The sequence below is a fragment of the Rhinopithecus bieti genome, unplaced genomic scaffold (assembly GCF_001698545.2).
Source record: "Rhinopithecus bieti isolate Rb0 unplaced genomic scaffold, ASM169854v2 scaffold_115, whole genome shotgun sequence".
In the NCBI taxonomy this organism is placed as follows: Eukaryota; Metazoa; Chordata; class Mammalia; order Primates; family Cercopithecidae; genus Rhinopithecus; species Rhinopithecus bieti.
Window position 1 is genome coordinate 1,615,878 of NW_016803181.1, and position 72,089 is coordinate 1,687,966.

The 72,089-nt window shown below is 42.3% G+C and overlaps 2 long non-coding RNA genes across 2 annotated transcripts; both read right to left on the reverse strand.

Annotated features, from left to right (window-relative positions):
• Window positions 1-16,672: 16,672 nt before the first annotated feature.
• LINC02694 (long intergenic non-protein coding RNA 2694) lies at window positions 16,673-18,644 on the reverse strand. The gene is made up of 2 exons (XR_014485066.1): window positions 18,513-18,644; window positions 16,673-17,086 (listed from the first exon to the last, which is right to left on the reverse strand). It is a non-coding gene; the product is annotated as a long intergenic non-protein coding RNA 2694 (long non-coding RNA).
• A 7,953-nt stretch (window positions 18,645-26,597) lies between these two features.
• On the reverse strand, window positions 26,598-45,073 carry LOC108526848 (uncharacterized). Its single transcript, XR_001884621.1, has 4 exons — window positions 44,984-45,073; window positions 44,164-44,296; window positions 27,859-27,971; window positions 26,598-26,688 (listed from the first exon to the last, which is right to left on the reverse strand). It is a non-coding gene; the product is annotated as an uncharacterized LOC108526848 (long non-coding RNA).
• Between the last annotated feature and the right edge of the window lie 27,016 nt (window positions 45,074-72,089).

The window sequence follows — 72,089 nt, forward strand, 5'->3', positions numbered from 1 at the left end:
ATGGCAGTCAACGTCGATCCCATTAGTCGTGTGAGCCTGTACCAATAAATATTACAAAGCTGGCCTTTAGCAGAGACAAGGATGGCTGCATACATCTCTCAGCCTTGATTGAGATTCAGGTCTTCTCTGCCACATTCTAGAACTTTTATAGTTGCTGTATTTGTGCTTTATAAAGGAATTTATGGCTGAAGAACTTCCAAAAATTTCCTGTGACCCACTTCTACACAGCTGTCTTTGTCACTCTCAGAAGGCATGGGTCCTGATGCTGGTTAGTGATCTCAGCAGCCAGGTCTCTAAGGAAATTCCAGGTTACCCACAAGCATTTCAAGAGTCTTGGAAATTCTCTAATGAACTAACCCAAACATGCAGGGGCACAGTTTTAACAGGGCCAGATAGGCCCCCAGGGCATGGAGGTATTTATTTCACTGGGCCCCTGTGTTTGCAGGGGGTCGGCACGGTAACCTCATGAAGTTTGGGGGCCCTTCGTTGGTGTCCAGCAGCTTTCTCTAAAGGAGAACTGTGTTTGCTTGGTGCTCTCCCATCCTTCGAGGCCTCCAGAAAGCCTTTTTGATTGCTGTTTCGGAGCACACTTCAGAGAGCAAAAGCCAGCAAAAATCTCTTAGATCTTCTGGCCACAAGTCCTATATTCCCCGTCCCCAGCCTGAATGCAAAGCTGAGAGGAGGGGGTCTGCAGGGGAGGAGAGCAGAGTGAGGGACAAGCTTCCTTTGCTGTTGGCTTCATCTCCAACCACAAGAAAATTTTCCACCATTTCCATTATTGCTGGCATGCAGCCACACTGTAGGAAGACAGACTCTCTGTTGAGAGAGGAGCGATGGAGTGTGGTAAGTCAGTGAAGCAGGCAGGGAGGAAAGGAGAGCAAGCAGGAAAGCAAGGAGAGAGAAGCAAAGATGGCAGAGAGAGGAGAAGGCGCTGCCTATTCGTGGGCAGGGCCAAAATGGCTGGGCAGATCTCTGTGTTGGATGGAGTTAGATCCATACATTTAATCATGAATCATGTTGAGCCAATACAAGTTGCCTTAACTACACTGTGAAAGAAATTTCCTTTTAATTTTGTCATTCAAAGTAAGCTTAATATTTATGAGGGAGAAGGGCTGAGGGACCTCCTGGCTACTGGTTTTATTATTCCAAAAATATCTGAGTTTTTTCCAGATTTTCCATGATGCAATTGCTACCTCCCACCCCTGAAAAACAATAAAGACATGTAAATACACTGCCTCGCAGGTACCCAGATTGACTGCGGGACATGTCCATTCTGATTTAATGATGCAACATCACAGCTTTCTCTTCTACTTCAGAAAGCATTGGAATATTAAGGAATGAGTATTATTGGTGATGGGAATAACTTGCAATCCTGATTTTTCAAGAATCAACATTCACACACATCAGTACCAAGATAATGTTAATCATAGGAAATTATTTGCAGTGCACCTCAGAAAACATCGGCACCACTTACGATCTGCTGAAACTGGAGATGACCTTATCAGACCTTCCCGGCAAAAATACTGTCTAGACGTGGAGGACACAGAGACGCTTTCCCCTATTCCAACATGAACTACAATGTCCATAAAGTAATGCCATCCTGAGAGTTAAGCTTTAAAATACAATCATAACGGGTCAGAGCAGATATAAAAATTCTGGGACCCTTTGTGTTCCTGGAAAGAGAAATGAGAGGCAGGATAGACAAATGTCCAGGTAATAAAGGGAGGAGGAAATGCCAGGGAACCAAGCATAGCCCCAGACAAGGGAAAGACAGCACACACAACCAGTCACAGGGAAGGAGAATGGCAAGTTAGCAGAGCAAACCAAGGCATCACAAATAGCTCCTTCGTGCCCTGAAGGAATGTTAACATTTCTTCAGAAGTGGAGTCAGTCTTTTGAAGGGTGAACATCTCTGGGTCTTCTCAATGCAATCCCACCCTAGAAGACATTTCTGGAAAAGATTTTAGAACTTTGGTCTTTAATACAATTTCTCTTTGTTTTGATCTAGATTCACTTTTGGTAATTTATCTCATATCTATGAAGATCTACATTGCGATTTTTTCTGTGTTTCAAAATTTTTCAATTTAACAAATCATTATCATATAAAGAAGTGCTTAACAAGGCTTGAAAATGTAAATCAATGCTGATTTTAGCATTATTGCCATTACGATTTTTCCTTAACCTGGACAACTATTTGTGCTATTTCATCAGGAGAACAGGCCGGGCATGGTGGCATACTTTGGGAGGCCGAGGGGAGAGAGTCACTTGAGCCCAGGAGTTCAAGACCAACCTGAGCAAAATAGTGGGACCCTCTCACTACAAAAAAAAAACTAAAAAATTAGCAGGGCTTGGTGGCGCATGCCAACAGTCCCAGCTACTAGGGAGGCTGAGGTAGGAGGATCACTTGAGCCCAGGAGGTCAAAGCTGTAGTAAAACTTGATTATGCCGCTGCATATCCACAAAGTGGGACCCTGTCTCTAAATAAATAAATCATCATCATCAGGAGACTTTGTCTTTTGTCTTCTAGGCATCTCATTCATCAGAATTTCCTAATCTCCCCAAAGCCCAGTCCAAGTTTGGGTTAAAGCTCAGGTGAATAAAAGGGAGAAAAAGGGTTTAGGCACTTAATATCACCCAGTGGAGCTAGAGACAAGCTTCAAGAATCCCGGTAAATTAAACAAAAGGTACCAATGCCAGCTCAGTGGGCCAGGGGAATTTTTAAATATCATTAGAGCCTGTCATCTTTTACCTTGGGTTGGTGGACATATATGCACCATTGATAGCCTGTTTAATCATCTACTCTATTCACTTGAATGTAAGAATTCTCTGGCGGGGATGAGCTCAAATAATGGATTTAAACATAAATAAATGGAAGAATGGTTTAAAAATTCTTAGGACAGTTTGTCTAAAACATATCACCTGTTCATAAATGATAGCAGGTTTCTGCAACGATTGGGGGTCCACGGCCTCTTTCCTCAGCCCTCTGCAGAGCACTGTCTACTTGCTGTCAGTGAGAGGTTACTGCCAAGCATGGCACAGGCATCGCTCCAGGTGTGCCTCTCATGGAAGGCCTTATTTCCCCATCAGTACACACCAGAATGAAAGCTCTAGGAGGTTATGCTCCAAGCACATCTGGCTTGTTTACCAGTATATCTGCAGCACCTCGTCCAGTAGTTCATAGTTTGCATTCAATAAATATTCACTGAATAAATGAATGGCTATTTCCAGTTGTCTGTCACCAAGTCAGTTTTCAAACATTTCTCAATTCAAGCTTAGAATCTGACCTCCTTCCCTGCCTCCACCCCCCCATCCCCACCAACAATATTCTGCAAGAACGCAAAATTTGAAACTTGCATTGAACTATGTTCCTCTTCTCTGGGCTCTATATTGGGTCCTACCAACTTCTTCCTCAATGTATCTTCAAGGATTATCTTTTGTCTCCCTGCCAATAGCCAAGGCCACGGTACGTACCCCAAGCTTTTAATAGTTTCTCTATTTCTCTCCTTATTTAATACGTCCAGCAAACTGGTACTATACCTACTATACTGAGTTCTAGCAGAGCCTCTTTACTTCCTAGACTACAACGATTTCATGTTTGTGCCCAGATAAGCACAGACTGCAGGGTACAAAGGAGCAAGTGATAACTAACCCTCCTGCCACTGATACTGAGAAAGTTGCCTCCCCACCCTGAATCTCTGCTGTCTCATCTGTACAATGTGAGGCTTGGGACACTTGGTTTCCAAAGGTACATCCATACTAAGATACCCCTATTAGTATCCTGCCAGCTCCACAATATCCTCTATTAATTCACATTCCTCATCCATCGAAACCATGCACTCACTCCCATGCCATACAGGCAAGTTACCTTCTACTCCAGTCAGGCCTCTTATCCTATAGCCAATAGGCTCAATTTTGCAATTAATCTTGGCTCATCCTACTTTTTTCTCCACGTTTCATACCAAGCTCTTCCCCTTTATCCATCTAAATTCCGTGTTTCCTTTGAGATCTCAAGATCTAACTCAATTTTGGCTTCTATGACTCTTCCCTAACTCACCTGTCTATAATGGCATCTACTTTATCCAAGACATTGTAGCAAAGTGTTACATGGTCTTCCCCAAAAGAGACACTTTTAGAAAGGAAGGTCTCTGCAGAGAAAAAACAATCAGCCTCCAAAGGAAGGGAGTAGTACTCAGTTCTCAATCTTTAAAATCATGTGCCTGAGCTGGGCACCGTGGCTCATGCCTCCTAACACTTTGGGAGGCCGAGGCAGGCAGATCACTTGAGCTCAGCAGTTCGAGATGAGCCTGGGAAACATGGTGAAACCCCCTCTCTAACACAGACATAAAAAATTAGCGGGATATGGTAATGTGCACCTGTGGTCCCAGCTACTCAGAAGGCTGAAGTGGGAGGATCATTTGAGCACAGGAGGCAGAAGTTGCAGTGAGCCATGATTACACTACTACATTCCAGCCTGGGCAACAGAGCCAGACCCCATTTAAAAAAAAGAAAAATCATTTGCCTGCCCAAGTTAAACATTAATAAAACCAATTTTTACTTATCTATGTTTTAAGTTTACATATAACAAATGATATGAAGAAAAATTTATCCTCTGGTAATTAACATGGAAGAAGTTTCCTTTGCAAGAATAGTGTGTTGCCACAGAAAATAAAGAGGATACTTTGAATGGATGAAACCCCAGAGAATATGGTCAACAGTAGATGGATCCATCAGTGCCCTTTAAGGAGGGTACTTCCTATTAACCATAGAACTTTCATTTGACCACTCAGATGAATGAAGTATTCTACCGTAATAAGATACCGAATGAGACTTTGCTGCTGCCTAGAATTTTTGACATTGTGCTAAGCTGAGAGCAATCAAGGAAAGGTAGCCTTACATTCCAAGGAGATGTTAAATACACATGCACATAACTGACTAAAAAACTACAACACTAGCCCCATGATTCTTAGACTGCCTTGTACCTGCAGCTTATTGAAGAACTCACGGGCACATTTGAACACAGAAATTTGGACCTACTTCCCACTTACAGAATCACACATGTGCAATCTTGTTTGAAAAACAAAAGAATTAGATTGAAATTAGGTTGTCTCCAAAAAGCCATAGGCCAAATAGAATAGCACACTATTTAAGAACATGTTGTTGGAACTGGATTTAAGTCATGCCTCTGCCATTTACCAGCCAGGGAATCTCAGCAAAGTTACTCCATCTTTGTAAGTCTATTTCCTCATCCTTAAAAATGCAGATAATGGCTGGGCGCAGTGGCTCACGCCTGTAATCCCAGCACTTTGGGAGGCTGAGGAGTGTGGATCACCTGAGGTTGGGAATTTGAGACCAGCCTGGCCAACATGGTGAAACCATCTCTAATAAAAACACAAAAATTAGCCAGGTGTCATGACGTATACATGTAGTCCCAGCTACACGGGAGGCTGAGGAAGGAGAATTGCTTGAACCCAGGAGGTGGAGGTTACAGTGAGCTGAGATTATGCCACTGGACTTCGGTCTGGGTGACAGTGCGAGATTTTGTCAAAAAAAAAAAATCAAAAAAAATCAACACACACACACACACACACACACACACAAAGCAGATAATCACAGTAGCTATTTCACAAGGTTTTGTGAGAATCAGAAGTAGTGATACTTGTACCATGCTTAGCACAGAGCCTGTCCCTGAGTCAATGAATGTGATTTATTATTATATACCAGACATTCAGCCAGCCAGCCCTAGAAGCTGGGCTCAGAAAGGCATTTGCTTCTCCATCTAGAACACAAATATTTATTATTTATATGAAAGATCCTTTTCCTGTTTCATGGGAGATTTTGCATCCCAAGTAAACAACTGTAAATCTCAAGTACACATCTGGATTTCAGTGGCTAACAGCGAATACCAATAGAAAGCATGCAGGGATGGTGAAAAACCTGTTTTCCACAGTTCTTCCTAAAATTTTGCAGCTGGTAGAGGCTCCCCAGTGGGAGAATCACCACTGAATTTTACACCCTTCCCTGATTACATCAATAAGCAAAGGTATCTTTCCATTTCTTCATAATTGTCTGTCATGGGGAAAAAAAAAAGCTAAACAAAAGAGAAAAATCTTAAGAGACACAAGTTGTAGTATAAAGAATCACATAAACAAAACTTTGAGTCAGGAACCATGAGTTCACACAACTTTATTCTTAGGAAGGTCTCTATAAACATAAATGGTTCTACCGCTGAGGATGACATCATTGAGTGCCTTCCCTGTTAAACACTGAAAGATACTGCTGAGCCACACCAATTATATTTTTCCACGTTACCAATAACTTTCCATGTTACCAGAACCACACTTTGCCTGTGCTACAGCACATTCCTCTTGGTGCCTGGAATACATAGGCTCTCTCTTTTCTAACTTTACTGATCTTGGCACAGATGGTTACTGTGACCTTGGATGTCTTAGGGCCCATAATCAAACCAACTGAGTTAATTGGCTTAGACACTCTTAGGAGTGACGCAGCGCCCCCACCTCTGGGATAACACCACTGTATTTCTAAAACTGCTTGTGGGAAATTTACAGGGTCATGGTCATGTTATTTACATGCAAATAGGAAAGAAAATCCATTCCAGCAGGCCACATTCTGACTACAAACACAAGAGGTTATAAATACACAAGAGGAAAACCAAACAGTCTGTTAGCATTATCTCCAAAGGCCTAGGTAAAGGAGCCAACTGCTTAGCCATCACAAAGGACTTGGGCAAAATCCTGTGATCCCTGGCATCAGATATTCTCCTTATGCTAATTTCACAGATAGCGTCTTTTGCCTAACATTTTCATGATTAAGCCGAGGACAGCATAAAATATATGCATTTCTTAGAATTCCATTTGTATTGTAAATCACTTCTCTGTGCTGCTCTGAGGGCAGCAGGAAGTCTCAGACTGGTCTTCAATCTTCCTCAAGGGCTTTCTCTGACCTCTTTATTAAGAGCAGAAAGTTGCCAGTAAACATTCAACCAACTACACCTCCTCCAAGCTCAAGCTTTGTGTCAAGTTCAGATCTGATGGCTTTAGAGCAATGTTCAAAGTCAGTTCGTCAACCTTTATCCCTAAAGTTAAATTTTTTATTTTAAATAATTTACTTAGTTTGCAAATTTGAGCAGTTTATTAGCCTCCCTAGGAAAATAAGGAAGGAAGGCTTTAATCTCATTATCTTGGGTTATCTGAAAACCACCTGCACTGCTCAATGGGGGAGAAAAGTTGATCCACAGCACCATCTCCTGGTCATTCTTGGGTGTTGCACGGAGCATCAAAAGAAAAGCTGAGCACTTCTGAAGAGTGACTTTCAGGCCATTAAAGCACACCAAGCCATCGATGGTCAATCAACTACACCTAAAATATAAAAGTGTGCATGTGGCCTTCCCAGCAACCCCCAGGATGTTGATTTGTACCAAGTATTAGATTTCATCAGTGTGGCATAAACCCAGATACGCTAAAAGCTAGCAAGAACATGCAGGTTTCAAAGATAAATTGAAAAAATCCTTTGTAAAAATGCAAAAATACTTCTAGTAGAATACTAAAAGTATAAATTATGGTTATAGACTATAAAAAGATGGACATAAACATTAGAACAATAAACACTGGATTACTAGAGAGGGGAGGGAGAGACGACACGTGGGCTGAAAAACTACCTACTGGGTACTCCACTCACAATGTGGGTGCAATATACTCATGTAACAAATCTGCACATGTGACCCCTGTAGCTAAAAAAAGCTGAAAAATTTAAAAAAAAAACAAAAGGGAACATGGAAAAGTGAAAAGAGGGATGTAGAAAGATGGCAACCAAGATGGTTTTTCTCTAATATCACTTAATGTATATTTTGGGTAACAACAAATGGGGACAGATAGGCAATTAGTAAGTTGTTGTTGCAGGAAGTTGTACTAGATATGCAAAAAGGATTTATGCCAGTTCCCCAAATCTCACTTTAACAATGGGTCATAAGCACAGAAAATACTCTCCCATGTAGAACACACCAAGTGTTCCCAATCGCCTTTGGGATCACCACTCGGTTCTGCCCATCAAGCTATCCTTTTTCTCCCCTACATGAGCAGTGAGTCACTTGAGTGAGCACAGCCTTGAAACTGAGGTCATGTCAGAGTTTAATCCAGTATCACTAATGACCAGATCTTTACCTGTCAATCATATAGTACCTTCAACAATTGTTTTCCAAGTTGGTTCACACAGAATCCCTTGGGGAGCTTTTTGAAACTAGGTTTCCAGGCCCTTCTAGTTCTGCCACAGAATCGCTACAGCTGGAAACCAAAAAACCTTCAGGGTCAAATTCTCCCCCAGGTGATTCTAATGGCAATCAGTTTGTATGCTCACAATTGGAAGCCGCTGGAAGATCACAGCTGTATCTTATTGAAAGGAAAACAATTAAATCCTTGCCAGTCTTGCACTGCTTACAAGAAGTGTGGGGTCAGTTCCAGGTCATCAAAGGTCAGCATTTTTTACTACAAAAGTTTGGTTACAGTTAAGATATTCTTTGGGGTACATCATTGCCAAATGAAGAAATAGCCCAATTTATATAGTCAGTCCTCCATATCCACGGGTTTCACATCTGAGGATTCAGCCAACAGCAAATCAAAAATATTCCAAAAAAAAAAGATTAGGAATAGCAATATTAAAATAAAAAAATCAACATAGTGTTAACAACTGTTCGCAGAGTATTTACATTGTATTAGGTATTATAAGGAATCTAGAGATTATTTAAAATATATGGGAGGATTGTATAGCTTATGTGAAAATATATTCTATTAGGGACTTGTACATCCTCAAATTTTTGTAACCTTGGGGTAGAGGGTATGCTGAAACCCACCCTCTAGAATACAAAGAGATTACTGTATAATCCATGATTGCTTTCTTTCCAAAACCTTTCTATATGAACTATGAAAGGATCATTTTAATGTTAAACTCTGAACCCAGGAAGAAAATTGTCTTGGATAATGGGGAATGGGGTACATACCGTTACACAAAGGAGGAACCCCTTGCAGGCTCGAGAACCGTCTGGATGACTTGGGAACATAAATTGTGGCAGTGGGCTACCAAGTTTCTAGTGGAGAAAGACTGGAGGCTGGAAGCTTAATTAAATGCATTTGCAGCAAATTTGGATGTGAATTAACAATGCCAAAGCTAAGACGGGACTTGAAAGCACGTTTTCTTCAGGGTGACTCAATCTCATTTCCAGAAGGATCCCTATATAGTCCCTTAGTCACAATTAGTCCACCCCAACCTTTGTCTTTTCCTTGCTTTCACATCCCTCATCCGAGTCCACACATGACAATGTTAAAGCTGACTGTGATGCGTATCCTGACTCCTAGTGCCCTCCATGCACCGGGGAACAAGTCTGCACCCTCAATTTCCCAAGTCCTGAAACACCTAGAATTGGATTTTGTCCACAACGGAAGCTCATAAATGTTAGCTGAATTCTTGAAAGAAGCTGCTGACCGGTTTGGTTAAGGAGCAAGAATGTGTTGCCACTTTGATTAAAACCAGCACTTTAATAGAAAGTACAGTCCCTAATGACAGATTATCCAGAGCTAGAAAAATACTGTTGTCGCCAGTACCTTCAAGAATCCTTTTGGCTGTGATTCCTCAGCCGTGACTGAGGGAGGACTGTGAGCCAGGGTTGGTCTCCCCAGAAATACCTTCTCGCCTGATCAAGGATTACAGGACATACCATAGCCTCTAGATTTCCCTCCATCTGCCTGAAATCTTCACCACTTCCCCTTCTGACAACAACAAAAGGCAGTGATGTGCATCGGCGGCAGTTCTGTGAGGGTCCCAGAAGTAAAGAAACCGATTCTAAGAAAATGGAAACCATGGCCTCCTGAAAGCTAGATGTCCTGACAGTCCAGGCGGCTCATGTGATAGGTGATCTATTGAAACTCTGAGTTTTACTCATGCTGTTAGGGGAGGACAAGAGGAGGACCATTACATTGAGGGAACACAGAAGGGGGCAAAACAGAGAAAGAATTTTCATTACGAGAATTTTTATAACCAAATATACAATTTTTTTGTTTGCCTGTCAATAAAATTGTTTTCATTGTAATTTACATGTGTCCTGCCAGTCAATTTAACAAAACATTTTCATTTTATTCCGTTTACTCCAGAATCTCTGCTAAACTGGAAGCATTTTACTTCAGTCCTATTAATCAATAAGCACCTACTCTGAGCACCTACTGATTACCGTTGATGCTGGGTACCACAGCTTAAAAAAAAGAAAAAACAGATAAGCTGATTCGATTCTAAAGGGCCTTTACCTGTAACTGAGACATGGACTTATGAAATTAACAGTGAGTAAAAAACACCCGACTTACTGTGTGAAGCAGTCAAAACAGGACAGTATAAGTAGACGTTTAAAGTACTTACATTAAAAGATAATTTTAAGTCATTCATTTCAAAATAATCTCATAAGTTCATACTTAGGAATGCCCTATCCTACAAGCCTGATGGATCTAAAAATTTGATTTATATCAGCTATAAATTAGGGAGAGGTAGCTCTGCTTGTAAAAATAATTTTTTTTCTTCTACAAGAGGATTTCTCACAGCTCCTTTGGAATTGGCAACTTGAATTGAAAGCAAGTTTTGGTGATAAGAGCACAGCCCCCGAGCCACACAGCCAGGCTCAATATGAGCTCTGTGAGGTTCTAGCTGTGCAACTTTAGACAGGTGACTCAACATCTCTGTGCTTCAGGGTCCTCGTTTGTAAAGAGTAGATAACGACAGTGCCTCCCCATAGACGGGTTACAAAGATTAGATGAGTTCCTGTAATTCAAGTCCTTGACACCATTCCTACCCCTCATCTGCCGCGGTAAGTGGGGCATGGCACTGCCAGGCCCAGGTGCATAGGAAACACCTGGGCAGGGAGCCAATCTGGTGCTAGATAGAAGTCTTTTCCCCCAGAGAACTCATACATGTTTGCATGTCTTTCTGAAAAGCAACTAGAAGTTATACCTTTGGGAGATGGAGGAAGACAGCACAAATGCTATAATTTAGCTATGTCTTTTCCCCTTTTTATCTTAATTCTTAAAACAGAACTTTCTCTGACATCAAATTGATGACAGGCTCTTCCCACCCACTTCAGAGTCAATTCTAGACAGCTAGAAAAAGAAGGAATCCACAGCAAGAAACTCACCGTTCTGAATAGACGCCAGCTTCTTCCCATCAGGCATGAGATAATACTTGATTGACTGGATGGATGGATAATAAATTGCTCCTGGATTGATGCTGAATGACAGTTACATCTAATCTCTGTGCATAGAAAAGCCAAGCCAGCCAGGCACAGTGGCTCACACCTGTAATTCTAGCACTTTGGGAGGCCAAGGCGGGTGGATCACCTGAGGTCAGGAGTTCGAAACCAGCCTGGCCAACATGGTAAAATCCTGTCTCTACTAAAAATACAAAAATTAGCCAGGCGTGGTGGTGGCGCCTGTAATCTCAACTACTTGGAAGGCTGAGGCACGAGAATCACTTGAACCCGGGAGGCAGAGATTGCAGTGAGCCAAGATTGTGCCATTGCACTCCAGCCTGGGCAACAGAGGGAGACTCCACTAAAAAAAAAAAAGAAAAAGAAAAGCCAAGCCTACTGACATTAGCAGTATCATGTGGTTGAAAAATAACCACCATAATAATTTACATTAGTCTCATTTGTGTTGAAATGATGCCAATGTAAAGCCACATGTAAAGATGAATTCAACAAAATCCCAAACCAAATGAAATACTGGTTCAGAGAATATTCTTATGCTGTGATTGTGTCAAGCCTAACAGAATTTAAAAATAATGGCCTAAATAATTCTAAGTGGTTTCACATAAATAGTTGCAGATAGAGCCCAAAATAAGTATTTTCAAAGATTTTCTGAATATTGTTTCAAATTCAATTTATTCTGGATTTTGATTTCAGTCTCTGGTGCTTGTTGCTTTTATTTTATACACCTTATCTCGGTAAGTTGTCCTTGAAAAAAATAGTAGGAGCCACGTCACCCAGCCTTTAAAAAATTTTTTTTCAAATAAAAATATGGAAAAGTGTACAGGTCATAAACATAAAATTTTTACAAACTGAATACAACTGTGTAATTAGCACCCAGGTTAAGAAACAGAACTCAGCAGCACCTCAGAAGCCCACTTCATGCCTCTTCTCCCCAAAGCAACCTCTATCCTGACCCTTAACTACATAGTTCAGTGCATCATTTGGCTCTTGCTGCATAACAAACAATCACAAAACTTCGGTATTTTATCACTCACTCACCCGGGGTGGTTGGGTAGGCAAGTCGATTCATATTGGCTGGGCTCTTGTCAGGTCTGTCCTGCATACCCTGGCTGATGGATGAAATGAGTACTCAGACACAGGTACGCAGTGTAAGAGCAGCTAGGTGACTGCCTGGCTCTCGTGGCCAGACAGCAGCCTGAAGAAGCTGAAGCTGCTTGCTTTTATTCAGTGCAGGCACAATGCCGAAAACCTGGAGCCAACACAATCTGTAGGCAATTAACATTTATTGTTCACCTTCCAGGGAATGACAGGTGTGGGGATGATCAAAGGTCAGTTGCTGGTCAACATAAGTAAACAAGCCTGTTTAAGACAAATTTCCCTACACTCCCTTGTACCTACTCCTTGCCCTCTGCCTCAGGGTTATAGAACAGCTGCTTTCAGCTATTCTACCCCTGGGCTCTGCAGGAGCCTCCAACCTTTCAGAAGGTTTATGTCCTTTCCCTATAGCTTTTCCCACCACTGTGACAGATCCCCCACAGGCTTTCTCTTGCATCTAGGGGGTTGGGAACTGCTCGGCTCCAGCAGGCTAGCCAGAGCATGGCCATGGTGATAGCAGAGAATAAGAGAACAAACAGAAATATACAGGCATCCTCTTTATTCAAGACAGGGTTTGACAGAGCCAGGATTAGAGTGAGGCTAGTAGAGTGAGTGAGGCTAGTAGAGTGAGACTAGTAAATTGAGTCATGCAAGTGCAGGGCCAGCTCCTGTCTTTATTGAAATTTTGACATTTTGTCCACAATGGATTTTTCTTGAATTAATTTTGATTTTTCAAAAACATTGCATTGGATATTATTTTTCTTGATTACTGAGGATTTTGGTGCCTCCTTAATTTTAAGGCTGAGGAAATTGCCTTCATTGTCTCACCACAGTCCTGACCCTGCTGGGGAAATACACTCCACATCTTCAGTGAAAGGAGCTGCAGTCATATGGCAAAGGGCATGGATTGTAAGAGATAAAAGAGTTAGAGCTGCTAGTACAATGAATCTACTACAATTAATTTTGGCCATTTTTTATGCTGGGTGCAGTGACTGATGCCTGTAATCCCAGCACTTTGGGAGGTTGAGGCAGGAGGATCACTTGAGTGCAGGAGTTTGAGACCAGCCTGGGCAACATAGGGAGATCCCATCTGTACAAAAAATTTTTTTTAAAATATTAGGTGTGTGTGGTGGCATGCTCCAATAGTTCCAGCTACTCAGAAGGCTGAGGTAGGAAGATCCTTGAGCCTGGGAATTTGAGGGTGCAGTGAGCTGTGATTACGCCACTGTACTCCACCCTGGGTGACAGAGTAAGACCTGGTTTGGAGCCATTTTTGTATTTTATATAAATGGAATTGGACAATGCATATTCTCTTGAGTCTGGCTTCTTTTTCTTAATGTTATATTTGTGAAATGCATCCAGAGTGTTGTAATTGTAAATCATTCATTTTCATTGCTATACAGAATCCCGTTGTACAAAGACACCACAGGGTTGAAGGGCTTTTGGATAGTCACCATTTACAGCTATTAATACCATCGTGTTGAACAAGCTACTGTAAATCTCTATTAAATATATGTGCATTTTTGTTGGACATGTACATAGGAATGGAATACATACACCGAGGGTGTATGTACATTCAGTTTTAATTGTTGCCAGTTTCCCAACAATTAATTCGTTTAGTTTTATTAAAGTTCTTGGTATGTAGTAGTATGAATCTTCCAGTTTTGATCTTTTTTAAGATAGTTGGGCTATTCTTGGCTCTACATTTCTAAATACATTTTAGAAATAGCTTGTCAATTTCCACAAAAGAAAAAACCTGCTGGGATTTTTATTGGGCTTGTTTTGAATCTGTAGACTAATTTGGGAAGAACTGACATCTTTTCAACATACCTCCATGTCATCTTAAATTTTTCCCCATGTCTCATACCTTTGTTATATCTACTTTGAATAAGATAGGTAGCCAATAAATATATAAAATAGGTGGTTAATTAATGCATTACAAGGCTTTAGACTTAATGATATTTTTCAGTCATACTACACATCTGCTATGGTTCCAGTGTCCTCACCAAAACTCTTGTTGAAATTTAATTGCTGTTGTTACAGTTTTGGGAGATGGGGCCTGTAAGAGGTGATGAGATCCTGAGGGCTCTGCCTTTGTGAATAGACTCATGCTGTCATCACAGAAGTGAGTGAGCGATCTTGGGAGTCTGGCCCCCTTTTCCTCCCTCCCTCCCTCTCTGTCTCTGTCTCTCTTCCTCACACTCCCTCTCTTGCCCTTCTGCCTCCCCGCCATAGGATAACCCTCCCCGGAGGACAGCACCATGCTCTTGGACTCCCCAGCCTCCAAAACCATATGCTAAATGAATTTCTCTTCATTATAAATGATCCATTCTGTAGTATTCTGTTACAGCAACAGGAAACCTATTAAGACAACCTCTTCCAGACACCTAAACTCATTCTTCTCTCCCATTCCCCTAGGCCTTGCACACGCTCTTCCTTAGTGGGGTAGAATTCCCTCCCTGCCCGCTATCCCTCCTGCCTGACTAAATCTAGTCTTCCTTGACAAGTCTGTTCAAATGTCACTGCTCTGCAGAGTTAGCAAGTCCTCTTTGTTTTCTCCCACTGCATTCCTTCACCTGATTTTAAGTTGCCACGTTGTATCATAATGAGCTGCTCGGGTACCCACTGAACACTTGGGTGCCTACCAGAACCAGCCCAGCACTAAGTACATTTGTGTTGGATAAATGAAAATGACCATTCCACTTTTTGCTAGGCTGTTTGGTTCAGGTGTTTTTGTTGGGCTGTTTGTTAGTTGATTTGTTCTGTCTTTGTAGGACTTCATTTGAATTGAAATGTAGTCAAAGAAAAAAAATGTGTTCCAGTTGGGCAAAGGAGTACATGTCTATCTGATTGTTGCTTCATTATTTATTTTGATTTGAAAATATTTCTTTATATTAAAACTCTTTACAATATGGATTTGAAGCAGATAAATTGTTTGGTCTGATTCACTTCACAGCTTCTGAGTTAGTTTAGAAGAAAACTATCAACTGATGTTTCCGGTAACGAGTAGCAAGAGAACTCATGAAAAGGCAGGCACACCTCCAGTGACCACTAGGTGGCAGTTTCACTCTCAATATGACCAGATTGACAATGTCCATCCAAGAAGTCTGGGGCAGGCAAGTTGGAGCACAAGGTGAAGCTTAACTAGGTCTTTGGGTGGAAAAATGAAGACCCAAACTCAGCCCTGAAGAAAATTGAATTATGGAAAAAACAGCACATGGAAAATGTAAAGGAATGCCACTAGACATTATTTCACTGAAAGGTTAGCTAAGTTAACCACAGCCACAAAATCAGTAGAGGAAAGATGTGCAGGACCCGAGACAGGCCAGACAGTATTGAAAGGCAAAGGAGTCTCCAGTCTGCCCTCCACGGCTGGAGCCCAGCCCCCTGGGGAAAGGCAGGATGGTTGCAGGCTGGTCACTGCTGAGTCCCTGGTAAGGTCATGGCTGAGCCCCTGGTAATGTGCCGGGTGACCAACCTCAGATATCTGTCAGCCAAGACTGCATGGTTCTCCTCTGCTGAGTAACCCCAGAAGGAACCCCTTTATAGTTCCCATTCCAAAGTTGGAAAGGGACTTTTCAAGCTCAAAGTAGGAACGAGGGGCAGGGCTTATCTCTACAGACAGTTGAGGTGGCTCCCATCACAGCAAATCCAGACACTTCATGGGTCCACTCGCAACAGGCCAGCCAGGGCCCCTGGGGAAATTACTTGGACTATTAACCTTAAGGAGGCTGCAGGTCAAAAGCATCAACCGACTTCTATCAGGAGTGTTTTTTTGTTTTGTTTTGTTTTGTTTTGTTTTTGTTTTTTAATGACCCAGATTTCTTCTGCCCTAGAATAGGAAAACTGAGGCCCAGAGCAAGCCGGGAACGAAGTAAATCCATCCCACATGACAGAAGAGAACCTTCGGGTGGGCCTGAGGACACAAAAGCCCCAAGGAAGTTGTCTTGGCGGTGTCCAGGTTATTACAATATAACACCCAGTCATACGTTTGTGGTAGGGCTTTAACTTTTGCACACGAAGAACCTAAGTAATCGAATTACCTGTATTCTCTTTCTCTGCTACCAACCCCAGAAAGACTGCAAAGAATAGACACTTGAATCTAAACCAAACTGCCAGGCTCAAAGGACACTGCACCAGCTATGAGGTAATAACCACCACGGGTTACAGGATCTGTGAACAGGATAAGCTCCTTTACTTCCCCCCTGCTGGAGTGTGAGTTATAAAACAGACTAACAAGGAGAGGGAGAGACAAATTTTAAGGAAGAGCTAGTAAGAAGGCACCTGCAGCTTCTCCCCAACATCTTCCACACCACACCGACATCAACCTCCAGACCTAGTTTGGGTGGGGAAAGGAACCCCCAGAGGATCTGAGAGGAGAGATTGCCATGCACTCCCCCTGGTGGACTTTCCCAGGTAGCAGCCCCCACAGACACATCTGCCACTGGGCGGCAGGAAGACAGGAAGTGGTGAAGGGCGGGGCACAGTCAGGTAGGAGGGGCTGGAAGCCACTTCTGGGCTTCTCTTGGAGTCAAACTTTGTAATGGAGGAGATCCATGCATTTCCTTGGACCCAGCATGGTCTGAAGGCATGAGCTGCAGCTTGCGTCAACTTGCCAGCCCTAAAAGGACTCGTGGAGAAGAGAAGGGAAGCATCTTCTCCTGGGTTCCAATCCCTGAGCTCTTGTTAGTGACCCTGGGTGAGATGTTCACTTGCTCTGAGCCTCAGCTTTCCTCCCTGTAAAATGGGGATAACATTACCTACTTCATATAGTTGTTAGAATTAAAGGAAATAAAATTCATCAAGTTTCTTATACAGAATAGATGATTAATAAATGGAATGGGTCTGGAGCACCTGCCTGGCATGGAGCCCCTGACTGATTTTGAAGCAGCAGGGAGTTCTATGTGCTTCCTAAAAAGGCCAGCCTCTAGCGACACCTATACCAGGGGACGTCGCAGAAAAGTAAACCCAGGGTGCCAAGAAGCACTTGGGACCAGAGAAAGGATGCCCTCCCCATCCCTAGCACACAGCTAACCATGGAAAAGGACTTCTCTACCGCTGGCAACCACCAAGGAAACTAGGGACACCAGAGGCAAGAAAATTATGTTCAATTACAAAATACATTCCATTTTACAGCCATTTGTATTAATTATCAGTTGCTACTTTAATAAATTACTAAAACTTTAACAGCTTAAAACACACACTTACTATCATTTAGTTCTATGGGCCAGAAGTCCTATGGGTCTCGTAGGACTGAAATCAATGTCTCGGCAGGACAGCATTCCTTAGAGGCAGCTCTCAGGGTGAGTCTTTATCTTGGCTCATTCTGGTCTTGACAGTTCCGTGGGATTGTAAGACTGAGGTCCTTTCTGGTTGCTAACTGGGGTCACCCTGAACTCCTAGAAGACATTTGCTCTGTCCTTATGTAGAGTCCCTACCTCTCAGAACCAGCCGCAGGGCATGGAATCCTTCTCTCATGGCCCTCTCTTTGACCCCATTTCCCCTAGATTCATTTCTGTCTCTGACTGCACCCAGGGAAGACCGTCTGCTTTTTAGGATTAGATTGGGCCCATTTGGATAATCCAGGATAATCTCTTTATCTCAAGATCCTTAACGTTAACCACACTTGCAAAATCTTGTTTGCTATTAAGATAGCATATTCACACGTTCTGGGAATGAGAATGTGAACATCTTTGGGTCGGCGTGGGGGTGGGCATCTTTCTATCTACCAAACTAGTACACACTCACCAGGCATTTATTTACTACCTTAATGGCCAAGTACAGTGCTATGTGCTGATTTGATGTTGCTAGAAGGATCATCAGGCAGGGGAGAAAGTCTAGGATGGGTGGTGCCCCCCACTGGGACATCTGACTTAGAGCTTTGCAGTACTCCAGGGGATGCCGTTGACATAAAATACAGTGTGGATTGTAACTCTCACCTCTCACTCCCTTAACCCTCTTGCCTCCCCAGTCCTTGCCCCTGACTTATACAGGCTGGAGCCCCAGTCTGAAATTGCTGGAGGTGTCTGAATAAGGTCATTCCAGATCTCTGGGAGGCAGGAGCTAAGCTCACCAGGGGACTGAGATGGTGACCCTGCTAGATCCAGGTTCAGCCATAGCAGAAAAAAAAAAAAAAACAAAAACAGAGCAAGGGAGGATTTACAGCAGTCCAAACAGACCCCTGGAGACAGACACTGCTCCTGCCCTTAGCCTTGCTTCCTGGCCTGGTTTCATGGTCCTTCCAGGGACTAGAGAGGGAAATGCCCAGGTCCTCTTGGGCCCCTTGTAGTTCCATATAAGAATAGAAAACCTGTCACTAACTGAAATCCCTTCCGGCTGAGGTTCTCCGGCCTATATTTTGCAGCTCCAGGGTTCATCAGAGCTGCCAATTTGCTGATGGGTTCTCAACCACAAGGATGGTGAGTCAGCACAGTGGTTGACTCTCAGCAGAGAGGCTGCAGCCTTCAGCAGAGCTCCTGGTGGGGCAGCCTCCTCATCAGCTTGTGCTGTTGTCCTGCCCCTGCGTTTCTTCCAGTCCTGGACATTCCTGACCTGGCTGGCACCCTAGTCACACACACAAGAAGCAGTTCAGCCGGCTGAGCACAGTGCTTCCCAAAACCATGGCATAAGAGGTGAAGGATAGACCAGGGAGGAAGTCTTCAGCCCAGTCTGACAAGCACAGGCCAACGTTTGGCCAACAGCGACTCAGGCTCTTTGCTCTAGGCCAGACTCCAAACATGAGTGTGCTGGTAGGGTGTTCTGCCTTCCCTCCCTCTGCTCTAGAATTCAGATCTGGACGCCAGGTTGTGACAGCTGGGATCCAGACACAGTCCCCATCACAGCATCGCATTCTAGCCAACCAGGCTTCCAGTGGCAGAAGCTGCCACCAGGAATGGGCACCAGTCCTCTCTCCGTTAAAAAGCCTTTGCTTCACACCACAAAACCCAAAGTGCCAGCTGTGGTTGTCACTTCTGCTCCTACCGCTTAAAATTTCCTGGCAAGGCAGACTTTTAGAGAACGATTCCCCACCAACATAGCATTCCTTTTTAAAATCTTTCCTGTACCTCTCTTAGGGCTAAGTTACTGATGATAACCCTGAGTGATACGGAACAAGCTGGCAGCAAGGAAGAAACTTGTCAGCAGTGACAAGCTCCAGATGACAGTTAGGTGGCTTGGAAGACAAGTCTTACTCTAAAGAGATCCTGCCCCCATCCCAGCTCTGAATTACTTGGTCTGGTAGGTTTTACAGGGTATGACCCCAGTTTTCTGTTTAAGGACATTGGCCTCCAGATATGACTAGGAGGGAGTTTTCCTCTCAGGTCTTTCTGCAAAGATCACCATGACAATTACCAGAATAATAAATATCTATAATCACATGCAATCTTTAGCTTTAGTAATAGAGTGTGACATAGAACTCTGCTGCTGCTGCTATTGCTACTGCTGCTGCTAATAGTGATGATGATGATAAGGAAGACACAAGATAATTTGACCTTCCTCAGCCTCCGATGGCTGATTACAGGTAGATGTGGCTTCTGAACCAAAGTTATATAATTCGCCTCTTGTTCCTGATCCGCTTTTAGCAAAAGTTCCCTGGGGAGGACCTTGTACCTTCTTGAAGTATCCAACACACAGTCATCTTTATGTTTTCCTACCAAGTTCCCACTTTTCTGCCTCAGTGGGTTCTACAGTCTGAACCCCAGAAACAATTTAATAGTTCAAACATCGGGCAAGCTATTACATCAAAGGGATTGCAGATTCCCAACCCAGAGTGGAAGAATCCTTGACTCCCTGCACCCCTCCCCCATGATTCTGCTCCACCTCAAAACTGCCTACATCATCTCAACCACCCAACTTTTGGGAAATAGCAGTGAATTCCCTTTTCCTTTTCATTGAGACTAGCCCAGGTCAGAGACCCAATCTCTTTACTGGGGACCTAGGCTGACAATTTTGAGCACACAAAATCAGTAGTAAAAACAAAGTCCCACATTGTAGAACATCCTCAACTGAGGAGAGAGCTCATTGGTTGAGAGTGTTTGTAGTATCATGCACTGCCCAGCAATGCAGAGAACACGTAGCTCTGTTAGCTCTTCTTGGTTTAGAGTGGAAGACAGCTCTTGGAATGTCGGGAAAAACTTCTATGGCTGTAATGGAAATAAAGATTCATAGTTTTTAAATAATGGAATCACAATGAATCAGACCAGGGTGACATTAAACTGGATGTCTCTGTCCTTAAAGTTGAAGGTGAGATGGTTTCAGGCAAGCAGGTAATGCCATCACTGGGAGAGTCTCATGTGTTCTGGGAAGACAAGGCTTCCAGCACAGAACATCTGGTAACTTCCCAACTGTTACACTATCTTTTAGGAAGCCTTAACATAAGTGTCCAGTCATGTCCTGGAATTGGCCTAAGTTCCATGTGTGCTGTTAAAATGAACTTGGACCCTACTCTACTCTACTCCAGCCCACCAACCTTCTCGCTGTTCTTCCAACACCCCAAGTTTATTTCTACCTTGGAGGCCTTACTCACTGTTGCCTCTGTCTAAAACATTCCTCCTCCAGCTTCTTTGTGGCTGGGCCCCTCTCACTGTTCAGGCCTCAGTTCAAATGTCTCCCCTTAGAGGTGATGACGCCCGATGCCCCCTCTGGAGTAGCCCACCCACCCCAAGGGTTCACTATCCCACCTTCCCATTTTCTTATCATTGTCTGACATGATGTTAGGTCTGGTTTGCTTATTGTTTACTTTCTGGTGTCACCCTACACACGTGTGAGCTCCATGGGAGCAGGGCCCTTGCCAATTTTGTTCACTGCTGTGTTCTCAAGGTTCAGGTGGTATCTGGCACGTGGTGGGCAGCGAATGGAGTGTGGAAACACATATTCAGACATACATGTTTGATGGGCTGGGAATCCCCAGAGGAGGTCAAACTGGGGGGAGAAAGACAAAAAACTGGACTCTGGGGGAAAATCCCAAGGGATCAAGGGCTCTGATGGAGAGGGCAGGACCAGGCAGCCAGGCTCAAGTCTCCAATGTACATGACTGTGTTACGTCATTCCCTCCCCACCCAGGGAAAAAGAGCACTGATGTGTAAAGTAACTACGGCCCTGCAAGCCCGTGATAGAAACCCTTTGGAGAAATCTTATTTTCAGAGAGCTTCCATGAAAGCCTCTGAGAGCCAAGACACTGGGTTCCGGCTTCAAGAGTAACTATTAGGGAGTCCAGGACAAGAGGGCCAGAAAAGCTGCCTGGTTTTCCTCCCCTTGCTGGATAGTGAGATATAAAGCCAGTTGGAGATGAAGGGGATAAAACATATATTTACTTAGTTATTTGGCCATGTCAGGGTATGTTTGCTTTATTGTATATATTTAAGGTGTACAACATGATATTTTGATACACACAGTGAAATAATTACTACAGTCAAGTCAATTAACATATCATCATCTCAGAGTTACCTTTTTTAGGGTGTGTGGTAAGAACACCTAAAATCTACTCTCTAAGCAAATTTCCAGTACAGATAGTCCTTGACTTAATGATGGTTTGACTTAAGATGTTTCAGCATTATGACAATGTGAAAGTAATATACATTCAGCATGCTTCAATAAGGTTACGTCAGAGAAGCATCTGTATAAAATATAATGTTATATAGTCCTTGTGCCGTGCATTAGATTTCAAGACTTATTCATCCTACGTAACTGCAACTTTGTACCCTTTGACCTACGTCTCCCCCTGGTCCCTTTGGTGACTGCCAACCTACTCTCTGTTTTGATTATTTTTGGATTCCTCATATAAGAGATATCATATGATATTTGTTGTTCTGTGTCTGGTACATTTCACTTAACATAATATCCTCCAGGTTAATCCATGTTTTCACAAATGGCAGGATTTCTTCCTTTTTAAGGCTAAATAATACTCCATTGTGTGTCACACACACACACACACACGCCACATTTTCTTTATCCAGTCATCTGTCAATGGACATTTACATTGTTTTCATATCTTAACTACTGTGAATAATGCTGCTTTAGAAGCACAGTGAGAAGTCACCTGGAACCTTCTCCCTGCCACCACCCAACCCCAAGGCCTTGTCCTGAGTCAGAAAGAGGGAAGCCCCAGAAGAGAAGAGAAAAAAAAAGAAAAAAAGGGTGGGGGAAAGACAAAATGGTATCTCTGTGAACTCTGGAGATCTGAGAAACAGCTAAGATTGAATTCTCCCTGACCCATTCCAGAGTTTTCTGAGCTGCCACCCCTGCAGGCATACCTTGCAAGTCACATATTATAATTCCTATTTTCCAGGCAAAAAAGTAAAGACTCAAATTATAGTTGACTGGTTATAGAAACGTGCTTGTCTGACTGCCGGATTACCATCCCTCTGGACCTCCTGCCAGTATTAGAGCCCTAATTTTTAAAGGCACCAGGTGGGCCGTGCTCAGGGAAGGCTGAGCCGCTCGCCACCAAGGTAAGGGAATGTGATTAAACTACACCAGTGGTCTCAGCACTGGCTGCCCATTAGAACCATCCCAGTCTAGTTAAATCAGCTTATCCGGAGTAAGTCTAAGCCTCAGTCGTTTTATAAAGCTCCCCAGTGATTCAGAAGTGCAGCCAGGACTGGGATGGCCCAACCTAAACTACTCACGACAATTTCCATTCTCATTAGCATGGAGGGAGAGTGTTCTGCAGGGTTCTGGGAAAGCAAAATTCCTTTCTTTGAAACACAAACATATAGTGTTGATGAAACAGGCTGTGTGTTGATGAAACACCCCGAGGTGATGCCTAGAACTGTGGATACCATCTGGAGAACAAAAGCCAGCACACTAAAGTCGGCAGGGGAAAAAGAAGGGGAAAGCCCAGCTACTTAAGATATTATTGGACCGAGCTCGCTCGGTGGCTCACGCCTATAATCCCAGCACTTTCCAAGGCCGAGGCGGGCAGATCACCTGAGGTCAGGAATTCAAGACCAGCCTAGCCAACATGGTGAAACCCCATCTCTACTAAAAAGATACAAAAATTAGCCGTGTGTGGTGGCAGGCACCTGTAATCCCAGCTACCCAGGAGACTGAGACAGGAGAATCTCTTGAACCCAGGAGGCAGAGGTTGCAGTGAGCTGAGATCGTGCCACTGCACTCCAGCCTGGGCGACAGAGCAAGACTGTCTAAAAAAAAAAAAAAAAGATATTATTGAACAGATGAATTACCCAACCCTGAAACTGCTCCCCTGGACTTTCTGTGTTAAGTGAGTTAATAGTTTGATGTGAAAGAGATCAAATGAAAAAAAAAACTAAAAGGCAGAAATGAAGTCCACAGGCAAACAGCCCGGGCGGCGCCCTGAGCCTAGTTAAAGACCGACCCCTGACCTAACCAATTAGTTTGATTATAGAGCATCCAGACATGTAAGGACAAACGTTGTGAAAGATCTCTTGTCCCTGCTCTAATTACCGGTGTCTGCGCCACATATCGTTAGTCGCCTGGGCGGCAGTACAAACACAATCCTCTAGTTTGTTCCAAACTTTCCTGAGCCGAAACACAAACACATCCGCCCCAAAGCATCCTAGAAACACCACCTAGAGACGCCGCCTGATAAGGTCACAACCGTTTGTAGTTTTATTAAAATGCGCGGGAAGCAAATAGAAACTGTTAATTGTATACAGCTTAAGAATATTAACCAATTACCAAATTGTGATACTGTGACGGCAAAGAATTCTTTGTACCTCTGTAAAGCCTTACATATCCTGTATGCATCGGGGCCCCATAAAAACGGCCCACCATGCACATCGGGGCCGCTCCTTGTATGTTGTGAACGGAGGGACCAAGTCGAAGCCTGCATTAAAGATCCTTGCCCGCTTGGCCTTTGACTCTGGACTTCTGGTGGTCTTCTTCGGGGAACAAATGGTCTGGGCATAACAGATGTGGCCGGTTTTTGTTCGATTTTTTTATTACTTGAAGCTGAGAGCATTCTATGTGATATAATCATACAGAAAGCAGCAGAGCTGAAAGTCAAACCAAGTTCAACTCTGAGGCAGCCAATAGAAGCTAAGAGTGAGGAGAGACCAACAGATAAGTGGGAGTTATTTGAATCAGATCAGCGGGTTTCTAGATTGTTTTCAACTATTAAAGGTAGTTTGTTAAGGTTATGAAATGGTATCTTGATTTTTTTTTTCTCTTCTTTTTTTCCTATTCATCAGAATCCCTACATGAAAAAGAAGAACATCATCTAGTAATTAATTGCCAGGTTTAAAAATACAAAACTGGGGAAGAAGACCAGGTTTGAAATTTGGAAGGTGGTTGAAATTAACAGCTAAACATAAGAATCAGGATTGTCTTGGGTTTCAGTAAAACATCTAGTAAATTTATTCGTTTAGTCAATAACCTCAGTGACTAATGAGTCAAACCAGTTTTTCAGTCCAGTAATTTTTCATTCAGGGCCTCCAAATTAAATGTTAGAAAGGCTGCTTTCTAACATTCACTCATTATAATATAATCACATCAGTGAAAAATCAGCCACCAGAAACAAAACTGCCTCTTGGAAGGTTCTTATACTTATCTGTACCACCATATTCCAACAGGCAGCTTAAGGAAAGGGGTCTGTGCCTTTCAGTTCACAAGCAACCTTGAGAAGGCTAGAAATTTCCACAGCAGTACCAATAAACTGCCTGAAGGTGGCGCTCAAGGGTGATAGTAACAGAGCTTCGGATCTGGCAATTTCAGCATTTGCAAGAAGTCAAGCCAGTTTTTCTTTTCCTCCTGATAAAGGTAATTGCCTTGCATTAACACCCAGCATAAGACTTCGCAGCACAAAAAGAATAACGGAATTATAAAAGGTATAATTTGGAGGCTTTGTCAAGAGCTGTGATGAGCATATCCTAATAGGTATAAATGTTCTGAAGTACTAATGCTCTGTGAAGAGGGGTTTCTGAAGGAGGAACAATGCCTGCATTAGTGCTCAGGCTCTGGAGAGGAAAAAGCTTTTTGGTCTGCAATTACTGGTCTCCTATTCTTTACTTTGGAACACATCTACTTGATGGTTGCTATTTTTTTCAGGCACACTTCCCCCCTCTTGTTTCACATGTACATTCACATGAGTAAAATATTGCTTTTTACACTTTCCTGGGTATTGAAGTTGCTGTCTGATGGAGAGGCTTAGATCCTCACCTTGAAGTGGCTTCCCCTAACACTGGGTCTGCGAAGCTCCAAAGTGCAAAACATGCTCATCTAGACAATACCATAAGGCCACCGACTTTGGATTTTCTGCCCTACTTCCTGAGCCTGCATCTCCGACTATTCTTTGCTTTGAAGTCCTATAAAAGTATGCACTCTTGCTTCCCTGTAGAGTAAGCTGCTCCTAGAATAGGAACTGCTAACACTTTCTCTTTTATTGCCTTGGCAGTAGCAGACCTCCTACCTCCCAATTCCATATTGCCACCACCCCCCGAGCTCCAGTACTTTCCCACCTTGGGCTAGGACCAGCATGAACATCTCCCTGGCACATCCCCTTGCATTTAGAAAGCCCCAGCCCCTGACCTACGGTTGCCCCAGTTCTTGGCTTGCTCTCTTGAAGATCAGGTTAAATCCTACTGAGAAGAGAGAAAGAAATTAAAGTTTATCTTACCTAAGGAGAAAATTCTTTCTGATCCCTATACCTTCAAAGACCCTCCTCCAGGCTGAACTGTGAATGCTGAAAGGCAGTCAGGATGGGAGCTGATAGAAATGGATTGCCAGGTAGCCTTGGTTAGTCTCATGTTTTTGTGGCTTCTAAAGCCTCATCTCCTATTAGCAGGAAGACCTGGCCTCCATATACTCTCCCTTCCCGAGTCTAATAGCCTGGCCTGACTTCCTACCACCTGCCTCTTGAGGTTTCTTTCCCCCAGAACTGCCTCCAGAAGGAAGTAGGCCAAAAAGGGGAAAATCGAAAGTCAGACTTGAGGGTATGAGCCACCAATGGGGCCTGAGAAAACAAAATTACTTTGGTAGAGGAGTACGTTGTCCCTCCTCAGGACACAGCTTGTTCCCTTCATCCACATGCATGTTTTCAGTTAGACAGACGGAAACACAATCTCCAATATCTCTTTCTTTCTGACCACTACATGTTACCCAGACTAACCACAGGTCATTGAAAGGGTTCAATTGAATGCAATAATCACATCTTTATTCTTTGGAATGGCTCACAGTGCCCCATCCATAGGCAACTTCACAGCAAGAGGGAGGGCTGGCATAGCCTCAAAGCTGCTGCCAGAACACAGGGACGTGTAATAGTTTTCCTTACCTTTGCATTTGAAATCCTGCTGTTGTAATCACCCAATGGGGTTCATTTTGCCCACTGCCCAGACAGGCCGATTATCAAGACAACAAACTTTCTGCAATAGAGAAACAGTTTAATTCATGTACAGCCGGCTGAATGGGAGACCAGAGTTTTATTATTACTCAAAACAGTCACCCCCAAAATTTGGAGCCTGGGGTTTTTTTAAGGATAATTTGGTGGGTAGGGAGCCATGTAGTAGGGAGAGCTGACTGGTGGGGTCTGAGATGAAATCATAGGGCGTCAAAGCTGTCCTCTTGTGCTGAGTCATTTCCTGGGTGGGGGCCACAAGACCAGATGAGGCAGTGTATTGATCTGAGTAGCACCAGCTGATCCATCGAGTGCAGGGTCTGAAAATGATCTTGAGCACCAATCTGAGGTTTTATAATAGTGATGTTATCCATAGGAGCAATTGGTAAGGTTTAGTCTTGTGGCCTCTAGCTAGCTACATGACTCCTATGCCATCATTTCTAATCTTGTGGCTAATTTGGTAGTCCTACAAAGATATTCTGGTCCCCTGGCAAGAAGAGGGTTCATTTCGGCAAAGGGCTGCTATCATCTTTGTTTCAAAGTTAAACTATAAACTAGGTTCCTCCCAAAGTTAGTTCAGCCTATGTCCAGGAATGAACAAAGACAGCTTGGAGGTTAGATGCAAGATGGAGTCAGGTAGGTCAGATCTCTTTCACTGTCTTAATTTTCTTTCTGTTATCATTTTTGCAAAGGTGGTTTCACTGTTTTCTCCAAAAGTCTTCCAGTCAAACCCAGGAGGTAAGTAAGGCACAGAAGACCTACAGCTTAGAGCACCCGTGCAGCTGTGCCCACCTCCCCACATTGGACAGCCCACAGCACTAGCTGCAGTTCTCCTGATCCTCACTAGAGTAGATCTTGACATATTTGTCCTTCCCAAATGTACTTGGAGTTACCTAACATGCGTTAGGCCCAGCCATGCTTAGGGTGTTGCTCAGCTCCCTCCCACCAAGCAACTATAATGGTTGATGCCTTCTGGGTTCTTCCTGTTCAGAGGGCTTTATGCATCATCTCAAGTCATCTTCACAATACCCCCAGACGACAGTGCTGCTAGCATTCCCATCTCACAGATGAGGACACTGCAGTGCAAAGAGGCCACACAATGTCCCAAGCAAATAAGTACCATGGTAAGTTATGCGTAAAGCACATGGAACACTGGTAAAAGAGTAAGTTAATTTAAAAAAAAATAGTCATAACTCACGCTTACTGAGTTCTGTTTATCAAGCCCTGCGCCACGTGCTGCGTGAACTCCGTTTCCTTACATCCTCGTGTCGGCTGGTGTGGAAATTACATCGGAAGCATGGGCAGGCTCTGCTATCAAGGAGAGTGACCACATTTAAAAAGGCACTATCTTTTGACCTTCTGCTCTATTATCTCTTGCTCTGACTGCTAATGTTTCAAACACAGGTTGAACAGAACCAGTTTTCCCACTGCTTCCTCGAACGTCCTCTCATTCTTCACAGCCATCGGGTCTGGGATAACAGGTGTGCTCCCTGTTCTTTCCCTCCCAGAACCTCCAGCTGTGCCACTGGGAATTATTATTCACAAGTTAGAAACGAGGGAAGGAAGTTCAGATAAGCTAAGTAACTTGCGCGAGTTCATTCAGCTTTCAAGGGAACAAGTCATGGTGAGGAAAGGGAGGTATAAACCCAATGCCTGGCTCCAGAACAAACAAGGAAGATTAGGGCATCTCAGGCAAAGGAAACAGCTTGGACAGAAGTATGAACAAATGTGTTTGATTAAGAGCTCCAGATGAATGTGTACAGTGGAGTACAGGGCACTCGGTGGGCAGCAGTTGGGTAGTAAAGGAATTTTTATGTTGTAGGGGAGGAAAAAACTTTTCCTCTCCTCTCTCCCATTCAGTCTCTGTGGGGTCTACAGATTAAACTGACAAAAGACAGATGAGTAAGACAAAAAAAAGAGTTTATGTACATCTGCAACAGAGAGATTCAGTGAGGAGTAACTCACCCCAGTAGACAGAGATAAAGGCTTTATATACCAAACTGAGCTAGGGGACTGGGGAGGAGTGTCAGGGCTTCAATGAGAAGGTATAGAAGGTTCTATCAGGCTTTTGGATGTGAATAGAATGGGCAGTCTCTCTCCCTGGCAGCTGAATTCACAGGGAAGACCTCAAGGGAGGGCTACTGACAGCTGTATTTTCTGAGAGGTTCTGCTTTACAGCCTTTAGAGAAGTTCTGATAATAATTTCCTTCTGCCTCTTTCTTCTTTAGCTAAAGAAGCTCTGGCATTAAAAGTAATGGCAAAAACCGCAATGACTTTTGCACCAACCTAATAATCTCCATACCAATTGTAGGGATTTTGAGTGGTTCCCCACCATGCCATGGCAAAGCATGGCTCTTTATCCTTCAGCCAGAGCTTTTTAAAGCCGTGCTTTCATATGACTAGTTCTACATATCGCTAAGACCTTTGACCAGGATATTGCAAAATAATTTAATGGATTTAGTTAATTAGCAAAACCGACAAGGAAGGATAACAGCACTATTATCCCGCTTATGTGAAGAAGGAAACCAAGGCAGAGCAGTTAAATGATGTGCGAAGGATTGTGGATTATTAGTCACAAAGCAAAAACCTTGTGCCTGGGTCTTCCAAATCCTGGTCCTGAACTCTGTCCCTAACAGCGACACAACGTTTGACTCCAAGAAAGCTGCCAGTCGGCGCACACTTAGTCCTGTGCTAAAACACAGGAAGAGCTCCAAGCCCCAGTTACCCCCACGCTTGCCACATTCAGGGCCTACTTGAGCTGCATTACTTATGTGCTGTCTCTTCCACAGGTTAGCAGAAAAATACCCGCCACTCTCAGTATCTTTTGTGTTTGTAGGTGCAAATATTTATTCACAAAGCAAGAAAGAAAATTCAGAGCCCAGCTGACTTTCTCATCCTATGAGCCTCTGCACTGCCTGTTGTACTTTCCCTCTCCAGGTCAGGGCAAAAAATAATTAATCTTCAGCAAACTGAGTGACTGCGTTTCAACAAGTTTAAAGCATCTCATTGAAGAAAATACACCTCAGTCTGGTTTGAGATCCTCGGCAGACTTTGTTACCCTATCATGTTGGGTAAATCTTTTGAAGAATTCTAAGAACCTCGTCACAGGAAAGGGTGGCTTAGGGGCCTCTAGCTGTTCTCTGGGCTCCTTTGAGTTCAGAGTTTTGATGTTAGGCAGGGCCAAGAAAAGTTGTTTGCAGGGAGGGAGGAGGATGGGAGGAGTGGCAACCATGGGCCAGAAGAATCAGTCACATAAAACCTTGGCTAGCCATGTATATGACTTCTGAGGACACAGGGCCCCTTCTTCATAGACGGCTATGTCCCCAGCCCCCAGCATGGCACAATAAATAAATTTTAATATAGTTCAACTATATTGCTGACTTAGCAATGAAGAAAATAGGAAGAGGCAACTCAGCCAGGACCCTGGAGACAGTGGCCTAGGGAGGAGTCCTGGTCTCAGCCTCCCAGCTACATGACCTTGGGCAAGTTATAGAACTTCCCTAAGCCCATTTCTCCTCTGTAAAATGGGGGTCATAGGAACATCTACCTAACAGACATTGGGGCCAAGGGGAAACTTCCCCATCACCTTCTGACGTTTCACTGGAAACTGCTGACAAAAGCTGATTAATAGGAGACAAGGTAGACGCGTGTATTTGATCATAGTTTTACATGACACGGGAACTTTCAGCATGAAGACCCAAAGATACAGGGGAAACTGTCTATTTTATGCTTATGTTCAACAAAGTATGGACAGAAAGGGTCTGATCTAACACTGAGACTGGGAAAGCCCAGCGCTGTCCATCTCAATTCTTCTTGGTCTCTTGTGCAGCGTTTCTTCCTACTGGGTGTGGGACAGGACCCTCTCTGGCAAGGGGGTCTTATGACCTATAGTCAAACAAGGCAGGTCAGATAATTTCTTCATGGCCAGTTTTTACACAGAAAGACAGGAGGAAAGTTAAAGTAATATTTTAGGTTATGGCTGACTTGGGGGAAAAGGATTCTGGCTTCTATTACCCACTTTGGGGAAAGGGAATTCTAGTTTCTATGGTTAGCCTTGGGAGAGAATGAGAAGCCAGAGATAAGAGAGCAGGAGAAAGTCAGAGAGAAACTGTTGCTTCTGAGGCCTTCATTTTGGGGCATTGTTTTCTAAGACCCTACACAGAGTACCCATAAGAACTGGAGGAGAAACCTCATAGAAACACTTAACCTGGTGTCTGCCACCTACCAAGTGCCCAATATGTGTTAGTTATTATTAATTAAAAATGCAAGATTGTCCTCCCTGATCCCAGAAAGTCTGTCATCTCCGTGAACTTTCACAGGTTTTTTTTTTCTTTCTTATTCCTAGAAATGGTATTTGCAAGATGTGTGTATTTGTAAATCTTTGTTCACCACCAAACAAACCAAAACCATTTCCTCATCCAGTTCATCAGTTCCTCATAAACAAAGCACAACTTCTCAGCCAAAAGTTTGTCATCAAAGCTTGCTTTCTTCATTGTTTAACTCAGTTGTGTTTTGTTTCTTATTTTCTGGGAAATGTTGTTGTCCTCAGGTTCCTCTTCCCCAGAGCCAGCAGCCAGGCACCACTGTTTCCATCTCGCTAAGCACATCATGGACATCCTGTGGAGATAATGGATTCCAGAGAGCAAGGGGCCACTTACGTGGAAGAGCCCGGAGTCTTTGGGTAAAGGGTGACAGTGCAGAAACCTCACTAATGCACTCTTTCCATTACCATTCTGCAATTTTTCCCGTCTCCCACTATTTCCTTCTGATTAAGCTTCGCTTAAGAAAAAATTATATGACTAATATTAATATCACAAACAATATGTATAATGACTTATGTATTAGTAATTCATTATAAAATAGAAATTATATTTATAAAGCATATGAGAATTAAATACCAATACATAACTGAAAAAAAATAAACAACAGAAGTAATTTATCAGAGAGTTGATTTTTAAAAAAACCTCCTTATTAGAGTAAATATTGTCACTTAATAATAATACACAGTCCTCATAAAGAGCACAATACTTCACTGCCTTTGCTTTTAAAAGGAAACAAAAGATTAGAATTGGGTCGTATATCCAATGTGAAATATAGGGTATTTCAATTAAGATTCAAGTTGACTTTTTAAAGTGTTGTTCAAGTCAAATGCTACCCTATGTCAATTGCTTCCAGCTGCTGAATGAGTTTGTAAAGTTATAGGGCATTATAACAACATTGACTGCAACACTTCTTAATTTCACTTTTAGAACATAGGAGATAAATCACATTGTGTGTAAAAGTGTATCCAAATAATAAGCAATAAATACATAAAGAATAACAACAATAAATAAATAAAGAATTACAACAACAACAAAAAAGCTTTCCTCTTTAAAACCGTTCATCTGCCCGGGGTCATTGTCTTTCATCTGGCCCAGCAGTCGGCAGCCAGAGATGGCCCTGACACTTCTCGGAAACCTCAAGGTCTGGGGCCGGATAAATTTTTAGAAGCCTCCTTAACATGGTTCTTTACGTTGAATGTTTTCAGCTTTAACAAAAGCCACGTGAACACGGGTCTGGAAAAGGTGATACACTTGAAGAAAAAGAAAAAAAAAAGTCACTGGCTTTATCTGTATTCTGTTCCCTGGAGGTGGGCAGGCCAGAGTGGAGGTAGACCAGTGAATTGATTTGTTTTGCAACGGATTTCGCAGCTGTGGGTAGATTTTTGAATTTTCTTTGGTGTGTCATTTTAACTCATTTTGTGTCCTGACAACTCTGAAAACCCGGACTACTCCAGTAGCTCTTTCACCAGCCACACCCGAGAAGAGAGAAACTGAGGTGGGCCAGAACTGATAGGAAAGCTATGCTATGACCCCAAGAGAATCTCACTCTGGAGCACTTGTCTACCAAAATGTTGGAAAATCTTTTATTTTCTAATGCTCTGTTTCACTTCCCCACACTCCTGCTTGCATCTTCCAGAAATAATTGAAATCCTGGTCCTAAAAGTGTCTGCTCCTGTAATATCTGTGTGCTGCCACCAGATGGCACCAAAAGTCACAACTCTATTGGTATACTATGTGCCAGGCACCTTGCTAGGCATTAAGAATCCAGTAGTGAACAAAAAAGACAGGGACCCAACCTCTCTGAGTCAAGCAGGAAGGCAGACATTAAACAAAATATTATAAATATTTGAATGGCAATGCTGAGAGAAAGTGCCCAGAGGCTAATCCTGGGAGCGAGCAGAGACAGCAAAGTTCACACATATTCTATGGCCCTCCCCACATTGTCCAGCCATCTTGCAGTTAGGCAAGGCCTTGTGACCATTGAGGCCAATGAGATGTGAGTGAAAATCATATGTGACCCCTTAGAGCCAAGGTAGAGAAAAGTGAGTATAATTTCTCTATGCTTGTCTCTTCCTTTGCTGTGGTAGCTGGTAACGTGATGGGTGGCAGAGCCTCTGTTAGCCTGAATCCCTGAGTAAGTATGTGGAGGACAGCCATCACAGAGCCATCACTAACCCCATGCTACTTGACCCCAATCCTCCACAGCTCATGTTGGATAGGTAGCATAAGTTTTATTGAATTAAGCCATAAAGAGTTGGGGGTTGTTTCTGCAGGTATGTCAGTCTGCCTAAGGACTGACTTTGTAGCTGCAGCGATGGAACTAAGAATGGAGTCTTTCTCCTCTAAGTGAGTGGGCCTTTGCATAAGCAGCACAGACAGATGAGGGATGGAGGAAACAGAAGCAAGCTGCATTGCCACCACCTATCCTCCTGAGACCAGTGAGAAGGAGGGGACTTCCTAACCAAAGAAGCTAGGAAAGCCAACAGGATCTTAAGCATTTCAAGCAGCATACTGAGCACGTGATAACAGACCAAAAGGGTATGATTATTCCAGCAGACCCAGGTTCTGGCCAGGGGAGAGCAGAGCCTGACGTAGCTGATCTCAGTAGGGGTAGCTTGTAGACTTGTCCCAGGCTGCCCACAGACACGGCCGTGGGGCCTCTCTACTTATAACAGCCACAAACATAATGAAAAAAAAAAATAGGTAGGTAGCCGTGGGGTTAGTGGGGCACCAATTACCCCATAAATCAATTTGCTTGTGTGTGTGTGTGGAGTGGGGTTTGCGGGAGCTTCTGATTTTGATATAATTTCAAACAAGAGAAAAAAATGGAAGAATCATAGAAAGAACTTCCACATACAATACCCTTCATCAAGGTTTACTAGTCCATTTTAAAAGTTACTAAAAACCAAGTAATCTCTTTCATACCCAACCTAGCTATAATGCCTAACCCAAACTTCAATATTAAAATTTCATGAGTCAGCTTTATATATAAGATTTGCAAAATATGATAGAGTACTGATATGGTTTGGGTGTGTCCCAACCCAAATCTCAACTTGAATTGTATCTCCCAGAGTTTCCACATGTTGTGGGAGGGACCTAGGGGGAGGTAATTGAATCATGGGGTAATTGAATCTTTCCCGTGATATTCTCAGGACAGTGAATAAGTCTCACGAGATCTGATGGGCTTATCAGGGGGTTCCACTCTTGCTTCTTCCTCATTTTCTCTTGCCACTGCCATGTAAGAAGTACCTTTCGCCTCCTGCCATGATTCTGAGGCCTCCCCAGCCATGTGGAACTGTAAGTCCAATTAAACCTCTTTTTCTTCCTAGTATCAGGTATGTCTTTATTAGCAGTGTGAAAAAGGACCAATACAAGTACCCTTAATGTATAGTTATTTTATATTTAAAAAAAAAAGTAACACTCATTAGAAAAATAGGCAAAGGCCATAAGTAGCCATTTGAAAAAAGGAACAGAATGGACAAAATTATGAAAAATTCAATCCCTCTAGTAATAAATATAAATTAAAACCTCATTTTCCACCTAGCAGACTAACAAGGGTTTATATGTATGATTGTGCTTTTGTTGGCGATAGTATGAGAAAATGGCACTTGCATACATATGTGCTATTTCTGGAAATTGGTGCAATGAATGATGTAATTGGCTTCTCTGGCAACAAATATCAAAAAAATTTTTTATTAATGCACTTGCCTTTTAGCACAGCAATCTTAATTCTAGGAAGGTATCTGAGGGAACAGGCAAACAAATGTCCCTGACCCACCCCAAGAAGAAGTGTATCTATTGGCTGGGCGTGGTGGCTCACACCTGTAATCCCAGCACTTTGCAAGGCCGAGGTGGGCAGATCACAAGGCCAGGAGATCGAGAGCATCCTAGGTAACACGGTGAAACCCCCTCTCCACTAAAAATACAAAAAATTAGCCGGGCATGGTGGTGGGCACCTGCAGTCCCAGCTACTCAGGAGGCTGAGGCAGCAGAATGGCGTGAACCTGGGAGGCGGAGCTTGCAGCGAGCCGAGATCGCACCACTGCACTCCAGCCTGGGCGACAGAGCGAGACTCCGTCTCAAAAAAAAAAAAAAAAAAAAAAAAAAAAAAGAAGTGAATCCATCACAACATTATCAAAAAAAACAAAAACAAACAAACAAACAAAAAACAGAATGAAGAAACTTTGGTCAATTAAATGATGGTGTTTTGTACAAAGCACTAACACCACCTACGTAGCACTTATAGAATGCCAGGCTCTGTTCTTAACTTTTTGCATATATTAACTTATCTAGGCCTCCCAATAGATATAGGTACTACAATTACTGTCAGCATTTCACAGATGATGAAACTGAGGAACAGAGAGGTTCGCTAACCAGGTCATAAAGCTAGTCAATGCAGAACTAATATCTGCATCTAGGCGGTCTGGTCTGAGTCAGCTCTCTTAGACATACATTACACAACCTTTCATTGGATGTGTAAGCCTCTCTCTGCAGTTACTAAAATGACAAAGTAGATTGTATTCACTGTCATGAAAAATGTTCATAAGATATGCATGAGAAAAGTCGATTATGAAACATTAAGTACAGTATGCAACCATCATTTTAAAAGGAATTATATATACATGAGTATAAGAATATATAAAAAATGGCCAGGCACGGTGGCTCATGCCTGACATCCCAGCACTTTGTGAGGTTGAGGTGGGCAGGTCACGAGCTCAGGAGTTCAAGACCAGCCTGACCAACATGGTGAAACCCCATCTCTACTAAAAATACAAAAAGTAGTCAGGCATGGTGGTTCATGCCTGTAATCCCAGTTACTCAGGAGGCTGAGGCAGGAGAATCACTTGAACCCAGGAGGCAGAGGTTGCAGTGAGCCAAGATCATGCCTCTGCACTCCAGCATAGGTGACAGAGCGAGACTCCACCTCAAAAAAAAAAAAAAAAAATGCATAAAAAATTTCCTCAAAAGATTAGCAGTGTTGGGATTGTAGGAGAATTTTAGAATTTTGCTTCTTTTACATCTCTTCATTTGCTAAGTTTTCCACAATGATCATATAATTCTTGTAATATAAAATTTTAAATGAATAATTCTACTACCCAATCCTGCTTTCTCCTCTGTAATTCCACAAATGGTCTCAGGGACACTCCCTAATAAATATCCTGCAGACCGACCTTTATCTCAGACTCTGCTTCCCAGAGAATTCAGCCTCTGAAGCATCCCAACAGTGCCAAGAGTGGTCCAAGAAAGCAGGCAATGAAATGATGCTTAGCAACTGGCTCACTCACCATCTGGCTGGCAATGAAGACCCCATCACTGGAGGCAGCGGAGCACAGACAGCTCCTGTTCCAATTACTAAAACTTCCTTTATGGTGAATTAGAATGGTGCATAGGGAAAAGGGAATACGATAGCTGGTGCTATGTACTTAGTGTTAGAATAATATAGGGGAAAGAGTAATCTTCGAGAAGTGAGATAGGATGCTGTTGCTATACTCCATTGAAGTTTTACAGAAATAATTTAGCTCAAGAAAAGGCTCAGAGCAATTAATGGGCTACTGAAAGCCAGCATTAAAGTCAGAGGGTCTTTAGGAAGGTAAAGAGGCTTTCCTCACCTGAAGAGAGAGGGCAGGAAAAGTTGAGGCCCAGGTACAGTCCCATGTCTTAATGGTGATTTTTGCTAGAACTCCAGTGAGGGTTAAAATTCTTAATCAAGGCAGATCTGTTATGTCAAGGTTAGGAATGTGGTTGGGGAAGAATGAATCCCGACCTGTGAGGTGGAATGGAATACATAGGTTGATTTTCCTCACACTCTTGAGTTCCCAGATTCCTCTAGATCTTTTCCATCTGAAGAAGAAAGTGAACCACCTCTCTCTGTTAAGAGCTAGGACCACTCCCTTACTTGAAGACAATGCAGAGTCCTCTATCTCCGCTCTGGGCCACTGGGCCTCTAACTGTGTCTTCTAACTAGAAGTAAGTTGCAGCTTAACCCAGCTGCAGATGTGCTGGGCCCGACAAAGGAGAAAAGGGACTGCACCCCAGGGAGATCCACCTAGCATGTCCACACATGGGACTGGATTCTGAGTTACTTGATCAAAGAGGCTAGAACATAATACTGAATAAGGAATATGTTGACAAAAATAAGTCGAACTCTGTAAAATATTTGAAGGGATTCATTCTGAGCCAAATACAAGTGACAAAGGTTCAAGGCATAGTCTCTCGAGGTCCTGAGAACATATGCCCAAGGTGGTTGGGTTACAGCTTGATTTTATACATTTTAGGGGGACAGAAGTTAAAGGCAGACATTCATGGATACATGTAAGGTGTACATTGGCTCAGTCTGGAAAGATGAGACAACTCAAAGTGGAGGTGGGGTGCTTCCAGGTCACAGGTGGATTCAAAGATTTTCTGAGTGGCAGTTGGTTGTAAGAGTTATTAATCTAAAGATTTGGAATCAGTAGAAAGGAGTGTCTGGGTTAAGATAAAGCGTTGTGGAGACCAAGGTTCTTGTTATGTAGATGAAGCCTCTAGGAAACAGGCTTCAGAGAGAATAGAGGGTAAATGTCTCTTGTCAGACCTAAAAAGGTGCTAGATTCTTAATCTCTCCTGGATCAGGAAAAGACCTTGAAAGGGAAAGGGATTCTCTACAAAATGTAGATTTTCCCCATAAGAGACAGCTGTGCGTGGCCATTTCAAAATATGTCAAAGAAATATATTTTGGAGTAAAATATTTTGACTGCTTTCAAGGCCTGTTATCTGTCATGTGATGTTATCCTAAAGTCAAGTTGGAATTTAGTATCTTATTGCTACAAAGAGTCTGTTTTGTCAGTCTTAAGATCTCTGTTTCAATCTTAATGCTGGTCAGTTGTGCCTGAACTCCAAAGGGACAGGAGTGTCTAATGAGGCATGCCCAACTCCTCCTTTCCATAATGGTTTGAACTAGTTTTTCAGGTTTATTTGGGAATTCACTTGGCAGAGAGAAGGCATCCATTCAATCAATTGAGGGACTTATAATTTTATTTTGGTTTCTAAAAAGTTTATTGGTTTAGGAGTATGTTTCTGAAATGCAGATGTTAACTTTTTAGCAAGGACCCTAAGCAATGGTATGTTCTAGTCTCTAGGCTATTTCTTAGATGCATGGGAAAAGCAATGGCTCCCACTAAGGGAGGGTGAAATGCCAGAATTACTCTAGCAGCTGCTGGAAGAAGGGATTGAAAGATTCACAGAAGTGGGCATGCTGGAGTACATCTACCACGTGAAGCCAGGATACTCACCAAATAATTACAGTGCACAGGAAAGCCATAAGCAGTACACTGGTGAGAGGCACACCAGCATCACTAAAAAGCACAGTGATGCCTCTTCTTCGCAGGTCATTGGTAACTGTAGAAAAGGTGATCGCAGAACACAGAACTAAGCTAACTGATAGCAATAGAGATGATCATAACCACCCTGCTACCCAGTGGGGGTAGGGGGAGTAGAGGACAGATGATGATGTGTAGCTGTCAAAAATCAGATAGATCTAATCATGATGAGCAGCAAAGTTGGAGCAGTCCAGAGGGCCAGGCCAAGACAGCTATAGAAACAGTTAAGAAAACACAGCATTCCTAGGGGCAAAATAGATGGACAGTTAACAAAGAGCTCTTCAGTTTACCATCAAAATAAACCAAAAATGAATGATCAAGACACTGAAGGAGCTGGGCACTGTGACCCAGGGGCCCATGCCAGTGACCCAACATTTTGGGAGGCTGAGGTGGTTGGATCACTTGAGGCCAGGAGTTCAGGATGAGCATGGGTAACATACTAAGACCCTGTCTCTACAAATAATAATAATAATAATAATAATACAAACACTAGCTGGGTATGGAGGGGCACACCTGTAGCCCCAGCTACTCAGGTGGCTGAGGCAGGAGGATTGCTTGAACCCAGTAGGTTGAGGCTGCAGTAAGCTGTGTGAACAGCCTGGGTGAAATGAGACCCCGTGGAGAGAGAGAGAGAGAGACAGAGAGAAGGAAGGAAGGAAGGAAGGAAGGAAGGAAGGAAGGAAGGAAGGAAGGAAGGAAGGAAGGAGGAAGGAAGGGGGAGGAGGGAGGGAGGGAGGGGAGAGGAAGGAAGGGGAAAAAAAGAAAAAAAAGAAAAAAAAAACAAAAACAAAAACAAAACACCAGAGGGCAGTTGCCCCAATAAAAAAATCCATGATTTCCTGCCCAGTTACTGGAGCTAACCCAGGTTTTAGACTTGGAACCCAATGAGGGAAGGTGAAGCCAAGTTCCCAGAAGGAAGGACTTTCCAAAAGAGAATCTACAAATGGCCAATAAAAACATAGAAAGCTGTAAACATCAGTTGTCATCAGGAAAATACAAATTAAAACTGAGATGAGACACCATTGCCACTAAAGTTGCTAATATCAAAAAGACTAGCATTACCAAATGTTAGCCAAAATGTGGAACACTTGATTTAGGATCAAAACTCAAACTCATATTCATCAGGTGTGAGTCCTTGCAGTGTCAAAGTATACATCAGAAACTAATACTGCCCTTCCCAAGACCTGAAGAAGTATGCAAAGGGTTCAGGGTAGAAGCACCTGCTGCTGTGGCCTCTTTTTCATATATTAAAAAAAAAGACTTTCATCTCTTTCTGGAAATATGTAACCTCTGAAAATATTTTGGTGGGTAACCTTCTGGACTTTTTTTAATACTATACAAATTGTTTAGGAGCCTATTTTTTAGACCTAATTTTAGACTACAAAAATTGAGAAGGTGGCACAGAGGGTTCTCATGCCCCTCTCACCCAGTTTCCCCTATTATTAACATCTTACATTAGAATATTAAATATATTTGTTATAATTAATGAAGTAATATTAATACATTATTATTCATGAAAGATCATGTTTGTTCGTCTGTTTTTCATTCCAATTGCCTCAGTTTTTCCCTAATGTCCTTTTTGCGTTTCAGAATTCCACCCAGGGCACACATGACATTTAGTCCTCATGTCTGCTCAGGCTCCTCTTAACTGTGGCAGTTTCTTAGACTTACCTTGTTTTTGATGACCTTGACAGTTTTGAGTACTGGTCAGGTGTATCAAAGGATGTGCCTATAATGAAATTTGTCTATTGTTTTCTTGTGGTAAGACTGGAGTTATGGGGCTCTGCTGGCTTTTTTCTTTAATCAAGGATTTGGATCACTTGGGGGCTAAACTTTGAAAATGGTCCCAATTACTGACTGAAGAGAGAGTTCTTTCTGATCTCTGGAAAACCTGTCTCTTGCCGCTTTAGTGGGCTGAACTAACGTTCAAATTCCAAGTCAAACATAATAGAAAAGAACGTCTTCGAAAATTTGCTTTTTAAAAAGACCTCCTCTTTATACTGCAGAGCCTATAAAGAAACCTCTATGACCATGTGCTTTTATTTAATTAACATTTGTTTAAAAAGTACCGTTTCCCTGTATTCCGTGGGCATACAGGTCATATTTCAGTTCAGTAAAGAGATTTTTCGAATCACTTTATAATCGTTGTGTTTTAATGAAATTCTGAGGAGCAATTAGTTTTTATGAAGGTAATTGGCATTCAAACATCACTTGTGATTGAGATTTTGTTTTCTTTTTCTTTCAGCACAAAAGTGGAAGTGCATGGTAGAGAAGAAAAATCAGTGCACGCTTAATTGGCTTTCAATAGAAAAGCAGGCAGCTGCTCTTCTTGATATATACATTTGTGGCACTTTTTTATCTTGTAAATATCTCAAGCTAAATAAATGAAAAGAAATTTTGAGGAAACAGTTTGCTGTATGAAAAACATGAGTTTTCTTTAAAGTACAACTTACATACAGTAAAATATACAAATTAGATATCAATTTGATGAATTTTGCAAACGGTAAACCCATGTGTCTTCTATCCCAAACTAAATAAGGAACATTTCTATCATTGCAGAAAATTCCCTTATTCCCCTTTCCAGTGAATTTACCCTTCCTCCTCCCCAGAGAAATAACTTTCTGATTTTCATCACCAAGGGTTTGTTTTGCTTATTCTTGATTTCATATAAATGAAGCAGACTGTAAGCTTTTGTGTCTAGTTTCTTTCAATTAATATAAGATACTGAGATTAACTAGCCATAATAACATCAATGCGCAGCTCAAGAGACATAGCTCCACTGGCCTCTATGCCCAGCAGACCCATCTGTAACATTTTTTTACTTTTATTTTACTTTAGTTTTGAGACAGAGTCTCTCTCTGTCAGCCAGGCTGGAGTGCAGAGGCACAATCATGGCTCACTGCAGCCCCCACCTCCCAGGCTCAAGTGATCCTCCCACCTCAGCCTCCCAAGTAGCTGGGACTATAGGCACATGCCACCACACCTGGCCATTTTTTTTTTTTTTTTTTTTCTGTAGAGACAGCTCTCACTGTTTTGCTGGGGCTGGTCTTGAATTCCTGGGCTCAAGAAATCCTCCTGCCTCAGCGTCCCAAAATGCTGGGATTACAGGCATGAGCCACTAGACCCAACCCATCTGTAATCTTCTGTTCATCCCAGATGACTTTCTTTAGCTGGGATACTGAAATCTAGGGCATCTCCAGAAGAAGGGTCTGGGAGACATTTAAGACTGAGAAACAGTTGAGAGAATTCAGGCCTGAAAACAGGTTTAGGAGAAGGAAAAGAGAAGAAAAAGGGGGACAAGTAATGGTCATACAATATTAGGTCTGTCATCTGAAAGGGGAAACAGACTTTGTGTCTAGTTCCAGAATTAGAACTCGTGGCTGGAACTTACTGGGAGGTAGTTTTCAGCTCTGTATAAAGAGGAACATCTTTCAACAGGAGGTCACTGGGGTCCCTTGAATGGTAGTTAAGTTTCTCAACACAGGAATTGTACACAAAGAGGCTAATAGCCATTTGTCATAGATGCTGTTAAAGGAAATCCCCCATTAGGTAGGCGAGAACATCTTCCTATGTCTTGTGGCTTTCAGTTTAGACAAAGGTAGGCTTTACCTCCACTTTGTACTAGTTGGTCAGTGCTGAGTTTTTTATCTTGCATGTTTTACATTGGCAAGAAGGTCATATGATTTTCCCCCATGTACCTTAGAACCAGCTGCTGCCATGAAAACTTATTAAGCCTAAGTATTCAGACCTCAGGATGAATTCTGTGTTTTCATTTTCTTTTTGAGATGGAGTCTTGCTCTGTTGCCCAAGCTGGAGTGCAGTGGCACAGTCTCAGCTCACTGCAACCTCTGCCTCCCGGGTTCAAGTGATTCTCCTGCCTCAGCCTCCTGAGTAGCTGGGATTACAGGCAGGCACCACCATGCCTGGCTAATTTTTGTATTTTTAGTAGAGACAGGGTTTCACCATGTTGGTCAGTCTGGCCTCAAACTCCTGACCTCGTGATCTGCTTGCCTTGGCCTCACCAAGTGCTAGGATTACAGGTGTGAACCACCATGCCCAGCCTGTGTTCTCATTTTCAGAGCATTCACTATAAGAAAGAGTCCTTCCTCTGTCTTGCTCCTCAGTGATCCTGCTGGATAGCCACAGGCAGCGTGAAGTCATCACCCCCACAAACACGAACATGGCACCCACAAGGGCAGGTGCTACTGAAGGGTTTGCTCTGCCCTCCTTCAAGATCCAGTTTGCCATTGAAATTAAAACACAGAGCTCAGCAAATCTTTTGCAAGTCATCCTCAGTGAGTTGGATAAATGCAGAAGAGGAAGTAATGAGAAGAGAGGAAACGTTTATAAGAGAAGCGGCTATCCCGCAGGTAGCCGAAAGGTCTCCCTAATCTATCTACATCTGCACCCACCTTTCCTTCTCCAATTTCCAGCCCATGGTCATTGAGCCTGGATTAGATATCTCAGTATAAACCCCACCCAAAGCAGCTGTCCTCAGGAGAAAAGAAAGCAGAGGAAATAAGTTGGTTATTCAGCAGATCCCAAGTTGACTTCTTTCACCTACAAATCCCAATTATTATTATTATTATTATTATTGTTATTATTTTTTGAAACAGGGTCTTACTCTGTCACTCAGGCTGGAGTGCAACGGTATGATCTCAGCTAACAGCAACCTTTGCCTCCCAGGTTCAGGCAATTCTCTTGCCTCAGCCTCCCAAGTAGCTGAGATTACAGGCACCTGCCACCACGTCCAGCTAATTTTTGTATTTTTAGTAGAGACAGGGTTTTGCCATGTTGGTCAGGCTGGTCTCGAACTTCTGACCTAGGTGATCTGCTCACCTTGGCCTCTTAAAGTGCTGGGATAACAGGCATGAGCCACTATGCCAAGCCCTAATCCCAATTTTAACAAGTATCTTCGTTGTCTTCATAGTTTGTCCTGTGCCTTTTTCGTCCTCCACCTACTTTTTAGCTTTAATCTATCACAAAAATGTTTCAAACATCTATATCATGCCTAGGACTTCCCTTCCCTTTCTCAAAGCCACCATCTCTGAGAAGCCGGTCCATGAACCTCACCCGCTTGCTTCACTCTCTGACTCCACCTCTCACAGTCTATAAACAGCCAGGGCATGCCAGTGTGACCTCATTTACACATTGCCTTATACACATAGCAAAGTTGTTTGTAGGAATAAATGTTATGTTTCATAATACCTCAACTCAACAGAAATCTCATTTATTTTTTAATCTATATATATTCAACAACGTGATGTTTACGGTGAAAGCAGAAAGGCCTCCCACATTGCAACCCCAAGTGATTCATGGAGAGAAACCACTCCCAATAGCTGCCCCCTGGGAGGCTTGGTCAAGGCAGCTCTCCCGGTCAAGAAAGATCTCATGAGGCTTTTCTTCCACCCAGATATTTACATGAGGCTCTGCCCAGCCACACCGCTTCAGGAGAGCAGATGGGTATGACAGAGCTAAAAGAGCACACGGATGAGCATGCAAAAGAGCTAACACAACCTTGACTTTTCAGAGCTGATTCTGCTTTCAGAGACCATCTAGTCAGCCCATTCACCCAGAGAGAGGAAATGGCATTCACCCAATGCCTCCCTGTTAGTAAGGGGGCAGAGCTGGGGCAGGAACTCACATTTCCCTATTTGTGATTAACTCATCTTATACGATGAGCTAACATGGATGAACAAAGGTCATTGTATCGGTGGGAACTCGTGTAACACACAAACTGGGATTGACTTGGCCAATCACTACTGTCTGACATTGACTCCCTAAACCCCAATTTCCCCTTCTGTGAAATGGGATAGTCACACCTACCTTATGGCATTTGTAAAGACGAAAACGGCAGAGGGCATGGAGATGGCCTGCTGCCTATTGACATTAAAAGATTCCCTGCTCTTTTATTGCAACTCAGCCAGCCTCCAGCATTCATTTCAGGTCTGGTGTCTCCCTAAAACATACCAAAAATTGTCTCAAACATTTGAAATATGATTAGCTTTATGGGCAACATTAAAATCCTCCTCTTTAAAATGAATATTTTTCACATTATCTTTCTGCATTGTCTGGGCTAGAGTCAAAGTCAGAGGACATTTTTGAAAGTGTTTTGACTCAGCTGCTGTTTGAAACATCTGGGGCTTATTTTTCACCTTTGAAGAACACAGTGCCTCTTACTTTTACCTCTTGTAGAGCATCAAATACACTGGCACATTGGCTAAGGTAACACACATGCAAAAAAAAAAAATTGAGTAAATGATGCCTGGATGGAAACTTCTCCCCGAAAATCTCTTACTTTAGTTTCCAAACATACTCATAGAGGATAAAGGCCCTGCCAGCACTGGGAGGGAACAACAGACAGGGAGGGAGAGAGTACCCTTCCTTTGTAGGAGGTGGGGAACAATGAGACTCAGAGAGATATAGAGTAATCATGCTTTGGGTTGGGGAAATGGGCCCAGAGCATAGCCTGGGCTTCATGACATCCCCATATGTTCCCTGGCTGAGAGGTGACTTAGAGAGGCAAGAGTTGTGGAGGAGGTGAGGCCATCCACTATTGACCTAATCTGCCATCAGGCAAGGCCACGTAAGTGGGCCTGCTGTTCTCCACACCCCCGCTCCCCAACAAGCACACAACCATACTCACGCCTGTTCTCTCAGGACTTCCCCTTCAAAGCTGCCTTAGTGCTCTTCGTAACCTGATTTCACTTCTAGAAAACATGCTGTAGGGGAGGAAACACCCAGAGCAATCTGTCCCAGCTCTGTATCACCACCCCTCTCACTCCAGATGGTTCTAGTTGCAAAAGTTTGCATTCTGAGCTTTCAGATACGACTGTGCTCCACATCCCCTCCACCCATAGACCTTCAGAAATATCCCACTGTCTGATCAGGGGAACCTCCCATTTGTGTGCTCATGTACTCCCAAATTAGGACTATTTACTTGTCATGGTATCCTGCACACATTATCACTTTTTAATCCTGACCCTAAGAAGCATGTACTCTTATGCCTGGTTCAAGGGAGGGAAGACGGAGACTTTAGGGAGATGACTCTCTCAGTACAAAAACAGAATTCTAACCAGGTGTGTCTCTATAATGCTGCTCATTCTACAATTAATTTCTCCCTAAACTGAATTCTCAAAAGGAATTTTTATTTTTTCTCTTAGGAAAATGAATCGATGCCCCAAAATTATTTTTAAAGCAATACAGTGACATTCTTGGTTGCATATACAAAATCAATTGCCATTTTTTTTTTACCAACATAATCCCCACTTTGATTTTTGTTCCACACAGCCCATGTCTCAGAGATGCTGGTTACACCCTCGGATCCAGAATGGGACAGACTGGCATATGAATATCACTTTCCTCTTGGCAGTGATTGGTTCAGAAATGGGCATGTGAGCCAGTTCTGGTCAATAAGCCTAGAGAATAGATTTGATAATGTCTTCTGAAGCTTCTTTCTCAGTTTTAAGAAAGAACCACAAATAGTAGTCTCTCTCTCACTGAATGTGAGTAAGAAAGAAAGCAGCCACAATGACTATGGATAGCCATCCCACCGTAAGAACAACCAGACTCAGGATGAAGCCAACCAGCCAACCCTGGGAATGTCTAATGAGAATAATGAGACATCACTTAATGACATCACTAAGACATTGGCTCAACCAACCCTGAAGCCCCCCCCCACCCCGGACTTCCTGCCTTATAGGCAAATAAATGTCATATGACATTAACTGATTTGAATTAGGTTTTCTGTTTTTCACACTGAAAGCATCTTTAACTGATGCTGGGATTCACCACATTTCCTGCATCTACAGAACTATGCAATCATCATTCACATCTTAAATAATGGTCTGGAGGTAGCACACACTCCTTAATCAACAAACAAAATACAGGCTTTGCATGCGGTGAGTTCTGTGTGGTGCCATAAAGATGGTCACACATTCTTTGTCATTGGGAGGCTATTGAGAGTTGACATCAGTTTCCCCTTCTCTTGAATCTGGGCTGGACTTGTGGTTATTTTGACCAGTAGAATGCAGTTGAAGTGACACTTAGTAATCTCCAAGGCTGACCCTTAAGAGATAGTTCAGCTTTGCTATATGACTGGCAACACTTTCTTGAAACACAGCCACCATGTAAGACATTTACCTACCCCGTGGCCACCATTCTGTGAAGAGCCCACGCTAGCCATGATGAGAGAGACAGAAAGAGGGTGGCGGTGGGGGGCCTGTGGAATAGCACTGAGGTACCAGATGTGATAACACCTTTGAAATGTAGCCAAGTGAAACCAGCAGAAGCAATGTAGAACTAAATGACTGCTTAGTAGAGCCCTCCCCAAATTCGTGACGTGCAAATAAAATGGTGGTTGTTTTAAGCCACTAAATTGTGTGGTAGTTTATTATCTAACAATAGATAACTGGAACTGGAAGAAAACTAGAAACCTCTTTTTCAAAAGCTTCAATAGCAGTGGAAAAGCAAAAGCTTTCTGTGAACGTTCATCTAAATACAAACTTCATTATCCAGCACACTCTCCTTCAAGTGCCTCAGTTAATCCCAGTTTTAAGGATGTGTGGCCGTGTTACAAGCTCCATATACACTGCACTCGAGTGTCTATAAAGATGATACTGCTTTATCCCATTCCTTTCTGTTTTTCCTTACCACAGTTAGATCTCAGGTTCTTACCAAAGTTTTTAAAAGGTCAAACACATTGGCTCATGCCTGTAATCCCAGCACTTTGGGAGGCCAAGGCAGGCATATCGCTTGAGCTCAGGAGGTCAAGACCACCCTGGGCAATGTGGTGAAACCCATCTCTACAAAAAAATACAAAAATTAGCCAGTGTGGTGGTGCACACCTGTAGTCACAGCTACTTAGGAGGCTGAGGTGGGAAGATGGTTTGAGCCCAGGAGGTAGAGGTTGCAGTGAGCCAAGATCATACCACTGCACTGCAACCTAGACAATAGAATGAGACTCTGACTCAAAAAAAAAAAAAAAAAAGGAAAAGAAAAGAAAAGAAAAGGAAAAACAAATGTATATGAGAGAGTGATTGATGATCAGAGGGAGCCCACTTTCTTGGTCTCATGAACATTCTCAGTCAACACACACACATATACAACCCTTAAGTGCCAGTTCTGATTAGACTTGGGTCTCACTATGCTTGGCTTGGCAGGATTGCAGCTATTGTTCAAACATTTGTCCCATAAAAAATCAGGAGAATTTGAATTAACCACTAGTTTAAGCTGAGCTGACATTTTGAGCTAAATTTATTTTAACTAGGGATTTATGACAGGAAAGGAATAGTTCTAATTAAATAAGTATTAGCCTCAGTGTGAATAATGACCCCTTGGAAGTTTCTCAGTCCCCTAATAGCTAATTAACAGCTCATAAATGGGCTCCTTTTGTGTCCCGAGGCAAGTGTGAAAAGGAAGACTTAACTGATTAATGAGATGGGCTCAAACCAGATTAAAAATGAAAATTGGCTTTATGGACTCCAGACCTGCAAATCTACCCCACGTGAAAAGGAGAGATTATTTTTAAGGCATCCTGGGCGATCGCTGTGGGAACAGGGAGCGCACAGCCAAAGGCATTGATCTGTTAATGCCCTCCCTGTGACCCCTTTCACAGTGGCCGACAGAGGACCAGACAGCCAGTGGTGAGAGAGCTGGCCTCTCCATTGTCATGAGGCCTATAGGGTTGGGGTGGAAAGCCAAATAGCCTTCATAAAGACTTGCTCTTCCTTTCTCATGTTTGTATTTCAGGCAAATATTAAGGCAGACAGATGGCAAATTAGAAGTCAATAAATATCACTTTCCATCTCTGCCATTCCATTTTAGAATGTGTTAGAAGCCCTCCTCTTCTCCCTCAGTCAGAGGCTGGAGACTAGTTCTTCAATATTAAAGGAGATTGTGCTCAGCTTCCCTGAGGCAATTGCAAGCTGGTACCATGCCACCTCCCGCATAACACTTTCTCTGGCACTTACCAGAAAGTGTTTTTGAATGGGCAGTTGTGGACTCTGGAAAAATGCTGCATGTATTTTCAGAGGCCCCTGCCTGCTGGAGATAGCTCCATCCCCTTCATGTAGCTTTTAGTTGCAGCTTCACTGGCTAAGCCCTCGGCAGGCCCCTGCTTTTTTTCTCTGCCCCCATACCCTGCCCCAAGAAACTTTAAAATACTACATAGAGCCAATATTTATTTGGCTAATAGAATTCCATTCAGTGCAAAGGAACTGCTTTCAGTCATCATGGGGAAGAGACAGGGGAGGACCCCAGATTACTATGAAATTTAAGTTCCTCCTCAGAGTAGCCAGCCCACTCCTACCCCACTTTGTAACTGAGACTAGGTTCTAAGGTTAAGCCAGAGCAGGACCACATTATAGGGGTGCTGATTTGGGGTCACCACAGAGCAGTTGTGGGTCTTTATCAAACAGCTGGCCCCAAAACAGCAGATTAAATGGTGAGGGTGGAGGAAGAACAACTTCCTTTCTGAGCTTATAATTAAAATTTATGATCTGCCATTGCCAAGAAATGGAATGTTAACCAACTACATTGCCACTTAAGTTCAAAAACTGAGACCTATGTTGAATTTAATCTAATCTTTATTTGATGATTTTAAAAAGACATTTGAGACTCTAGGTGTTCTCAATTCTTCATAACAAATCTTTTGAAAAAAGTGAATACGAGCTAATTAACAGCTCAAAAGATCAGGAAGTCAAAAGATCAGACACTTTACTAGCCTGTGTGCACCATGCCTACCCCGCACCCTGGAAGGTTCCTAATCTTCCAATGGCTTTAGTTGCCTCTTTACCATCCGACTGAGCAAGGACAGAACCATAGCAAGGTTAAATCATTTTCCCTCTCTCCCAAGAATATACCCTCCAATCTGTGCTCCTTGTTTTCTTCTACTGGTACCCAAAAATGAATCAGATATCAAGAACCATCAAACCTTATAGTACATAGCACAAAAACAAAATTAATACACTGCCTCCCCGCAAATAAAACGTGTATAAAAAACATCTGGCCTTTATCTAATCTTTGTAAGGCTTAATGCCAACCCACTTGGTTTACTGCCAAGAAAGGTGTTACCTCTCCAGGGAGGATGGAGACACACTAGATATCAGTTAATTAACACTCCCAGTAGGTGAACAGAAGTGCTCTCCTAGGCTGGAAAGAATCTCATTTTCTTCTAAAACTGTGACTTCGGCCTGACACTTCAAAATTGTCAACAGTAACTTAAGGGATGAGAATGTGTCTCTTTAGTTATTTTAATCAGCAGCATGTACTGAGCACACTTTGGCGCACATCTTGTTTGTGGGAAGATAAAGAAATAACTACCACGTCAGTCCTGAAGAAGTTGATCAGGTTAAGTAGGACGTTAAGACCACCACAGATTACTCTGTAAAAGATACTGATAAACATGTAAAAATTAACATTACACTAGTGTTGTGTGCATCTGGTATAAGAATGATCAGAAGTATGGACGTCTTTTAAATGTCAGCTAACATCTTCAAGGATGAGGACATTTTGAAACAGTGTACTGGAGGAAGTGGTAGAGTCAGATTAACAGCAGAGGGTGTGGAGCAAGGAAATCCTGTCCAGGGATGGCCAGAAAATCTGACGGAATTAGACAGTTAAGAGATCCAAGGCTTCATAGAAGAAGAGATAGAGATAAAATTATAGCATTTGCAGTTACAAAAGTAATGAAGAGGAAAACAAAAATCAATAGCATTACTATCAAAAATTGGAAAGGGCAGGGGGTATAAGAAGACAGCATGATCTGAATTTTCACCTTTCACAGCAAGTAGACAATGAATGTTATTGAAAGTGAAGAAATCAAGAGCCAAAACCATCAGCAAATTATTTATTGAGGTGACCACCGAAATGGCTAAAATTATAAATCACTAAAGAAAGGAAGTAGGGGAAGGGAAGACTCAAAATTGTCATTTTGAATTTTCCTGTACTGACTGATGTTTTACCATGTTTATGCATTACCTCGATAATTTTTAATGGACGGTGGCAGTCTCTGATCTTCCAAATGCTTTTAAAATATCAGTGCATATTTTATCATATTTATCATAACCTCCAGAATATGCTAGGTATGGCTGGAAATAAACAAAATATAACTCCTCCAAAATCCTCATCTGGTTCGTAAGAAACAAGAAGCTTCAGGGGTTCTTCGTAAATTATTCATGCTAACCAAGTCTCAATATAGGTTGCCTGATGACTGATAATATATTTTGATACCTTCACTCTTCTTATTTCATTTTCAAGGGCTACTAGTTGTAGCCAGATACTAAAACTGGGCACTTCCAGTTCCAGAAAAATTATCAGCACTTATAGGGGACTTGGAAATATTGTCGTTCTAAAATCCTTTATTCTCATTGTAAAACACTAAGTCTAAAGTGAATCAGAGTTTTTCATTTTCCCAAGGTTCACAAAAAGTTGATCTAATATTTGGTTTCTCATCATTTTCTTACCTTCCAATAGTATTACATTCCCAGATGACAAAATCCTAGCATGTAAGAGTCTATTTTAGGGCTCATCTAGTTCAGTTTCCTCATTGTAAAGTTGAGCAAACTAGGACTTTTAGAGCTTGGTGACTTGCCCATGGGCATGAACAAATTAATAAACCTACCAGCTGTCCTCTCTCTGGCCCTCGTTTTAAACTGTTATGATACATGTTTTAATAACAACCTTGGCCAGGACTTTTGATTCCTGTATTTCTCTTCCACTGACTTTCCCTGTTCCCAGTGAAATCTTAGGTAGAAACTTCTTAAGAACAGTAAAAAATTACTTTATCACAATAAAGATGTGAGTCATGTACCAAAATTTCTCTCCCACCCATCACTTAGGCGCTTAGTCTTAAAGCATCATTTTATTCTCTGAAGGAAAACAGCCTTTAAGGGTTGGATATTCTTAATTCAGTCAATGTGGGAAGGGGGAGGTGAAAAAGGAACTCTCCGAGGATAATCACAATGAGAACAAAAGCTTATCCAAATTATGCAATGCATTATAATTATGCTATAAAATTGCTCTTCAGCCAGGGTGTCAATGGAGAGCATTACAGTTTTTAAATAGTTCTGTTCTTGATGGGAATTCTTGGTCATTTGAGAGGTTCATGTGTGCGCATGCGCATTTAGGCAAACGACGCAGCTAAAAGCATCCAGAATTTTGCTATCGTTTCCCCCACAATTAAAATAAATTGAGAAAAGGCAAAAGCAACAACAATAACTCCATATGTACATGTAGGTATTGCCTTTATGGTGAAATTCTTGAGAAAGAACAACTGTGGCTCTAAATTCAGCACATCTGAAGATGTCCAGGGCTGCCGGGAGCTGTTTGGTTTTGAATGTATTTGCCCAAAAGCTGTCAGTCCTCCTGCAGATGAAGCTCACCGTGCAGAACAAGCAGTTGAGTGTGTTCCAAAAGTGAATAGGAGAGAATGCTAGAAACAAAGGGATCAAAGTAGGAGAAGGTGTAAAGCATTGATGTTTTCGAAGTAGCTTGTCTCTCTCAGAACAGCACTATGCTGGGCATTTTTGAAAGCACCAGAAATCAAAGACTTTTCTTATTTATAGAATTGAGGAAACCAATGGTTTTAGCTACTGGCTCTTGGCATGCCTATAATAAGAGAGTCATGATTTACAAAGATGCTATTTTTAAGAGTTGTTCTGAGTTTTAAATTCCTACTTCAAGATCTCTCATTTTTCTCTTCCTTACCTTAAACGTTAACTGAATTGGCTATTTATTTTATGGTAATGTTTTTGTTCTTGTACATAAATGGTTCCCAACATGGTTTCACATTAGAATTCCCTGAGGATCTGGAAAAAAATAATGCCTTCCCCCAAGACTAATTATATAAGAATCTTTCGGTCTGAGCATCAGCATTTAGAAAAGCTCCCTAGATGTTTCCAAACGGCACTCATGAGTGAGAACTCCTGCTATTGACAGTATAACAAGATCATTCTGTAGAAACTTCAGTGAAAATCAGTTTTGCCTATTTAGTCAAAAGTTCTGAGTATGTGAACAGGCCCCATGTGGGACATAAAACCAACTGTACCTATTTCAAGACCTGTAGATGCCAGTGGATGACTTTAGAGAGTTTGTAGAAAATTCCAGAATTTAGTCACTTCAAGTCTGGGACACATTTTTTTTTTTTTTTTTGAAACAGACAATGCATTCTGGATTGTCTGTGGTAAGCATTATATTTGTGCCTCACGATGTAGTTTTCCAAGAGTTTCTCTCATCAAAATCTTTTCCCAGAGACTGACCAAAACTTCTACCCACTCACAATGGCCCTGGAACTCCTTTTGCAACAGGTATGCTCTAGCTGGGTCTATCTGGTAACAGATATAATGCATACTTGACCAGAGTCTAAGATTGAGAACTAGATTGGCAGTGTTTGCTATCAAGAAGAGGGGCATAAGCTCATGTGCTGTCAGTCACTGCCTTCAGTGACATTTCTTTCCCTACCTTGACTCTGAAAACTGAGTCCACACTGAGTGCAGGATGGGTAACGCCGAGATTAGATGAGGGCAGAGGGTCAGGAGGACAGCGTGGAGGACCAAGGTCAGCAGCATGAAATAACTCATGGTGGCATTCTATGTGTGAGTGACCATGAACACCTGGACTTTAAATGTGTGTATTAGAATCTTTCTTTGGAATTTAATTTCTTGACATGTATTTTTTCTATATATACCTATCTATAATTTGTTGAGAATATATGCCAGGAAAAACACTCAACAGAAACTAATGCTGTCTAGCTTGAAAAGTAAAGGCCGGGTGTGGTGGCTCACGCCTGTAATCCCAGCACTTTGGGAGGCTGATATGGGTGGATCACCTGAGGTCAGGAGTTCAAGACCAGCCTGGCCAACATGGTGAAACTCCGTCCCTACTAAAAACACAAAAAATTAGCCAAGCATGGCTACTCAGGAGACTGAGGCAAGAGAACCGCTTGAATCCAGGAGGAGGAGGTTGCAGTGAGCCGAGATCACGCCATTGCACTCCAGCCTGGGCAACAAGAGTGAAACTCCATTGTGAAAAAAAGAAAAGAAAAAGAAACTTTTGGAAAGCCCATCAGTACATTAGAGAATTGACAGACAGGTAAAAGCCAGGCTCAGAAAACACAAGCAAGGCATGTTATGTATGATGCCTTGCTGACATCACCACTTCTAGACAGTTGCTGTCACCACTTCTGGCCCCAATGCCACTGGACACTCACCATTACTACTGCCCCTGGACTCTGAATTCCATCACCACTGTGAATAACCCCCACAGTACCATCAAAAGTAATGTGTTTGCTAAATGCAAGTTAGAATTGGGACCATCCGTGAAAATACAAGCAGTAGATTATAAGTTCCTTGAGCTCAAGGAACAGACCATGTCCATCTCTCCACCATTACAACACTGCCTTGCCTCAAATGGCGTTCTGTAAATATTGGTGAATAAACCAAGGAAAAAGAAATGAATTGGCATGATATGATAGGACATGGAGTGACAGCATGAAATGCAGACAACAAATAATGAGAAGCAAAACATTATCACAGAGTAATTTCTGTACTGAAAATTTTAGACCTAAGAACTTAGGAGTTTCAAACAATGGGTAACCATTTCCTTCATCCAGGCTTCAATTTCTCTATGGTAAAATAAGCATGAGAACTGCCCCGTCCCTGTCATAGGGTTGGCCGTTTCAAGACTAGAATAAGTACTTTGAAAACGGAAGTACAATATTTTATAGGATAGAGCTCTAAGAGTTTTAAATAAACTCCTAGTAAGAGATACCAATCAGAGACCCTAAAGCAACCCCACCCCCAACACTGGAACGAACGTCAGAGTCCCAACTTGGAGACACACTCCCTGTCATAGGTAGTCTACAAGCTGGTTGCTTCCTATCTTAGTGTTGCAATAGGGATTTCTTAAGGAAGTTCTCAGCTAGACTGGTGTGAGCACAATGAAAGGAGAAGAGTAAGAACTGGGCAATTTACATGCAAGAGGTTTTATTTCTCAGGGTGTCTGAACACAGTTAACTCCTTCATACATCCTACAACTCAGAGCTGAACTGAGACATCCAGCCCAAACCCTTGATTTTTACAGGTGGTCAGCAATTAGAGGTAAACAATTTGGTATATGTATTCAATATTAAAGGGCTACAAAAGCCATAAGCTTTTTGAGGACAGGGAATATTTTTCTTTTCTTTTCTTTTCTTTTTTTTTTTTTTTTTTTTTTTTTTTTAGCCAGAGTCTCGCTCTGTCACCCAAGCTGGAGTGCAGTGGTGCAATCTCAGTTCACTGCAACCTTAACCTCCAGGCTCAAGTGATCCTCCCATCTCAGCCTCACAAGTAGCTGGGACTACAGACATGTACCACCACACCCAGCTAATTTTTATATCTTTTTTGTAGAGACTGAGTTTCACAATGTTGCCCAAGTTGAGCTGGTCTCTAACTCCTGGCCTCACGGCATTCACCTGCCTTGGCCTCCCAGAGGGCTGGGATTACAGGCATGAGCCACTGCACCCAGCTGGGAATATTTCTTATACGTATTTTTTTCTTCCAGGACTTTAAATAAGTCCTAACATATAAGTTTTTAATAAGTGTTGCTGAATTAACATGAATAACAAATATGTGGATATATATGGTCTGATATAGAATCATTTTCTTAACCAGAACTGCCAATATGCAGCATGAGTAGGCACACAGAAACTATTGAAAAGTGAGCTAAGAGATGGAGGATAAATAAGAAAACAAAGATTAAGAGAATTCAATCCTCAAACTATTTACAATGCCCTTCTGGGTTACCACTGATATTCCTATGCATCGAATCACCCTCTGATCACTGTTTTAAAAAGAAATAATTTCCCTATGCATCACACCTCTTCCTGGTGAAAAACTTAAGTACTACCTATTGTGAGGGTTATAGAGCAAAAGAATGAAAGATTTTCAGAAGATAAGTACTTCAGTATGACATCCTGCATTTGTATTTTATCTTTTACTTTTTGAAAGTATTTTCACTGTACCATTTCCCAACAATCATCAAAACAGGCTGATGAAGTGAATATGATTTTTCAATCTACATTGAAATATACACACCAGCCAGGTTTGTATATTGGCTCACGCCTGTAATCCCAACACTTTGGGAAGCTGAGGCAGGCAGATCACTTGAAGTCAGGAGTTCAAGACCAGCCTGGCTAACATGGTAAAACTGTCTCTACTAAAAATACAAAAATTAGCTAGGCCTGGTGGCGTGCACCTGTAGTCCCAGCTATTTGGGAGGCTGAGGCACAAGAATCACCTGAACCCAGGAGGTGGAGGTTGCAGTGAGCCAAGATCACTCCAGTCCAGGTGACAGAGTGAGACACTGTGAAAGAAAGAAAAGAAAAGAAAAAGAAAAGGGAAAAGGAAAGAAAAGAAATAAAGAAAAGGAAGGAAGGAAGGAAGGAAGGAAGGAAGGAAGGAAGGAAGGAAGGAAGGAAGGAAGGAAGGAAGGGAGGAAGAAAAGGGAGGGAGAGAGGGAAGGAGGGGAGGCAGGGGTGAAGTGACTTGTCCACACTTACACATCGTTATGAATAGAAAGAACCAGGACAAGATGGGCTTCGTGTCACCACGGTGAAGATTCTGAACTCCTGTGAGTCATCCTGTGTGACTTTCCTCTACCCCTAAAGGCTCAGGTGAGTTGCCCACAGTCAGCAAAACCGACCTGACAGCGCTTAGCTGGGGCTGATGGTGAGACTCTGGCTGAGAAATGTTACTTTCAAGCAGACTGAACCGAAAGTGCTATTTCTGAATTGCTATCTTAGGTAGGGGATGTCAAATGAAATGTAATTTCCGAGGTTCTGGCTTTTGTTTTGTTTTTGTCAGCTCAGGCAGGAGAGATGTTCTGTACCATGGAAGGAGCAGGGAGGAGGAAGGGAGGCTGGCAGCCTGAGAACAGACCATTCCAATTAAAAGCTACAAAGTGAGAGCTGTGCGGAGCTGCTAGAGGGGAGTAAACTTTCTTGAAAAGAGATGCAAATTGGAAAATTTCGAGAGAAACAACAATAGATGTTGGTGCAGGGACTCTACTCAACCCATGTGGCTTGTTCACACTGACCACATGTAGGAATGCTGGCCACTCAAATAAACTCTGGACCCTAGATTCCCCTTTCTTTGAACTTCAAGGAAAATGTGACATGAATACAGGAGGGAAGAGCTAATGTATGTTACCAACTTATCAGTGAGACAAATGTCATAGCCATCTCAACTTTCAAAGGGTTTCTTAACAGATTTGGGAAAACAAAGAGGAGCACATATGAAACAGAACAATTCAAACCAATGAGTAAGCAAGTACTTTGGGCTATAGACAGGACCAAAGTTCTCCATATGCCCTAAAGGGAGGGGTGACACTGGGATCTTCACCTAGATCATGTCACGCAGTCATGTGTCCTGAAAGAAGAGTGGAATTTTCACAGAGGAAAGTTGATAATGGCTGCACTAACTTCCCAGTAATTGTGACAAACTGGCTTGTTTTTCCCCAAACAGATTTATCGATTAGTAAGAACTAAATAATATACCTCCCCCAAAATGGACAAATGACATGAAAAATTTTTTATAAATTATCCAGTGATTGAAAATAATATCAGCAACTTAAGTACACATTAACAGTAAGAAAATGGCAGGGACTGGGCACAGAGGCTCACACCTGTAATACCAGCACACTGGGAGGTCAAGGAAAGAGGATCTCTTGAGCCCAGTTCAAGACCAGCCTGGGCAACACAGTGAAACCTCATCTCCACAAAAAATACAAAAATTAGTCAGTCCTCATTGCATGTGCCTGTGCCATGCATGTTGCCAGCTATTAAACAGACTGAGACGGGAGGCTCACTTGAGCCCAGGAGTTTGAGGCTACAGTGAGCCGAAATAACCCCACTGTACCTGCAGTGAGCCAAGATCATACCACTGCATTCTAGCCTTGGCAACAGAGTAAGACACTGTCTCAAAAAAAATGGCAGGGCTGACATTTCTCCTTTCGTAGTACAAGCTCTTCATGAGCTTCAATAGGAGGTAAGCAGAAGGATGACCTTTTCAGATATGACAAGGTGTCAACACATTTTTGAAATTATTGAAAATGAAATAATATTTGAGATATAAATTTATATTATTAACAATGAACCATGTCCTTAAGTGAATACTTTTCCTTGAGACCTGAGCTAGTAAAAATACTAAGACATCACAATTAGCATATTTTAAAAGACCGTTTATTTTATTTTTTATCTCATCTTTTACAATTTCTCTTAGCCAGGCACCTATATAATCCCAGCACTTTGGGAGGCTAAGGCATGAGGATTGCCTGAGGTCAGGAGTTTGAGACAGGCCTGGGCAACATAGCAAGACTCCATCTCTCAAAACATAAAGATAAAAAATAAATTAACCAGGTGTGGTGGTACATACCTGTAGTCCCAGCTACTCTGGAGGCTGAAGCAGGAGGATTGCTTGAGCCCAGGAGTTTGAGGCTGCGGTGAGCTATGATCGCACCACTGCATTCCAGCCTGGGCAACAGAGGGAGACCCTTTCTCTAAAAAAAAAAAAAAGAATAAAAGTTAGTAATAAATAAATAAAAATAAAATTTATCTCATTTCTACATGATGTTTTAAAGCAGTTGTAGGTATATATTTTTAAAAATGAATAAACACATATATTAGGAGATGTGCTGGAAAATGCTCCTCCGACAGAGAAAAGGAATCAGAAAAGCAGATATCATTGGTTTCATAGTGAAGCAGCAGAAATTCAGAAGGCAATCAGTCAGTTGAAGTCGGTGCTAGCGTTTCATAGAATTTGGATTTGAGATGCATAGAGATGGTGAGTTCAAATGAAAGAAAAAGTGTCAACAAAGGCACAAAGAAAAGAAGGTTAGAGACAGACCTGACTAATCTGGACCTGGCACTGGGAGGAATAGAAGCATAATAGTTCACTTTGGGACACATTTGTCTCCTAAAAACCAGAAGTCTCCTAGGCTTTCATCATCTCCTGGTCTCACCCTCAATTCTGTCTGTCCCTAGCCTCCACTATCCCCTCTGAGATGAGCCCACAGACACATCTTTATATCAAGGCTGTCTTTTCCAGGTGCCAGCTGGATAGCTCCTCATATCTCCCTGACTCCTCACATTCCACAAGTTCAAAACCTTTCATCAGCCTGAACCACCCCTTCACAATCTCCATCCTCTGACATCCTGTCCCTTTGCATTACAACCATGTAAAGGGATCTGTTGGACTAGTGTCTGTTTATTGTTCCTAAAGCTACTTTTTATACATTTTTCATGAGGTAAAAGCTATTATTATTTAACAAATATTTATTGAATATCTACCACGTGCCAGGCACTGATAAAGATATCTTGACTACATCAGTGGGGAAAACACACAATGATCTCCGATAAACAAAAACAAGAACATCTAAGTTTAAAATAATAAACCTACAGGTAAAATGAAATGCCGAGTCCACCAGTTAACCGATCTATAAGAAAGATTTATCTGAGACACTCGGCAACATCTACTATTTAATAGGAGTGATATCCTGATTTTTGGAGTCAAACAGATCTGGGTTCAAATCCCAGCTCAGTCACTAAGTTTAGCCTCTTAGGCAAGTTACCTGCAGCCTGCTTCCTCATCTGCAAAATAGGCCTAAAAATACAAAATTGGGGTGTTGTAGTTTTGTATGAAATAATACATGTACGTGGTTTACACATAGTTGGTGCTCAATGTTAGTTTTTCTTTAATATGCTCATGTTGGTTTCACTGAGAAATGGTGCGTGTGTGTGTGTGTGTGTGTGGTGTTTGTGACATACAAATAAATCAAGTTGAAGAGATAATGTGCCATGTGGGAGTTGAAGGACGAGGTCCTACCCAACCACTGCTGCCTCCTCTATGGAAGCTTCTCAACTTTCTGATCAGAATTCACTTTGCCTGGACCCATGAATTATTTCTAGACCACAGTAATTTTTACTGCGGTGATGTCTGTATCTTCTTTGCTACAACTCTTGAAGGCAATGTCTTACGATTCACGTCCCCTTCAGCACCCAATACCATACCAACCACAAATATTAGCCTTGTGGAATTCAGGTAGCTAATCATGTCCTAGCAAGACATTTTATAAAACTAGATGAAAGAATTATGGCATAGGTCCTGTATTAGTCGCCTTGGGCCTCCATTACAAAATGCCACAGACTAGGTGGCTTGAACAACAGAACTTTATTTTCTCTCATTTCTGGAGGCTGGGAAGCCCAAAACCAAGGTGCTGTCAGAGGTGGTTTCTAGTGAGGCCTGTCTTCCTGGCTTGCAGATGGCCCCTTCTTGCTGTATCCTCCCATGACCTTTTTTCCGTGGGAACAGGAGAGAGGGAAGGCTCTCTGGTGTCTCATCCATTTCTTACAAGCATCCCAGTTCTATCGGAGTAGGGCCCCATTCTTATGACCTCATTTAACCCTAATTACTTTTTCTTTTTTTTCAGACGGAGTTTTGCTCTTGTTGCCCAGGCTGGAGTGCAATGGCGTGATCTTGACTCACTGCAACCTCTGCCTCCTGGGTTCAAGCAATTCTCTTGCCTTAGCCTCCTGAGTAGCTGGGATTACAGAAGTGCGTCACATCTGGCTAATTTTTGTATTTTTAGTAGAGACGAGTCTGGTCTCGAACTCCTAAACTCAGGTGATCCGTCCGCCTCAGCCTCCCAAAGTGCTGGGATTACAGTCATAAGCCTCCACGCCTCGCCAACCTCAATTACTTCTTTAAAAGGCCCTATCTTCTAATACAGCAGCACTGGGAGTTAGGGTTTCAACATATGATTTGGGGAGAGACAATTCAGTCCATAACAGGTCCTTACCTTTATTTTCATCTACAAAAAGAAATGTTAATTAAAGGGAGAGAGAGCTTTGTTGTCCCTGATCTCGTAAAACTTACATCTATCTTCATCTATCAAGACTTGAAGACAACGTTAGAAATGAAGAAAGAGGCAGGAAATAATGAGGAGCCCCCTCATCCAAACTGTTTCATTAGGGAAGGAAAAACTACTAATCAGGGAATTAGGAGTCTAGAGTTTAATGCCAACAAGGCCATTTACTTACTATGCACTAATCTCAGACAATGCATCTAACCTCTCATTTTCTATTCTATAAAATGAGGTTAAGATTTCCTGCTACAAAATGATTCTGTGATTTAAAATAAGGTAATATTTTCCATCTTAAATAATGCGCTTTCCCCTTATTAATGTTTTCATTGCTGTCTTTGAAAACATATTTAATCTTGGTTATTTTTACACTGTTTAATGCTTGATGTGAATTCACACCCTAAACACAATCCCTTTGTGTTTACTTTCTCTTCTTTACAATGCCCAGTATTTGAGTAGAAATTTTTACTCTTGTCCCTGACCAGTTGAGAAGGTACATCTCTGATTTCTTGCCAGAGTGAGAAATAAAATATTGTAGTGTACTGCTCCCAGATGTCTTTCTCCTGCTTGAACCTCATCTACCTGAAATTTTACCTTTCTGGACCTTCCCTTCACCAGAAAAGTATCATTCCCAGGCAGCATTTCCTTAACAGAACAGATGTGGACTGCGTTCTTCAGTGGAGCTCAATGTGGCATTCCATTCAGGTCCCTGGATATAATTTGAGTTAACTTCACAACAGCCAACCAAAGTCAAAAAGGTGAGGATATAGTCAGTAGTCCTGTTCACCAAATTTTCTCTTTGCCTACCTTTTGGGCAAATTGTAGGACTGCACATCCTGGTCACTCTGGGATTGGATGTGGCCATGAGACTAGTTGTAGCCAATGAGGAGAAGTGACTGGTGTCACCGCTGGGTCTAGTATTGAATTGTCGGGCCATCCGGTGCACCCTTCTCCTCTGCCCTTGCTGATCAACAAAGATCAGCTAGTGACGACTCTGATAGATCGGGTCATGGAGTGAGGACAAAGAGCAGAGTCTCCCCATCTCGCCAAGTCCCTCCTTCCCCAACACAGGGTGGACATACACCATGAGAGAAAAACAAACGTTTTTGAAGGTAAAATTACCAACGTTTGGAGATTGTAACTGAGGCAAAACTTAGTCTATCTAACTGATGAAGATGACTACTACGGACTCTGACCCTTTCCTACATTCTGGTAATCTGAAAGATACAGCCCCTCCACCTTGGACAGCACAGTCCCACACGCGTGGTTGTTCAAGTGCACACAACTGAATTTTTCAAGAGAAAATAGACTCTCAAGTTCAGTTAAAATACATCTATTCTCACAGCTCAGTTGTCTGGATTCAAATTTGAAGTGTTCCATCATTGAGATTCCGTAATTTGAGGGCCTTGTACTAGACCTGTGCTGTTCAACATGGTAGCCACCAGTCACATGTGCTATGAAGTACTTGAAATGTAGCTAGTACAACCGAGGAAACAAATGTTTAATTCTACCTAATTTTAATTAGTTTAAGGTTAAAATTAATGTAAAAGATTCTATTAATAATACGTGATTACATGTTGAAATGGAAATATTTTGGCTATGTTGAGCTAAATGAAATATATTCATAAAATTAATTGTACCTGTTTCTTCTTTCTCCTTTTAATGTGGCTACTAGAAAATGTAAACTTGCATATGTGTGCCTGCCATTCTCTCAATATTTCTAATTTTTAATTTTTTACTTATTTATTTATTTATTTATATTTTGAGATGGAGTTTCGCTCGTTTCCCAGACTGGAGTGCAATGGCACGATCTCGGCTCACTGCAACTTCTGCCTCTCAGGTTCAAGCAATTCTCCTGCCTCAGCCTCCTGAGTGCTGGGACTACAGGCATGCGCCACCATGCCCAGCTAATTTTTGTATTTTTAGTAGAGACAGGGCTTTACCATGTTGGCCAGGCTGGTCTTGAACTCCTGTCCTCAGGTGATCCACCTGCCTCGGCCTCCCAAAGTGCTGAGATTACAGGCATGAGCCACCGCGCCTGGGCTTAATATTTCCATTGAATGATACCAGTCTAGAACCCTAATCCTTAGGGTTGTAAATCTTCATTCAAGTCCTGTTTTTCTATTTTCCAGTCCTATGTAAAACTATGCTGCCAACTCCCTTTAGTTTTTACAGGAGTGAGTTTTCCCTTTTTTTTTTTCTTGAGGTGGAGTCTCATTCGGTCACCCAGGCTGGAGTGCAATGGGGTGATCTCAGCTCACTGTAACCTCCACCTCCTGGTTTCAAGTGATTTTCCTGCCTCCGCCTCTCAAGTAGCTGGGATTATAGGTGCACACTGCCATGCCCACCTAATTTTTGTATTTTTAGTAGAGCCGGGGTTTTGCCATGTTGGCCAGGCTGGTCTCAAACTCCTGACCTCAAGTGATCCACCTGCCTCGGCCTCCCAAAGTGCTGGCATTACAGGTGTGAGCCACCACGCCCAGCCTGAGTTTTCCCTTTCTAGCCCTAGAAATCTCTAATTCATTGAAGGTTGAAAGAAGTGTTTCCCCTGCTTCCCTAAGTCCTGACGAGCTCTCCCCTAGGGAATCCTACTGTGCCACTGTTCTCTCTGAAGCCAGCTTTCTCAGCCCTGCTGACAGGCCTTCTCCAACTTCCTTCTTGAATTGTTGTATCCTGGCTTCTTGCTTCCTTGTGTCTCCTTCCTTTTTAAACCACCAAAGTGTCCTGCTTGGACATCATTTGCATTTGCATGCTGACCCATTACTCTGAGACATCTCCATTATGTTTTCATTTAACAAGGAAATTACTAAAGATCTCTGTATTTATTGTAGGGGCCATAAGAAGGATGACGCATTGGGGAGAGTGCCTATCAGCTCACCCCTGGGTTTTAGTTAAAGGATGCACTTCTTCTCATCTCTTCAGAAGAGACTTGGCTTCATCTATTGCTTCTCTTGGGTAATCTCTGGGAAGATGTTTCTCCTGGCCACAGTTTCCCCTGTTAGAATGTCTGGTCAGTAAAATATTTCTACTGGACAATCATGGGATTGAGTGGCATCACCCTAGGGTCTGTCCACTGATTTCCCCTGGAGTTCTTTACAGTCAGAGTTTAAAAGATCTTGGATGATTCAAAGCCTGAACACTAGAAGAAGCTCTCAGGATCTTCCAGAGTCCGGGGAAGAGCTAGCGTGATGAAGGCCTAGACTCCTTTCATTACCCTTCTTTGCATCAGATATTTATCTGGCCTTTGGTGCTGCCCCTCTGAATGTGAAGTAGCTGACCCAGTGTCTTCTTCTTAAAAGGCAAGTAAAACATCCCCCAACCGTGGCCTATAGCCTACCAAAGGCCACTGACGGTGCAGCAAGATACTTTCGAATCCTGCAAAGATCAAACAATTCTTCTACGGTTGCTCCGACAGCCGCAGAAAAACTACCCCCCACCTCCCCATGCTAACTTCCTGACCCCAAAACCCAGAATCTAATCACTGAACCAATAGCTTTAAGTTTGGGGTTTTGACAGCTACGGAAAGCCAGGCTGCAGAAAGGTGGCTTCCAGACAAAGGCAGAGGAGGCTGCACGAGAGGTTCTGCAGGCTTACTTACTTTTAATCTGCTGGGTTCTTCTAATCTGCTTGCTGCTGCTTTGCATACGTTTATAGTTTGAGTGCCTTCTCATTCCAACTCTTGAAGTGAATTAGTCCCCGGGATTAAAGTCAGGCAGGTTTCTCTTTCATTAACCAATCACCAGGGCAGGACCTGAGTGTACCTTGCATGGTCTCTTTCCCAAACTGGGGGCTTCCAGAGTAGAGGCTAACACAGATCAGGCTAACACAGATCAGGCTCTGAATCTGGATACAGATTCGAACCCAAATAGATAGCACCAAGCTACAAGCCAAATAAAATTGTGAATATAAATAAATAAATGAAAGTAATGGATGACTTTTTTTTTAATGTTGATAGGTATCACCAAGCTTTTGCTCTCAGCTCAATGGCCTGACCACCTACTGCCTAACCCTCTGGGCTTGGAGACCGGAGCTGTCCCAGAATGGAGTGAGTGTATGCTCTATACCGCTGGCCTTGATCATTGCGTAGAAACACAGGTTTCACTCAAGCTGTTCTGCAAAGGAGTATAGGAATGCAGGTTGTTTAACAGTGAAAGAGTGTTTTAAGTGTGTTTAGAGGTATAGACTGCTGAGGTTTTGCATATGAGGCAACCAATCATAGGATATGATTTTAAGGTCCGGCGCATGCTAGGGTTCTACCCATACTACCTCCCATTCATGAAATCACTGATGCCTGAAGTGCCCTGCGACCTTTACAATCTTTTGGCTTAAGGCTAAGAATATTTCTAGAAGGAACAGTTCATTAAAGCTTATTAATTACCTCTAATATAGATGATCCTTTAGTATCAAACTCCTTCCGAGAACTATTTTGGGGGAAGAAAGAACAGAGGTTTAAGGTGCCTGAGGAGATATTTTAGAAAGAGAAATGGGTACAGTGATTTCCCCTTACTTTTCTGCACTAGACCAGCTCTGGGTGAAGATGGGAATTGGAGAGGCAGGAAGAGAGGGGAGCAAGGGAATCGGGCAGGTACGGATGACCTCGAGTTCCGCCTTCTCTTTCCTGCCCAGTTGCCCTTCGCTTCAGCCTGCGTGTTGCTACAGTGTAGAGGCCAGACTGGGTTTGGTTATCTTTGTCACCCGGAGGGGAAGGAGGTGTGGTTTTATTTTAACTCTGCTTCCTTTGCTACTTGGGTGTTGCTCTTACAAGTGTTAACTTGCCCTGTTTGTTGGAACTGAGTAGCTGCTCCCTAAGCCCTTGTATTTCAGCAGAAAGAAGAAAAAAAGCATCCCTTTGAAGGGAAGGTGGGTGAAAAGAAAGCCACATTAAAAGCCAGCCAGTGTTAAATTTGGGCTTGCTCCTATTTGTGAGAGGTTTAAAAATACCCTGGGCCCTTTTCTGCTTTTGCACGCTTATTTAGCAGTTTGCTCCCGTTTCCAAGCAGCCCCTTGTAAAGGCGCTTCCTCTGCTCATACACCAACTGAGAGCTTTTGTACCTGTTCTCTCAAAGATTCAGTGGCTCTAGAAACTCCTGTTAGAAGCTTGAAGACTGAAGACTCTGGCCTCAGCTAGGGAAGAAGATCTGACTTCAAACATGAGAAACACGAATGAAGAGTTCTTCATCCTGCTCCACCCACCCCGGCACACGCCCCAATCAAACAAACCTAAACCCACACTTCAGGGGTGTGTCCCCCCCACCCCCAGCTACTTATTCAAAGATAAGTTGACTTAATTGTTGTTGTGAGAGAATGGTGAAGTGCGCTTGTTCCATGTGGGGTGAGGGTTTAAAACAGTTGAGCAAGTCAGGGAGCCATGGAGCTCTTCATAGTAAATAAAATCCTTTGTGTGTCCTGTAGGAATAAGTTTTAAAATCTGGTGCTCAAAATGGAACAACAAATGGAAGCAGACACCAGTAAAGAATGGGTTAAATATAATATGATGTAACCATAAATAGACAACTGAACAGTTGCAAAAAAAAGAATGAGGAAGCTTTTCGGGTACTGATATGGAACAATTACCAAGAGATATTAAGTCACACAAAAGCTAGGTATGGCACAATGTGGATAGCCTGCTGCTACTGTATAAAATATCTCCCCTATACACACAGATTAGCTAAAATCCACAAGACAGGATGAATTTTATACTGTCTCCCAGTGCCCTAGAAGGTTTGAGCCCCGGGTCTCCTCAAGTGTAACCCTCCCAATATTGGCCTTATTGACTCTCTTCCTCTTTCTTTCCTCATCCTACTATCAGATTACTTGCCTTTGGGAGGGAAACTTCATGCCTGGGGAACCAGGTCAGAAAGAGACATTTCATGGCCCATCTTTTTGTACTCTTTGCATTTTAAAATGTAAATGTGTTACCTATTGAGAAAATAATAATATGGTTTAAATTAGGAGGTCAAAAGCTTAATGAACTAGCAAGCCTAATTCTGGGGGTGCAAATCTCCTACCTGCCAATGGCAAATCTGGTTAATCCAGCCAGCAACCATCCCCTAGGCAGCCTAACAGCCTAGTGGCAGCAGGTCCAACCTGCAGATTATCTTCAGAGGAATGTGGCAGCCTCTGAAGCACTCTCCTTTCCGAACCTACACCTTTCAAATAGAGGCAAGCATCATGCCAGTCTGGGTCATTTTCACCAGGCTATCAACATCCCATAGCACAAATCTTAACATATAAATGAATTGGACTTCACACGTTTTCAACTGAGAAACTTTCTGGGAAAGGATTTCGGTCAGAAAGTTCATGGGCTTCTGGGTAATTCAAAATAAAACTAAATATACTATTGATTTTTCTAATTGTAAATTTAAGGCTTGTTCAATGCAGATAAAGAAAAAAAATACACAAAGGCCAGGAATTCTCCTCACTAAACATATTATCGGGGTCATCACTTCATGGCAATGTATAGAGGTTGATATGGTTTGGCTGTGTCCCCACCCAAATCTCATCTTGAATTGAAACTCCCATAATTCCCACGTGTTATTACGGAGGCGGGTGTTTCCTGTGCTGTTCTCATGATAGCAAATGAGTCTCATGAGATCTGATGGTTTTAAAAAGGGAGTTTCCCTGCACAAGCTCTCTTCTCTTGTCTGCTGCCATGTGAGATGTACCTTTCACCTTCTGCCATGATTGTGAGGCTCCCCCGGCCACGTGGACCTGGAAGTCCATTATATACCTCTTTTATAAATTGCACAGTCTCGAATATGTCTTTATCAGCAGCATGAAAACAGACTAATACAGAGGTCTTCTTCTTGTTGTTTATAGCCGTGTAGTATTCCACTGAGTAAACCTTCCACTGCCTTATTCAACCAATTTCCAAGCTTTTGCTATTATAAACAATGCTACAATGTATAGTCACATATAAAAGTATTTGCGTACTTTTACAACATATTTTAGGATAGATTCCTAGAAGTTGGATTACTGGATCAAAGGGAAAATGCATATGTAATTTTACTAGATATATCAAATTCCCATTGATGAGGCTTACACCATTTTACATTCACACTAGCAACGTCTGGAAGCATCTATTTCACTGCAGCATCACCAACAAAATATGTTGCCAATCTTTTAGATTTTTGTCAGTCTGACAGGAGAGAATATTGTATCTCAATGAAGTTTTAAAGTGTATTCGTTAAAAATATGGTTGAGAGTCTTTTCGTGTATGTAGGAGCCATTTTCCTTTCTTTTTCTGTGAACTCTCTGGTCATATTTCCAACCCATTTTCATAGATGTGTTGGCCTTTTCTTCTGTGTTCTTTGAAGCTCTTTACATATTATGGTTATTAACTCTTTGTGCTATAAGTTGCAAATGTTTCTTCCCTGTTTCTGTAGCCTTTTGAAATACATATATTGTTAATCTCAGATGAAGAAACTAAAGGACAAAAGATTTAAGGATGCGTCCCAAGGCCATGAAATAAAAGCTACACACATTTCATTGATAACAAAGCACAGGTGCACAGTAGTAAATGACAAGAGGTCTACCTGCAGACTCTGTCTGGATAGCAGCACATTTACACTCAGAGTTCCACAGTCCAGATCTACTGGATAATCTCAGGTATGTCACCATGGGTGATGCCTCCATTTCCATTTCTCTAAAAAATCAAGCAGACCACCCTGTTTCCATTTTTATTGAGCTAATTTGTTCAATATCTTCATTTGCTCTGGAAACCCTCCACGTATATAGTGGAAGTCAGGCAAGGTCTCTCTGAGAGGGCGATATTTGAACTAAGACCTAAGACAAGCCGGCCATCGTGAAGATCTATGGAAGAGATTTCTGAGCAAGGCAAATACCAAGGGCTGAGTCTCTCAGAGAGAAAAGACATACAATGTTTGAGGAACAACTGGGATACAAGGTGGATCCCCGTGAATAATGGGGCACATGATGGTAGATGAAGTTGACAGCAGAGGCTAGATTACACAGACTGTTCTAGGTTGCATTACATGTTTGGGTTTTAACTATCTTTTTTCTCTGACTGAGTCCAGTTGTTTGTTTATTTATTTTTCCCATGAATTAATCATTTTTACTCTGTCTTCAGCTTCTACTACAGGAATACTAGCTCTCACTCCCACCGTGTACTCCTGTTCTTGTTCTCCTTGGACCTGGCAACTCTTATTCCTGGAGGAGAAAAGCAGTTAACATACACAAGCACTTCATTTAGCACAGTTACACAAGAGGCAATTCATTCTCTATACAGAAAGGAAATACATGTTCACACATGCCAACCCATGCAACCTGGGCTTTGCCCAACACAGATCAGTGATCATTCCTTGTACATTTGCAAGTTGCCTCTTATGCAAAGTTCATCCAGGTATTTTATAAGTTCCTTGTAGGGAGGAACTTTATTTATGTTTTATACCCTTCATAAATTCTTAGGACATTGTTACATACTCAATAAACATTAGTGGCTGCTTACTTACTAATTAGGTTTGCTTGGAGTTTAGCTATTAAAAAGCCCTATTTCAGCTGTCATGCCCGTTGCAGGCAGTAGCAACAATTACAGAAGCCAAGGAAGCTATTCAAAATAAATATTTCCTATGCTTTAGCAGCCATTATCCCTCCTCCTCGCAACCCCCTACTGCTGATAACAAATGAGTCTTTCCCCATCTCAGGAAAACCTATGGAACCTGGAGAGGGCAGTGAAGAGCTAAATGAGTAATTCTGAAACAAATTACACAGCCTACCTGGAGTACAAGAGACCTACCACAGGATTTTAAATGCTGACTCTTTTCATTGGATGCTTGTTTAATTTCAGATATTAAACATTCTGCTTGAGAAATGTGTTCTGTAATCACTTTTTGTCTTTGACTATAAATGATATTCCTGTTCTTCTTGAAAATGATCTCTAATTTAGTAATTTAAATTTCATTCCACCACACATGCGTTCCCACACACAATTGAAGTATGCATTTAAAAAGAAACCTAAGGCTGAGTAGGTTGACTCACACCTGTAATTCCAGAACTTTGGGAGGCTGAAGCAAGAGGATCACTTAAAGCCCAGATTTCAAGACCAACCTGGGAAACATAGTGAGACCCCTGTCTCTACAAAAATATTTAAAAATTACCTGGGCATAACAGTAGTGCACACCTGTAGTCCTAGCTGCTCAGGAGGCTGAGGTGGGAGGATCACTTAAGCCTGGGAGTTAGTGATTACAGTGAGCTATGATTAATCAGTGCCACTGCACTCCAGCCTGGGGAACAGAGCAAGCTCCTGTCTCTAAAAGAAAAGGAAAAGAAAAGAAACATAATATAGATGTCTTCCTTGGATCCAATTAATATTTACTGAGTGCTTCCTAGATGCCTGACACTATTTTATTTAATATTCTCCTAGACTAGTTTAGTTTTTTCAGTAAATATTTATTAAGCACCTATAGGTGCCAGCGTCATACCAGATGCTGGGAATACGTATCAGTCAGGATGGACTTGTTGATGTTATGGTAACAGACTGCCCCACATCACAGTGACTTAAAACCAAGAAGGATCATTTCGCACTCACATTGAACATGCAGCATGGGTTGGCTGGCAATCTGTTCTTCATCTCCATCACTCCCACTCAGAGCCCTGGGTTGACAGAGCACTCACTGCTCTACAATGCTGGTCAGCCAAGGAAATAGCCAAGAGGGCAGGAAGTTCTCCCTCTGACAATTAGCATCTCTGGCCCAGGGTTGGCACAAATCACACTCACACAGAACTAGTTGGCCAGAACCAGCCAGATGGCCTCAGGGGGTCAGGAGGTACAATCCTACCACATACCCAGAAGCAGAGAGTTCAAAATAGTCTGCAACCAGCATCAAGGACTTACAGGATAGAAAGTTTAAATGACATGGTTCTTGCCTTTGGTGGAGCAATCAGTCTAGTTGGGGAGACAGACACGTAATTGGACATGTAAAATTTCAAATCCTGTGTGCTCAGTGACAACAGAAGTCTGCAAAGAGCTATGGGAGCAGAGAGGGAGAGTAGTGAATACAGATTGGACGTACGGAGGGTAGCAAAGGCCTTGAAAGCCCCCCAAAAATGATATTCACAGAGTCAGATATAGACTGCTCATTCAGCTCTGTTCAGAGCAGAGAGAATCTCAGCAAACAGAATTTGAGACTTACAGTCATATTGCCAAGGCCAATCCCATTATAAGATAACTGCCTCAGGGGTTATCAGAGCTTGATGCTGTTGAACATGCTATGGTTTAAATAATTCCTCTTAGGCTAAGTCTGGTGCTCTCTAAGCAAACATCTCCATAGGGCTCCTCTTCCAATGCAATGTGAGTCTGAGAATGTACCCGTCACTGAGGAATATTTAGGTCCACAAAAAAGTTTTATTTCTCACTTAACTGATGTGCTGACAAATCAAAATTTTGAGCCTGAAAGATTCAGGTCCATTGTGGAATCACCAAGACAATGTCATGCTGTGAAACCTTATAAGAAAAAAAACAGGCCGGGCGCGGTGGCTCAAGCCTGTAGTCCCAGCACTTTGGGAGGCCGAGATGGGCGGATCACAAGGTCAGGAGATCGAGACCATCCTGACTAACACGGTGAAACCCCGTCTCTACTAAAAAAAATACAAAAAACTAGCCAGGCAAGGTGGCGGGCGCCTGTAGTCCCAGCTAAGGGAGGCTGAGGCAGGAGAATCGCTAGAACCCAGGAGGTGGAGGTTGCGGTGAGCCGAGATGGTGCCATTGCACTCCAGCCTGGGCAACAGAGCCAGACTCCGTCTCAAAAAAAAAAAAAAAAAAAGAAAAGAAAAAAACAATTACAGTCTCCTTCGCTGGTCAATAGATATGCTGTCTGTATTGTGCAGTGGACATGAGACCTCATTCATCTATGAATTTAGGTTTTTGTTCAATTTTTGAAATGTGAGATATTTCAAATACACAAAAGGACCAAAATTGTATAACAACATTCCATACACCAACCACCAGATTGGACCTTTCGTTGTTATTGTTTTGTAGAGACGGGGTTTTGCCATGTTGCCCAGGCTGGTCTCAAACTCCCGGACTCAAGCAATCCTCCCATCTCAGTCTCCCAAAGTGCTGGGATCACAGGCATGAGTCACCATGCCTGGCTCAGATTTGACCTTTGATATTTTGCTGTATTTTATTTTTTAGAAATAATTCAGTGTCTACTTAGTGTCCTTTTCCAACCCTTTCCGTCCTTTCTCTCCCCAGAGTTATGTCATTTCATACATATTTTTGTGCTTTTATAGCATACAACTTACACTTTTACCACAAATAAACTACTGTGTTTTTAAACTTTTGATATAAATATAATACATGCTCCTTTTGTAACTGATTTTTTTCTTCTCAACATGAGCTTTTTCAAGATGTATTCACATAATTACATGAAAATACAGGTCATGCATTTTTAGCTGCTATAATACAACATCTCTCAATCCTGACTACACATTAGAATTGCTTGGGGAACTTTAGAAAAAAACCGATTCCTGAGATCTATCCCAGGTCAATTCAATCCATGTGATCAATTTTGGTAACTGTTACATTTACCCTTAAAATGAATATATATTTCCTAATTGATGTGTACAGAGTTTTATCAATATCCATCATACCTACCATGTTAATTGTATTAGTCAAAATTCCTATGCCCTTACCTGTTTTTCTGTCTTCTTAACTTATCAATTTCTAACTAATGTATACAATACAATTTCCTACTGTGGTTGTTCATTTGTCAATTTCTCCTTGAAGTTCTTCAGTTTGGGGTTTATATATTTTGAGACCCTGTTGCTAGATACTTGCTCACTCAGGATTTTAACTTAATTTAAATTTTTAATTGTAAAAGTTATTCCTATTTATTGCT